This window comes from Helianthus annuus, chromosome 6, assembly GCF_002127325.2.
Source record: "Helianthus annuus cultivar XRQ/B chromosome 6, HanXRQr2.0-SUNRISE, whole genome shotgun sequence".
In the NCBI taxonomy this organism is placed as follows: domain Eukaryota; kingdom Viridiplantae; phylum Streptophyta; class Magnoliopsida; order Asterales; family Asteraceae; genus Helianthus; species Helianthus annuus.
The window spans coordinates 22,917,205-22,988,173 of NC_035438.2; the positions used below are offsets into that span (position 1 = coordinate 22,917,205).

The following is a 70,969-nucleotide window of genomic DNA, read 5'->3' on the forward strand; positions in this document are numbered from 1 at the left end:
CTGTTATGATTACCGACTGTTAGATTTCCTCTCAGTCCTCTAACGATTCTAAAAGTGCCCTAATATGACTATCTACCTCTCAGCGCGATAATCTAAGGCAGTTCTAGGTTCTGATTTGGCTTACTAGACACAAATGCAATTAGGGAAATAAGATCGACTTCTCTCAAAACCTATCTTAGATATATATTACACTGCGACCTAATAACTAACTCGAGCCTCTCAGCGACAAGCTAAGCAGAACACTTGATTTTATTAAATTACCAAATATTACTTCTAAGGTTACTTACGCGTTTTCACCCTAAAGGATTAATGATCTATAACGTGATATAGACACTCACCTAAATCAAGAACCCTAATATAACCCTATTACGTGATAAAGACCGTCACCAAGGATCATATGAAGTAACAAGCAGTTATAAAACAATTGTCAAGTATGCATAAGCACCAAATCAGAATATCTAGAACAATTTACTTTCAGAAATCAATCCATAGTCTAACAAATAAAAACCTTTAAAAGATCCAAACAATAATTAAACCATCATCTAGTCTAGGTAGTTACGAAGATCTAGCCAAGAAACATCATGTCTAACGAAAACAAATCAGTTTCAAAACAAGAATTCATGATTAAAGTAGCAAAACGCGAAAATAGTGAAAAACGGGAGGTAAGACCCGAGTTATCTTCTTTCCTACGCTCCGTGCTTCGATCCTATGATTCTTGCAAGCTCGAACGCCTCGAAAACCTTCAAAATCTGCTCTGGAATTCGCCCTAAGGGTTCTTGGTTCGTGTATATTTGTTTAATGATGATAAATAATCTTTTTATATGAAACCCTAATCGACCAGTAATTCAGGCTCATCAGTTACACCAGTCGCGTAGCGCGACTGGTAAGGCATATACGCTCGCGCTACGCGAGCCCTCCAAAGTCAACGAAAGATCAAGTATAGGCAGTGGTGTAGCGCTACTGATAAGGGGTTCATGCTCGCGCTACGCGAGTGGGACTTTTTCACAGAATGTTGCTTCCAAAAGCTGGTTCAACTCTCCAAAATCCTTGTAAATTATTCTAACACTTTGTGTATTGATTCCAGGACTTGACATTCGACATTTCAGCTCGGTTTTGCTCCAATTCCAGCATTTTTATGTATCAAGATCTGGAAAACACAATAACGATCAATAGCACGCAATTCTAACCTAAACTAAACAAAAATTAACGATGAAATATACAAACTATACACGATAGAAGTATGTATTTTGCAATACATCAAATATCCCCACACTTACTCTTTTTTCGTCCCCGAAAAAGAATTATGCAACGGAATCATAAACAAACAAACACTCGGGCTGAAAATCATAGATATACTTAATTAAAACCAAAACTTGCGTTAGCAGCGATTGCGGATATATTGATCCACTCTAAACCCGAATCTAATCCTAAACTCTTATCATGTAGATTTAGTTCAAGTGCGGTCAGTCTACCTAGGGTCTCACACTAGAATCAACAGTCCACCTACTCCCAACTCAAGCTTATAGGGCTAAAAGAACGATCATTTGACCAATTCCTAACCGTTTTATACCAAGATAAAGAGAGTTTAACATCAAATCTAATTTTTTTTCTTTTTCTCTCTTTTTTTTCAGCTTACTTTTTTTTTCTCAAGTTCATTTTCGTGAGACTAGACGATGCTTTCCCTAACCCAGCGGTATTCCGACTGTAGAGTCGCTATCCCCAATCACAGATTACATAGGTTTCGGTACTTTTATTCGGCAAGTCGATTTCACACATCCCAGAGGCATTCCGGCTGTAGAGTCGCTATCCCCAACCACAGATTACATAGGCCTGTGTTACTTTCATTTAGTTTCTAGCTCACTTTTATTTATTTTTTTTTTCAGCGAGATATGACAAAAAACTCTAACCATCTTAGCTTATAACGGCACCCCTTATACTATTTTTGCCGGTTTTAGTTTCCCATATTTCCCAGGCGAGAACCCACTAGCAGACCGACAATTAAGGTATATTAACTCAAAGGGACTTAGAACCAAACCCGGGCCTATCCACATATCCCAAACTAGACGCAAGCTTGATTTATTATCATCTCATATTATTACTATTCAAACCCGAGCAATCATTTGTTTTTTCTATCATTTTCCGCTTTATTTTGCAAACTTCTTTTTATTTCGAAAGACATTTTCTGATTTTTCGATTTTTTTTTGTATTTTTTCAATTTTTTAATTTTTTTGGATTTTATAATTAAGACTCGATTATTTACATGTATTCCCATCCCCACACTTAGAGATTGCATTGTCCCTAATGCAAGAACGAAAACACGACTCGACACTACCTAACAACTACTAAATAAAAACGAACTAACTAAATAAATAACGGAAGAATACAAGGGAAACGACTTAGCTGATTAATAACAACGCGTATGCTCCAAATCTCTCGTCCGATCCTGCTCGATCGTATAGCATTTCGGTCGCGATCGGCTTTTACTCTAACACTGGTACGCTTGATAAATGCCTTATATTCGAATAGCAGCTCCAAACTCACCCGGATGAAGATTGCGTACGGGTGGTACATATTCTAATCTGCATAACCAAAAACAAGCACAAACCAAAGCAATACCGACTCTAAAAAAAAACGACTCAAGAACCACTAATTGAGACTCATGGTACGAAAAAGACGCAAACGACGCTAAACCAACCTAACTAACGACACGACACAAAGTACGACTCAAAATACAAACTCTACAAATAATCACAACTGTTCACAAAATTACGGAGGATCATTTAAGTGGAGCTCACCTCCAAACCAACTCGTATGGGCCGTAGCACTACCATCTCCCATATCACCCGTATCTCTCCTAGATCTCTCAACTTCCTTCAACTCGTCACCAAACGGTGTGAATCTAAACATATCATCTCTATACCTATCCCCACACTGAGCCTTGCTCAGTTTCTCTATCTTAAATTCTAACGTACTCATTCTCTCTTCCAACTCTTCGATTCTCCTATCAGGTGGATCCCCACACTTGGGTTTTAACACCTTTTCTAAGCTCGGCTCACTTACCACCTTATTCTCACCTCTCTCCTGCTTCTCACTCTCCTCTACCGATGCTATCGCCTCAACTCTCTCACTCGACCCTCTCGTAGTATTCACGTCAAAGACTACCGACTCCTCACCCGCTCTAAGTGTAATTGTGCCTAAGAAGACATCTATCAATGCTTTAGCCGTGTTCAAGAATGGGCGCCCTAAAATGATGGGAACCTTTTCGTCGGCTTCCATATCAAGAACGACAAAGTCTACGGGGAAGACAAATTTATCCACTTTGACTAGAAGGTTCTCAATAATGCCTCGTGGATACTTAACGGACCTATCGGCTAGCGACAAAGACATGCGTGTAGGTGACAACTCTCCTAGACCTAACCTCTCATACAAAGAATATGGCATTAGGTTTATACTCGCTCCTAGGTCGGCTAGGGCCCTACACTCGGTATCACTCCCAAACAAGCACGGGATGGTAAAAAGGCCCGGATCCGTCAATTTTTCCGGAACCTTGTTCAACACTACGGCGGAACATCCTCCACTAAGGGGGATGTTAGAAACCTCTCCTAACCTATCCTTGCGTTTTAGAAGGTCCTTTAGGAATTTTGCATATTTGGGCATTGATTGAAGAGCTTCTATAAAAGGAAGGTTGATCCTAAGCTGCTTAAAGATCTCTAAAAATTTCCCGTACTCTTTGGAATAAGTTTGATTTTTAAGGCGGGAAGGAAACGGAGCACGGGAAATATTAACAGTGGGTGATGGAACGACTTGAACGGGTTTCTTTCCTACACTCTTCTCACTCGAGAGCGCTCCGGTGTGTGCGGTACTTGCTGGGATTAACCTAGGTTGCACTTTACCGGGCGCCTCCATCTCAATCTCTTCATCTACGGGGTCCTCATCTTCTTCCTCGACACTCTCGGGTCTCACTACCTCTCCTAGAGTCCTACCACTACGGGTCGAAATTGCCTTCACACTACCAGATGGGTTTGGCTTTGTGTTGCCCGAAAATTGGCCAGGAGGTCGTTCTTGCAACTGGCGTGCAATATCCCCAACTTGCCTTTGAAGGTCTAAGAAATTCGAATGATTATTCTTTAAGAGCGTAGCATGGTCCTCTAAGGTACGTTGGGTAGCCTGATCTCTAACCAACAATTGGGAAAGAAGGTCCTCTATCCTAGACAAACTACCATTTGACCCCTCATTCCTAGGTTGAACCTCTTGGTTTGACCCCTCACCTCTAAACTGCCCCCCTGAACCTGAACTAGCAAATTGACCTGTTTGTCCCGACCCCCCACTAGAATAAAAACCTGGCCCCCTACTTTGGTATTGACCTGACGGAAAACCAGGGGGGTTACCTGAGGAGCGATAATTATTAGCACGCCAGTTAGAGTTACTATTGTTGAACGGGTTAGTTGGACCCCTATTTTGACCTGCTAAATACTCGACCTGCTCTAGTGTGATGGTTGGGCAATCTATGGTGTCATGTCCCCCTCTACAAACCTCGCATCTATCTACCTTCTTCTTAATCTCTAGCAACTCTTTGGTGATATAGTCAAGCTGAGATATTACCTTTGAGTCTGAAACGACTTGATTCACTCCTCGAGAGGATGAGGAGGTAACCACAGGATTGGAATTCCTGCCGGTAGCACTATGATCTATATCAGCATGAGCGAAGCTCTCAAAGAGGTCGTTGCAGTCAGCCACAGTTTTCTTTCCCATTAGGTGGCCTCCTGCGGATGTGTCGAATCGGGCCTTGCACTCAGGGGTAAGACCATTATAAAATTTTTCTACTAAGGCCCAATCCGACAGTCCATGTTGGGAACAACGCGAGAGCAATATTTGAAACCTCTCCCATGCTAAGTGATAAGGTTCGTCAGGCTCCATTCTGAAGGAATGGATCTGATCTCGAAGGCGGGATGCCTTCGCAGGTGGAAAATACTTAGCAAGGAAGGCATCTCTAAGTCCAGCCCAAGTGGTGTAAGTACCTGCCGGCTGCGAATCAAGCCAGGTGGCTGCGCGGCCAGCAAGCGAAAAGGGGAAGACTTGGAGATAACGGGCATCAAGATTCACACCTTCGATACCGAAGGTGCTACACAGACGGGTGAGACGGTTGATATGTGCTGGCGCGTCTTCATCATCACGACCGTGAAACTGACAAGAGTTGTTAATGGCAGTCATGATGTATGAAGGAATTTGCCAAGACTTATCATTGGTGATTTCAGGGAGGGTGATGGGTGAGTTTGCGGTAAAACCCGCGGTGGAACGCTGGTGGACAGTTTGGTTTTCAGCCATTTGGTGAACTGGTGGTGGACTAGGATGACGGGAGGGTGGTGGGGAATTGTGGGGTGATGACTTAGGGGTAAAGTCGAAGTTCGGTGGTTTAGATGGAAGTGTAGAGTCAGAAAGGGCTGAAGATGAAGTTGGGGGTTTTCGAACCTGAGGGATTGGTGTGGAGACGGAAGACTTGTCAATTGGTGGCTTCACTGGTCCCTGCGAACGCGTGTGGGGCATGAACTGCAAAACCAAGAACAAACAAGTAAAACGACTCCAATAAAAGACTCAAAGAAATACGAAACAGATACTAAAAATACTTGGACTCCTACGACTCACAAACACACAAAAAGCACGTAACGATATCAGTTGAAATCCAAACAAAGCAGTTAACGCAATTGCCAAGAGTCCCCGGCAACGGCGCCAAAAACTTGATGTGGAAAAAGTAGTTCAACTAATTAAACTAAAATTACCTTAAATTAAGACTCAAGTAATAAAATTCTAGACTCCTAAACCTGACTAAACTACTCACCGGCAAGTGTACCGGTCGACTCTAGCACAGAAAAGTAAGTCCGGATGTCGAACCCACAAGGACTCTACGAATTACGTTAACGACTCAAATTTGACTCAAAACTGACACGACTAACAAATATTGTGTTTGGGGGGGGGGGTTTTGCTAAAATCCTAAAATTTCTATTAAATTAAAATTAACTAAAGCACGCACGAATAACTAAGGTTTTGACTCAGATGAGATTAAAGACTACCTAGACATGAATCCGGTTTGACAATGAATGGACTTTTAACGGGTTTATTGTTGTATGGAGCCGGGATCGTTAAATACTAAACCTTAAGGTATTTCAATGCTAAGACTTCCCGACCCTTCTCAGGAAGAAACCTAGGAAACCCTACAAGGCTGTTATGATTACCGACTGTTAGATTTCCTCTCAGTCCTCTAACGATTCTAAAAGTGCCCTAATATGACTATCTACCTCTCAGCGCGATAATCTAAGGCAGTTCTAGGTTCTGATTTGGCTTACTAGACACAAATGCAATTAGGGAAATAAGATCGACTTCTCTCAAAACCTATCTTAGATATATATTACACTGCGACCTAATAACTAACTCGAGCCTCTCAGCGACAAGCTAAGCAGAACACTTGATTTTATTAAATTACCAAATATTACTTCTAAGGTTACTTACGCGTTTTCACCCTAAAGGATTAATGATCTATAACGTGATATAGACACTCACCTAAATCAAGAACCCTAATATAACCCTATTACGTGATAAAGACCGTCACCAAGGATCATATGAAGTAACAAGCAGTTATAAAACAATTGTCAAGTATGCATAAGCACCAAATCAGAATATCTAGAACAATTTACTTTCAGAAATCAATCCATAGTCTAACAAATAAAAACCTTTAAAAGATCCAAACGATAATTAAACCATCATCTAGTCTAGGTAGTTACGAAGATCTAGCCAAGAAACATCATGTCTAACGAAAACAAATCAGTTTCAAAACAAGAATTCATGATTAAAGTAGCAAAACGCGAAAATAGTGAAAAACGGGAGGTAAGACCCGAGTTATCTTCTTTCCTACGCTCCGTGCTTCGATCCTATGATTCTTGCAAGCTCGAACGCCTCGAAAACCTTCAAAATCTGCTCTGGAATTCGCCCTAAGGGTTCTTGGTTCGTGTATATTTGTTTAATGATGATAAATAATCTTTTTATATGAAACCCTAATCGACCAGTAATTCAGGCTCATCAGTTACACCAGTCGCGTAGCGCGACTGGTAAGGCATATACGCTCGCGCTACGCGAGCCCTCCAAAGTCAACGAAAGATCAAGTATAGGCAGTGGTGTAGCGCTACTGATAAGGGGTTCATGCTCGCGCTACGCGAGTGGGACTTTTTCACAGAATGTTGCTTCCAAAAGCTGGTTCAACTCTCCAAAATCCTTGTAAATTATTCTAACACTTTGTGTATTGATTCCAGGACTTGACATTCGACATTTCAGCTCGGTTTTGCTCCAATTCCAGCATTTTTATGTATCAAGATCTGGAAAACACAATAACGATCAATAGCACGCAATTCTAACCTAAACTAAACAAAAATTAACGATGAAATATACAAACTATACACGATAGAAGTATGTATTTTGCAATACATCACTATCGTTATAGGAGAACTCGACCAATGGTAGGTGCTTATCCCAGCTACCTCCTAAATCAATCACACATGCACGAAGCATGTCTTCCAGAGTTTGAATTGTACGCTCACTCTGCCCATCCGTCTGAGGATGGTAAGCCGTACTGAAATTTAAATGCGTGCCTAAAGACTGTTGGAAACTTTTCCAAAAGTGTGACGTATATCTGGTATCTCGGTCAGAGATAATAGCCACTGGTACTCCATGTAAAGACACAATCTTATCAACGTACAACTGGGCCAATATGTCAGAACTGAAAGTTTCCTTAATGGGTAGGAAATGTGCTGACTTAGTCAGTCTATCTACTATCACCCAAATAGTATCATTTCCTTTCTTAGTCTTTGGCAACTTAGTGATGAAATCCATTGTCACCATTTCCCATTTCCAAGTGGGAATTTCAGGCTGTTGTAGCAAACCTGACGGCTTTTGATGTTCAGCTTTAACTTGAGCGCATGTCAAGCATTTAGCCACATAGGCAGCTATAGACTTCTTCAAGCCTATCCACCAATAATTCGCCTTTAAATCCTGGTAGATCTTATCAGCTCCAGGATGAACGGAATATTTGGAACTGTGGGCTTCCTGGAGGATAACATCCCGAAGTCCTCCATAAATTGGAACCCATATTCGTCCATTCAACCTTAGGATTCCATCCTTGCCGTAGGATAACTGCTCCTCAGTTACTCCTAGCTCCTCATCAGGATAGTTAGCTTCCAGCACTGCTTCCTTCTGTGCTGCTAACAATCTTTCATTCAAATTATTCTTTATCTCAATGCTCTTGGCATTGATTATTATAGGCCTTATCCTTTCCTTTCGACTTAAGGCATCAGCAACCACATTTGCCTTGCCTGGATGGTATCTTATTTCACAATCATAGTCATTTAAAGTTTCCATCCAACGTCGCTACCTCATATTTAAGTCCTTCTGATTAAACAAATGTTGAAGGCTCTTGTGATCAGAGTAGATTACACACTTCGTTCCATACAGGTAATGCCTCCAAAGCTTTAGTGCAAATACAACGGCACCCAGATCCAAGTCATGGGTGGTGTAATTCCTTTCGTGCACCTTTAACTGACGTGAAGCATAGGCAATGACCTTGCCTTTCTGCATAAGCACACACCCCATCCCGGTGTGTGATGCATCACAATATACTACAAACTCATCAATTCCATCAGGCAACGTCAAAACAGGAGCGTTGCTCAACTTTTGCTTCAAAACATCGAAGGATTCTTGCTGCTTAGGCCCCCAATTAAACTTACTATTCTTGCGAGTCAGCAAAGTCAGGGGTGCTGCAATTCTTGAGAAGTTCTCGATAAATCGTCTGTAGTACCCGGCCAATCCTAAGAAACTGCGAATCTCCGTGGGCGTCTTTGGCTCTTGCCAGTTCATGACAGCTTCAACTTTAGCGGGATCTACTTGGATACCACGCTCACTCACAACATGTCCAAGGAATTGGACTTCGCGAAGCCAAAATTCACATTTTGAAAATTTGGCATAGAGCTTTTCCCGTTGAAGCAGTTTCAAAATACAACGGAGATGCTTCTCGTGGTCAGCTTGACTCTTTGAGTAGATGAGGATGTCATCGATGAAAACAATGACAAATTTGTCTAAATAAGGCTTGCATACACGATTCATGAGATCCATGAATGCGGCTGGTGCATTAGTGAGCCCAAAAGGCATCACTAAGAACTCATAATGACCGTAGCGAGTCCTAAACGCAGTCTTGTGTACGTCTTCATCCTTAACCTTCAATTGATGGTAGCCTGACCTCAAATCAATCTTGGAGAAGTAGCTTGCCCCTTGAAGCTGATCGAATAGATCATCGATCCTGGACAAAGGGTACCTATTCTTGATAGTAACCTTATTAAGCTCACGGTAATCAATGCATAGACGCATTGATCCATCCTTCTTCTTGACGAATAAAATTGGCGCTCCCTATGGAGACGAACTAGGTCTTATAAAACCCTTGGCTAGCAAATCATCTAGCTGCGTCCTTAATTCTTTCATCTCTGTTGGTGCCAACCTATAAGGTGCTCTCGCAACAGGTGCTGCTCCGGGGATGATATCAATTTTGAATTCCACTTGCCTATCCGGTGGCAAGCCAGGTAGTTCCTCAGGGAAAACTTCAGGGTATTCAGAAATGACTGGAATATCTCCAATCTTGGGCTTTTGCTCGTCGACCGTTACTTGTGCCATATAAATGACACAACCCTTCTTCATGCACCTAGATGCCTTGAGCATAGACACTTGCTCCGGCAATCCGTGTTGGGTATCTCCTTAAATGGTAAGTGACTCACCAGACAGAGTTTTAATCACCACTTGCTTCTTGTTGCAGATGATCTGGGCTTGGTTATGCGATAACCAGTCCATGCCCAATACTATATCAAATCCGGCTAACTTCAAAGGAAGCAAGGACAAAGGAAAATAGTGGTTCCTAAAAGACATAACGCATCCATCTAATATGGTTGAGGCGGTTTCTAAGGTTCCATCGGCTAACTCCACCTCATATTTCACACTTAAGGTTTTAACAGGTATATTTAGCAACTTACAAAACTTGTTATCTATGAACGACTTATCAGCGCCAGAATCAAACAGTACTCTAGCATATACATCATTTACGAGGAAAGTACCTGTGATCACATTGTCGTCCTGAATGGCCTCCTGCAAATTCATTTGGAAGACCCTAGCATTGGTCTTCTTAGCTTCCTCAGGCTTCTTGGCGTATTTAGGGCAGTTAGTCTTAATGTGCCCTTTCTCGTTACAGCCGTAGCAGGTAGCATCTTTGATCCTTTTGCAATCAATAGTCTTATGCTCCTTAGACATGCATAACCCACATGCAGGTGATCCTGATTGAGACTTGGTCTCAAGCCTGCATTTTCCAAAGTGGCGTTTTTGGCAAGTTGAGCACTTTGGCTTTTCCTCTGCTCGCTGACTACCTTTTCCAGACCCAAACTTCTTGGACTCAGGGTTTCCCTTGTGCTTCTTCTCCGACCCTCGTGAGCTATCCTCCTCACGCTTCCTCTTACTCTCTTCAGAGTTCTTGAGCGATCTTAACCTGACCGCATCCAAGGTGAGGGATAGAGATAGATCAGCAACTGATCTAAAAGTAGCAGGTCTCGAAGCCTTAACACTGGCTTTGATTTCTGGGGCTAATCCCCCAATGAAGCGAGCAATCCTCTTGGGTTCTGGTGTCACAAGGTAAGGGACCAATCTGGACATGGTGTTGAAGCTGGTGAGGTAAGCTTGACAATCTAAATTCTGCATCACCAATGATAAGAAATCCGATTCAATCCTTTCCACCTCATGCTGTGGACAATAGCTCTCCTTAATGAGAACAACAAACTTCTCCCATGACATATTATATAGTGGGATCTTCCCAGCAGCTTGAATGAGAGACTTCCACCATGCCAGTGCCTCTCCTTTGAACGATTGGGATACATACTTCACTATGTCCCTTTCAGCACAACCGCTGATATCAACAACAGTGTCCATTTCATTTAACCAGGTCATACAATCAATTGCTCCTTTCTCCCCAGTGAAATCCCGGGGTTTGCAGGAAACAAAGTACTTATAAGTACAAGACTTGGTACGTGGCTCATCATCGAACACTATTCTCTTGGATGGAACACTATGTTGGTTTGAGGAATGTTCGACATTCTCTTTCTTAGGTCCATCCTTCTTCGAGGGTGGCTTGCTATGAGCTTCTGAACGAGTCTTAGGAACAGACATAGAGTGGGGTACTGAAGAAGTCCTAATATACGTCTCACTAACCTCCTTGAATTGCTCCTTTACAGCTTTAGATACAGATGTATCAATCAGTGTACGAAGCTCTCCTTTGGTTATATTAACCCTATCATCATCGTTTTCCAGGGAATGACTGTTCACTTCCTCCGACCTTGCCATGTAGCTTTAATGCTACATAAAACCAATAAGGACGAGGTTTATACGGAAGCTTATACAGTCCTATCGTTTTAAACGATTTATTAACTATGGTTTTTAATACACATTTTAGTTAATTATTCAGGATAACCCTAAATCATATATAATAGCACAAAAGCCTAGTCACGAAGACAGATTTAATTAATAAACCAGGATTTTACAGAATCGAGGTATTAAGGTTTGAATCAAAGTTCATTATCTTTCCTTGACAGGGAGTTACAGGCTACCACTGTCTTTAGTCCCAGAGGACGTTAATTATAGCCCGTGGGCACTTCATCCTTAAAGGATGATTATAAAATAAGGGAATTTAGAATAACCTTTTTCAGTAATGACTTAGGTGATTTTATCGGATCACACTTTGTCAAGCATATAACATATCAAATGTTAATAAGGGTTGAATCTTTCGAATAGGTTTTACCATTTTGGCCATGTCTGCAATGACAATTATGCTAGGTTTTACCTTTAAGATTCTTTTAATATTTAATCGCAGAGCAATCCTAATTTGAGATGTTAACAAGGATCTGAATCTAATTGAGGAACTACCATTTTGGCCCTGCCTTAAGGTGACATATGGCTAGGTCTTGTCCTTTTAGATTTTGCCATTTTATCATAATGGTAGATCTTATAAAAGAAAGATATTATAATAGTAATGGTTGCCCTAAATGGGACTTCTAACTGAAATGACTTGCCCATGCAAGGACTAATCAGAAAAATAAGAAAGGAAACAAATAAGGAGAAATAAAACGAATTAGGATTAATCCTATGTTCTTTGTCTAGACTCAAGAATGTGCAATTGTGTAACTGAGAATAAACACAAAAGGCTAGTGTTTAATTCACTCAGTGTTGGCTCTGATACCAACCTGTCACACCCCTAATTTTCCACGTGTCACCGGTGGGCCCGGTGGGGAGTATCGTGACGTCATTGATATCATCATAGTCAAACAACACAACATATAAAATGCACAGCGGAAGCAAAAGATATAGATTTATTTCAACTGAACAAAATGTAATGTTTAAGTATTACAACACAGTCGAAACAGATCCACAGGCGGATCAAATAAAAAGGAAAACTGTTCAACAGACTTTGACATCTAAAGCTTGCGAGACTTGAGTAATGATGCCTGGAGTAGCCAGCCTATTTCGTCTAGCACCTGCACTTAGCCTTTTTGGAAAATACGTCAGTTTGCACTGGTAAATACAACTTAACTGACTCATTTTGAAAAGAGTTTGAAAATTTATTTAAATGCACTTCGGCAAAAATATTTTATAACTTGGGACAATTATTCAAAATAATCTTGTATACAGTTTTACTCATTTGTCGTCCATTAGGGCCGGTTTGTAGGGCCGGACTTAAGTTAACTGACACGCCACAAGTATAATGCCCACAAGGTCGATTCCTTATAGTGGGATACCAGTTTTTTTACATAATGCAACTGTCAGGTGTACGCCTACACCCCGTGCTTAGGTCGTGGCCATTTCATGAATGATGCCAAGGATATCCGGGACATGGTCATTTAACCCCCAAGGGCCATACACCAAATAATACATATCAAACAGGTTATGTAAATACATCAATCACAATACGATTTAAATGACTACATACACCCGACCAAGCGGTACTTTTATAGTACCGTATCCCAAGCCCGTATAGGGAAAATAAGTTAAGGGTATTTACCTGAGCAATGTATAAATCAAATACAGCAAGTGCACGTATCTTTTACTGGGCTCCTAATCTGGAACGAAGGTTTTTAATAACCTATTAGAATCCTAACAGGTCTTTAATTAAGCTTAGACTTAGACCAGTTAGTTTTCAAAAGGAAGACACGGTTCAAACGCATGATAGAGCGAAGACCGGTTTAGAATGTGGTTTTGACCCGACAAGCTTGCATACTTGTTTAATATGGGTAACTTAAACACATTCTGGATTTTGAGATGAAAACGATATGGTTTAACCCGTTTCGGCTAATATATGCAAACTAGTCACATAAGCCGATCCGAACGCGAAAAGTGCGTAACGAGTAACCATAAGAGTCATATACAAGTTTCATAAGTTAACATGCCTTAAATATGTTGTGACATTAGTAAGATATCTTCTATTATGCCCATAACGAATTTAAAACCAATTTATGCCCCGCAAGGGTATTTTGGTCATTTAAAAGGTTATAAAAGGGTTTAAATATGTTTCTGAGTTTCGGGTCTGATGTAATCAGTAAAAATACTCATTTTACTAAGTTATATCAGTAAGGTATAACTTATGTGTGAAATCTATCCTTTATAACCAAACTATGCATCTTAAGGGCATCTTGGTAATTTCACATAAGCCTAAAAGGTCAAAATCGGAAATCTGAGCTTAAGACCTTTGCTTACTGTTACAATGTAAATATTTACTAAAAATATCAGTAAGCATCAAACCTTATATTTATAAAATGGTTTTAATACATACTACGCGTTAAAAACGCTTAAAAAGACGATTTGGAGCCATTTCCGGGTTTTCAAAGGAAGGCCGATAATTTTATTATTCCAGAAGGCTCAAAATACTTTATTTATCATATTAGATTAGTAGAAAAAGGTTTGGGGTCAAAAGGATTTGTAAAACTCATTTTATAGCCTAAAAGGGCAAAACCGGCAACTCCCGAACCAAGCTTAGAACTCTAAGTTATGCTCAGCCTAAAAATAAATAAAAATCCTTAAAAATCCCAAAATATTATATTACATCAGTGGGTAATAAGTTTGGTATTAAAAATTGGGTTTAGATAGGCTATATGCTAATTATGCGGTTTATATACTTAAAAGCTTCTTAATTACGCTAATGAGCATAACTCTTAATCTAGACCTCAAACTGATGTCAAATTCTAGGGACAAGTTTTTAAATCAGTAATGAAGGTTTCTATTCTTTCACTTTATCAAAAAATCATGTTTTAAGGTCAAAAGGGCATAATAGTCAACATTTAAGCATTTAACGGAATCATGTATATGAATTGGATAACTAATGAACCAAGTTGTATAATCACAGAGGGTTATACTTATAGGTAACTTGGTCCTAATAAGGCTCTAAGGCATTCCTAAATCATGCTCAAACGGGTCAGAACTGAAAGTCAAAGCATAAGTCAAACTATTCGACTTTCGGTCCCGAACCGAGCCTAAACTGAAAATTGTCGAGTTGAACATGTTTAGACATGTTCTTACATTGATTATCAAGTTATATTAATGTCAAAACAGGTTGCATAGCTTCTACATTGCTAATTATGCATTTATTTGAAAATTAGCTTTCTGTTGACTTTTTATAATCAAGTTTGACTCGACAATTGACCTAATTAGAGTGGGAATCAGAGGGTGACCTTTTAAAGGTTTAATGCCCACATAATTACCAACTCATAGGTACTTTCAAATTGAATTTTGACTGGAGCAATTAAGATTAATGACGAAGTCAAATCTTAATTACGACGGTTTGACCAAACGCTAATAAACTAAGCAAAACTGGATTAAAGGAGGATAAGCATACTTACAATAGTCCTAAGCACGACTAATGAACACTAAGGATGAGCCTTGAGCTCCAGGAACCTCCAAGCAAAGAGTTGTGAAGTTCCAAATGAATGAGCAATCAAGAACCCAAGATCATGGCCCTTATATAGGCTTCTTTGATCCTCAAGATCATGCCAAACAAGGTCTATGGATGATATGGGATCATTACAAGTGTCCCTAGGCCTTAATATACCAGCAAACAAGCCCATAGAATCAAAAACAACCATTTTAAGTCGGCTACAAAGCTTTAACAGCCAGCTGTCCTGATTTTCTGCATCTGGTAGTCCCAGGCGGCCCGCTTCAGGATTCATAAGGATCTTACGCGGGCCGCGTGGCCCCTCTGATCCGGTTACAAAGTTTCAATAATTGCAGTTTTGGTCCCTGGTCCTTCCAAACTTGATTTTAAGGTGGGTTCTTGCACTATAAATCCCCAAACTTGACTTTTAAGGACCCCAAGTCATAAACCAACTTTGTTTAGTCCCCGGTTATTCATACGTTCACCGAAAAGTCCTAAATTTCGATATTGATGCTTTTAATCCCTCGTATACGAATATTGTCATAACTTTCTCATACTTAATCGAAACCTTGTGAAATTTTTATCACACATTCTTGTGAGTATAATTTATCATTACAAAGCTTCGGGTCTGCTAAAAGATCACTCAGAGGTATACTTTAAACATGTTGACACATTTAGCCCCTGTAGTTTGTAATTCCTCACTTTCTTTCACAATTAGCTTCGTATGATCCATGATTTATTCGTTTAAGGATATAAACATCATATAGGGTTATTGAAAGATATATTTATCCGTTGTTGACATTTTGAACCCTTATATTCACATACTTTCCTTGTTTGTCAACTTTAGTCCTTCATACGTAATCTTTCACACGTTCAAAGCTTATGACACGTGTCAATACATTATTGGACATGAATTTTCGAGGTGTTACAATATCTTGGCATGGTTTATTTGAGATATTACACCTTTGCTATCACAATTATACTTCGTAGTGGCATCGTTGCTCTTGTTATATCAATCCATCAGGGGTAGAGCGGACAATATCTTGGCATGGTTCATCTGGGATATTATAGCTTTGCTAGCACAACTATACTTCATAGTGGCAATGTTGCTCTTGTTATATCAATTCAACACACTTAGCTTCACGTATTGGTCACCTTGCATCATAGAGCACCGATTTACCCTTGACAATATCTTGGCACCGTTTATTTAAGATATTACACCTTTGCTATCACAATTATACTTCATAGTGGCATCGTTACTATTGTTATATCAATTCAAAACACTTAGCTTCATGATTTATTTGGGATGTTACACCTTTGCTATCACAACTATACTTCATAGTGGCATCGTTGCTCTTGTTATATCAATTGAACACACTTAGCTTCACGTATTGGTCACCTTGCATCATAGAGGACCGATTTACCCTTACAGTTTGAAATCAAACCAAAATTAACTATTACTACAGTTTGGTTTAGGTTTCTATTACTACAGTTTGGTTTAGGTTTGTCATCATGATTTGGACCTACTGTGACATTAAAACACGTACTTATTGGCACATATTAAGTTGACCCGAATCGTCTAGGTAATATTGTAACATATTGGTGGATGGATCACGTACATGACATATTTTACATATGAAGTATACATGTAGGCCTGTAAACGAACCGAACGAACACGAACATGCATTTAACTTTAACCGGACACGAACATATAGGTAAAAATTTGTAAGTTTTTTTAAAAAATTGATTTTTACCATTTAAACCGCCATGTCCAACGACTATGGCTAACAGTCAAAATTGAACATCCAATCCTAGCTAGCCAGCTCCCCCCCCCCCCGGTCCCACGCCGGGCTTCAAAGCGACGCTGGCACGGAGTAGGTTAGCCAGCGTTGCCTGGCTTCCTCCGCCCAACCAACACCCCCACACCTCTCAGTCTTATATACTACGATCAAGTGAAAGGTTCGGTCTCATATGTTACAAGATGATTTTACAATCAATCGCAAACAAAATCATCTGGTTTTGTTTGACGAAAAAACCAACTATTTGAAAAACATAAAAACAAGAGTAAATTGCCATTTTAGTCCCTGAGCTTTGTCCAAATTTGCCATTTTAGTCCAAATAGTTTTTTTTTGCCTCTAGGTCCCTGACTTTTCCCTTTTGTTGCCATTTTGATCACATACACTAACTCCATCCAAAAACTCCATCTTTAACCAGGGGTATTTTAGGGATTTTCATTTTAAATGTTTTCAATTGCCATTTTGATCCAATTCCAAAAAATCAAAAAAATTTCAAAGAATTCTAAAAAATCATAAAAATTCTAAAAAATTCTAAAAAATCCAAAAAATCCGTTTCGGCGCGAACCGTTTCGAACCTGAACCGTTTCGAGCTGAACCGTTTCGACGCGAACCGTTTCGACCCGAACCGTGCCTCGAAACGGTACGGGTCGAAACGGTTCAGCTCGAAACGGTTCGGTTCAAAACGGTACGGGTCGAAACGGTTCGCGTCGAAACGGTTCAGCTCGAAACGGTTCGGTTCGAAATGGTTCAGCTAGAAACGGTTCGGTTCGAAACGGTTCAGCTCGAAACGGTTCGGTTCGAAACGACGGTTCAGCTCGAAACGGTTCGCGTCGAAACGGTACGGGTCGAAACGGCTCGGCTCGAAACGGTTCGGGTCGAAACGGTTCGGGTCGAAACGGTTCGCGTCGAAACGGTTCAGCTTGAAACGGTTCGGGTTCGAAACGGTTCGCGCCGAAACGGATTTTTTTGTATTTTATTAGGATTTTTTAGAATTTTTATGATTTTTTAGAATTTTTTGGAATTTTTTTGATTTTTTTGGAATTTTTTGATTTTTTGGAATTGGATCAAAATGGCAATTGAAAACATTTAAAATGAAAATCCCCAAAATACCCCTGGTTAAAGATGGAGTTTTTGGATGGAGTTAGTGTATGTGATCAAAATGGCAACAAAAGGGAAAAGTCAGGGACCCAGAGGCAAAAAAAACTATTTGGACTAAAATGACAAATTTAGACAAAAGTCAGGGACTAAAATGACAATTTACTCTAAAAACAAAAACCGTCCTAAAACTTGCCGTGTTCACCGTTTGAATTAGAATCTAACTAGACCCATATGGAATCATCAATCATCTCACAAACGTTACAATACGAAATGATTATAATAATTGTGGTGACAATGTCTTTGTGAGTACTTCAACCCCTAAAATGTTATTATTGACACTTGTACTTAATTAGCTTTATAAAATGTCAGTTTTATCCACCTCAAGATAACGTGCTTATTTTTAAGTATACGGGTTAAATGTAATATTTTTCGTACTTATTTTTATATAGGTTTAGTTGGTCTATGTTTTGACATATATTTTGTTCATAAACAAGCCGTGTCGTATACAATACGTTTGCACTTGGCGGTATAAATTTGAGTTATTTTACGCTTAGACGCCGCTATATGCGATACCATTATTTAACTTAAAAAACATGATTTTTTACGTGCTTATTTTTATGTATGTGTCGATATAAATTAAAGTTGATTTATTTTTTCACCTTATACTTTAGTTTAATTTTTGTTTCCACCCCGTAGTTAGTTGATTTTTTTTACTTTTTTTAACCGATTTACTCCACAATCCTAGACTTAAATAAAATTATCATTTTGAGTTTTTAACGAATTTTCTACTACGTGAATCTTTTATCGATTTTGTTTTCTTTATCAACGTTCAATGCGAGTTAATTTTACTTACGTTTCAATGTGAATTTTCGTCACGTTGTTTTTAAACTAATCGTTTGTTTTAAACATTTTTTATACCGTTTGGATTTTTAAACTCCATTTCTAAAGACACCATTCCGTCGTGTTTATCCTTATATACATTTTGGTGTAAATTTTGTTCGAATAACTTGGCTTTCGTATACGACGACGTGACGAACCTGTTGCGGAGCACGAGTAAAAAATAAAACTAATCCATCAAAGAACGACTTTTTTTGTTGATTTGTTTTTCTTTTTCTTTTTTTTTTTCTGTTTATTAATGATGCTTATTGGACACAAGTTGTAAAAGCGAAGACCCATAATTGATGGTAGAATAACACCAACACCTTGTAAAAGCAAAGACCCATAATTGATAGTAGAATAACACCACACCTACCATAAGGAGACGACTTGTAGAAGGATCCATGTATCATAATGTTATTAGATAGTAGAGTTTTTAGATTTGTATGAGCCACGGGCCCATTAGGTTGTTAGAACATCAATTCTAACACCTTTTATCATTTTGGTTTCTGAATTGTTAGTGAATGTTGGAGTCGACCGGATAACCTTCTTAACCGTGTAATCACTTTCTAACGTACAGGGCGGAACCAGAGGAGGGTCAGGAGGGTCCGTTGACCCTCCGGTCACGGGAACTTTGTAGATTTTTATTTATAAATTTTGAGTTTTTGAAGAAGAAACTTAGAGATGGACCCCCTACTTTGAACCAGTATAGAATATAAGCTTACGATGACCCCCTAACTAAATCGTTCTGGTTCCGTCACTGCTAACGTACGATATTGAAAAGTAAAGTCATGGTCAATATATAAAGCAAGGTCTCCACACCACATAATCCGGTATAAGTGTTTGTATCTTGGAACGTGTCATCTATTTAAACCAACCAAATAAGACTTATTATTGTTGTAGTACGTACGTTGAGAATTGAATAACAAAAATACAAACTTGAAGTTGGTGTGAACAAAAATGTAAGACTCACTAATAAGTCTTGTTATTTTCCCTTGCAAGCCACTGGCCTAGTATTGTAACTCCCATGTACCTTCATAAATTTAAAACCAAATTATCATCATTTACTAGTTGGCTAATCATCTTCATAAATTTATTAACATAAATGCTAATAAGTAATTAGTAAGTACCTTCCAAGCATCAAAACACTAGCTTGAGGATTAGTTCCTGGAGTGTTAAGTATCGTTGATCCATCGATTACTCTAAGCGCGTCCACTCCAAGAACCTTGTATTCGGGATCAACTACTTGTCCAATATGACAACCACCATGATAGTGCCACATAGACCTTACGGTGTCCTTGCAATATTGTTCTAATGACCAACTTGTTTTACCATGTACGCGTAGATTCATTGGTAATCTCAAGTTTAGATCAAGAATATCTTTGCTGGTCATATTGGCATACTTGTAGTTTGAGAATGCTTTCGATTCTATTGCTTTTAGAACGGTTCGAATCCCCTTGACACATTTTTGCAAATCTGCTGGTTCCTTGAAGTAGTTGAATGTTACCGACGGGTTGTCAGCTGGATTAAGGTTTTTAATCCTTAGTTCACCTTTTGATAGTGGACCGCTAATTTTCTCAATCATAAACCCGCCCATCTGCAAACAACAAACGTCAATCATCAAATTTACTATTTCGTTTCGTCACTTATTATTAAAAGGCCTTGTCTTGGAGTTCACAAGATATCAGACCAGGAAAGGCATTTTGTCTTCTAGCTATCTGAAATAGCAACTTCAATAAAGACAAAAACGAACAGTATATTGACAACTCCAAGACATAAAACTACTCATCTTAATATTTTTTTCCCACATAAGCTAATATTTTTTTTACCTGAGGGGAAAATCCCTGATAAGCTGATGGGTCCGCGAAGATAAAATTATTTCCACCAGCATCCTCGATGTAGCTACCAAACCGAGTAATACCAACAAGTTGGACTATGGTTGGCTCGACTGCAACAGGAGAAGGAATGAAGATTGTGTTCATTGGGTTATCCGCCATGTCTTTACCAACAAAAGGTTGCTCGAGCACGATTTTAATCTTATGGGCATCAAGTTGTTCTTTTGGACCTATGCCACTCAACATCAAAAGTTGTGGGCTTCCTAGAGCACCAGCAGATAATATGACTTCATTCTTTTTTCCACCTTTTAGATAAGCCTTGTGCTTATTCCCGAATGAATCTTTAAACGCGACGCCATAAGCCAACGGCCTTGATTTCCCTGTAAAGAATCACACAAGTAAGACATTGAACAATAGATACATACAATGTTGCCATGTTGGCATAACAATAAATATATACCAACCTTTGGTCTTAAATAAGATTTTTTCAACAGTTGCATGTAGAAGAACAGACAACCCTTTAGGATTTGCATATTGCAACAAATCAGCAGCGGTATGTCGCGTCCCATGTTCATCAAAAATCGAACCAGCCAGTTTAGTCCCAACGATATGATCATAACTAAACCCATTGTCGGGTTTGACTCCAGCCTCCACTAGTGCAGCTCGAAACGCGGACTGCCACTTCTTCGGTTCAGGCTTAGAAACCATTACCTTTTCTGCCCATTCGTAAGACTCGCGAATCAATCTTTTGTCCATTAATCTAGCTTCCTTATTAAACTTTGATTCGCCACGCGAATAAAAACCAGCATTAATAGCAGTACCACCACCCAAGACTCGCGGACGCGCGTTTATAACTCCTTCTGAAATAAACCGCTGAGAGGGAGAATTTGGAGATGTATCCAAGAAATAGGATCCAAAATTCATTACTTGGGTAATGTTGGGATTTCCGTAAGGTGAGCCACCGCGTTCGAGAAGTAAAACCGAGTAGTTTGCAGATAACGTGGTGGCTAACGGGATTCCAGCCGTGCCTCCCCCGATGACAATGTAGTCATAGAATGAAACTTTGGGAGCTTTTGTTGCTTCTTTCATAAAAGCATACTTTGTAGCTGTGGTTGAACAAGTAACAACAATATTAGTTTTATTGACATAGAATTAAAATATAAATATAACACGTTACAATAGTTGTTGAGGCAGAAAGAGTACATACACGTTTCAACAAGGCATAAATCGTGAACGAAAAGAATTGTTACGAGAACACATAGGAGCGGTCTCGGAAACATGTAAGCCATCCTAAGAGTATCTCAGTTTCAGTGTATCTAGCTATCAAGATGTGTGGATTTTAGGTGTTGAAATGTGAAGTTAAATACTAAGGGTGCAGCATGAAGACATGAAAAAATCTTTGGTATTTGGTCATATTTGGCGGGCCCAAAAACATGTGTTTCATAATAATAATAATACATATGCAAGTATCCAACAGATGCTGTTTTGGTTCATTCGACTCCAAAAGCATAGATCTGGAAGACTCAAACGTTGACAATTCATTGACCTTGTAATACAGTACAGAAGTTAGGTAGCAACTTTGATTACATAACGTGACATTTGCTTTTGGTTTTTCCGGTGAGCAGTGGTGAAGCTTGAGATTTCCGACCGGGGGGTCGAAAACAAATATACCCAAAAATTCTATAAAACCGGGGGGTCGAAAATGTATATACCCAAAAATTTCTATATGAAATAATGAAAACTATATACTCTCCACTACTGAGCGAAAAGTTCGGAGGGTCAGCCGCCCCCTCCCGCCCCCACTATGATGTGCCCTTGCCGGTGAGAATCTCCGCGAAAAAAAACCACGCGTGTCCAACTCATGATCTCTTCACAATGTGGCCGGCTTTGTGTTTCACGAGTGAAGGTTATGCCTATGTGTTGAAACAATGGTTAACACAAAAGGATAACCAAGAGGGTCGTTTCGCTTATGGGGTTCAACCTCTTCTCTTGCTCGTATCAAAGGCCCGAGATCTGCAAAACAGTAAACACCGTTAGTCTCGTTAAGAGGGAGAAAGGGGGTTTTCCCTCTTAACCAGGCTCCGGCGTGAGAATAAGTACTGCTCTGAGATGAATAAAACAGTGTGTGTATAGAGTGAGTAAAGAGAGCCAAGATCCTTAACCTGAATGATGAAGGGTTCTATTTATAGCCGGAGGGTGAAGAAGGAGGAAGCAGCTGTGCCAGCTGTGGGTGCGCGCCAGCTGTCCGACCAAGGGGAATATCCTCTTGGTCTGCTCTGTCAGGGACGGCATAGTGGTACACGTGGCGCCCCTGCATTCGACGGTGCTGGGTACCTCGTACTGGTCATGTCAGCCCTGCTCCCTGGATTGTCGCAGGCCCATGTGGCTTCCTGTGTATGGTGCCACGTATTGTCCTTGATGTTGGGCGAGGCATCTTTGATGCCAGCCGGGCCTTATCCGGGTGTCTTCTGGAAGCTTCTAGAAGATCCGGATGATGTGGATGCCTTGTGTGTATGGAGGTGGTGTGGTCCCTGCCATGTAGGCAGGGAATTGGGACCATACCTCTTCAAGTCCCCCCAGTCCAGTGTGCCTTCTAGCTGAGTTTATCGTCTAGGAGGGATTCTGGACTTATGAGAGTTGCTTTTCTATGCGTTTCGTTAAAAGGGGGTCGAATGGACGTATGCCGCATGGGTTTTGGCCCTTTGAAAAAGGTGAGCCAAATGGACGCATGCCGCATGGGTTTTGACCCTTTGGAGAAGTTGAAGCAAAAGGCCGCATGCCGCATGGGTTTTGGCTCTTTGAAAAGTTGAGCCAAATGGACGCATGCCGCATGGGTTTTGGCTCTTTGAAAAGTTGAGCCAAATGGACGCATGCCGCATGGGTTTTGGCTCTTTGGAAAGTTGAGCCAAATGGACGCATGCCGCATGGGTTTTGGCTCTTTGAAAAGTTGAGCCAAATGGACGCATGCCGCATGGGTTTTGGCTCTTTGAAAAGTTGAGCCAAATGGACGCATGCCGCATGGGTTTTGTCTCTTTGAAAAGTTGAGCCAAATGGACGCATGTCGCATGGGTTTTGGCTCTTTGGAAAGTTGAGCCAAATGGACGCATGCCGCATGGGTTTTGGCTCTTTCGGTACAATATCCCGTCCGCCATTTGATAATGTTCTGATTTGTACTGGATTTTCCGCGCCTCGGCTTTATTTTCTGGGAGTATGCCGGACTGTAAGTACATGATGATGGGTGTCATCCAGGACGTGGCTCCTGTTTGGATTACGCTGACTTCTCGGAGTGGAACAGACGCGCTTGATGAGCCTCTTCCGCAAGAGCCGTCTTCTCACCGGACAGCCGCACAATAGCATCACGCTGCGACTGCATCTCCGCGTTCGTACGAGCACATGCCGACTCCCAATCCTTTTGTTTTTGCTCGTTTAACTGTTTCTGCTCTTCAAGCTTCCGCTCAGCATCAGCAACCCGCCATTGCAAACCTTTTTGCTCTGCGTTAAATTTCTCTCTCTCCTCAGAAAACGCCTTCTTAGCCTCTTCAAACTCGAGAGTTTCTTCTCCCATAGATCGCCATTCGCGAAGAATCTCCTGAGAAGTGGCAAAAAAGTTAACCCCAGCCCTAACATGATCGTCTAAAAGAGCAAAGCGGCTGCGGTTTTTCTGAAACATTCTCTCTGCAGGCGGAAGAGACAAAGAGAAAAACTCATGACAGTTCTGCAAGTCAGTCATCCGAGAGCCCTGAGTAAGGCCCTAACGGGGGACGTGCGGCATATCATCACAAGCTGGGTTACCCCAGGAATCATCAGGATTTTGTTCAAAGTGCGGACTTCGCACAAAGCCAGAAGTGGCTCCACCTTCAACGGGAGGGCGTTTTGTGTAAATGGTTTGTTGCGGAGTAGTCTCACTAGACTCCACCTCCACTTCAACACCTTTACCCTTATCAACTCCACCAGCATCACCACCAACATCACCACCAGCAGCGTCACCTCCCTCAAATATACCTTCAAACCCTTCCCCGCCCTTCACAGTTACATCAACATCATCTCGAGGAGGGGTCAAGCCAACAGTCCTCGAAGGAGGAGAGGTAGGTGGAGTAATCTGAGAAATATCCACTGGCCGCGGCTTCTTGCTAGTCTTAGATTCTGCCATAAAACTACAATTAGCAAAAAAGACCAAAGGAAAGATGACAGAAACATACACGGAAACTAAGTTACCAGGGCGGGAAGCAGAGGCCTCAAATATCTTCTCCAACAAATTCCCTCGACCCCCACTAAATACACCCAAATCAACCTCAGATTCAGAAGGGGCTGGGGGGCATCCTTTTGAAGCTTGGCCCTCTTGGCCGCAAGAAGGGCAGCAGCTTGTTCATCAAGATGACGCTTATGATCATCAAGAGCCTTCTTCTTCATATGCTCAGTTAAAGTGGCTTTATCATCAGGATCTGACCCTTGACGCACCTCCCCAGGGCCTAAGCCAGACAACGTATCAGACACTACTACATAATCTAGATAAGAAAGAATGGAGGGTCGCTTACGAGAAGATCCGGCAGCTCCACCCTCAACTCCCTCTCCTTTCCTTCCAGACCTATCAATCCGAGCTTTCTTCCTCGTCTCCAACTGAGCAGACGGATCAATAGACGCTTCCACATCATCATCATTATCTCCAACAACCTCGTGTACAGGTTCAGCATTGCCACCAGGCACGGTACCTGCACGCGCGGAACGAGACGTTAGATCCCCACCACTCCGACCAGAACTCCCACTGGAAACAACGATGACATCCTCTTGATCAGAGTTAACAAAGTCACCCAAAACATCCTCACCAAGAACCTCAGCAGCATATCGGTTCAAACTTTGCTCGGTAGGGTGCAAGAAGCGATCTTGTATTTGATCCAGCCACGTCGGGTTACCATCAGCCTGGATGGCTTCAACCATGGCACCAGCAGCCTTGGGGTCCAAAGCATTCAACAAGCTATAACCAACTGCAGAAAAACAACAAAGATCAAAACACAAAACAAGCCTAAAGGGAAGTAAACAACCGACAAAATAAGAAGGAATCATACATTTGCCCTTATGGCTGTATACAGGCTGACCCAAAGGATGCTTAGGCACCCATAACATGCTCATCCCAGCACCGACCAAGGCCATTTCATCCAGTTGAGAAATAGCAGTTGCCTTGGCCGTTATCCTCCCATACCATTCTTGGGCAGCAAAATTCTCCAACGGTTCCACCCTTGGAATCCCTTGATCGACCTGCCTGTACGTCATCTCCGACGGAATCACTCCACGACGAATGCAGAAAAACTTCTGTTTCCAGTCATGAATACCCTTTATTGGGGCAGAACACACTGGGACAACCCCCGTCCTGGCTTGAAAAGAATAAAAACCACTAGAATATGTCACACTATAAAAAGTGTTGAACATCTGAAACGTTGGTTCAACCCGATAAGACCGGCAAACAAACTCGAAGTGAGTAATCCGGGGAAGCCCAATGGCATTTATCTGAGAGATATGAAGACCATAACCCCTCAAAACGCCGGCAACAAACTTAGTAATGGGCAACCTAAAATTGCCCTCTCGGAAAAAAGCAGCATATAAAGTGATAAAACCGGGGGGCATCCAGTGCAGTAGATCCAGACGGAGGATATCGAGCCCCCCACTCAGGTCGAAAGTTATGCCCTCTAACGAGGTTATGAAATTCCTCCTCTTTCCAGTTAATGACGGCCTGATCCGGGCCAGGAGGACCCCTACTCCGTTGTTTCCTTTTCTTCTGAGAAGGATTTTTCTCCGCCATTAAGAAAAATCAGGAGTAAGATACTTCGGATTTGAAAAATATGAAGGACAAGAAGAACAAAGGAGAAAGGAAGGGAGAGAATCACTTAGAAATTTCGAAGATAGGGGAGAAGTGAATAACCGCTCTACTATTTATACTCATCGCATTAAATGCGAGAGATAGTGGAACGTCAGGAAGCAGGAAAAGTAACCAATAGATGGCCGACACGTCAGAGGAAAGAGAAGACGTCGGCTCGTTTTTCGGGAAACATGGGCGGCAGCGACTGCTGATGTGACAGAAAGCAACTGCAAAAGCAACTGTTCACCTCCGACAGGACAGAGACGTCAGAAGGTCACACCAAACACGCCCCCATAACCACCAAACTTCCAACAGAAGAAACCTCCAAAGAGCCAAAACCCATGCGGCATGCGGCCTTTTGGCTCAACTTTTCAAAGAGCCAACACCCATGCGGCATGCGTCCATTTGGCTCAACTTTTCAAAGAGCCAAAACCCATGCGGCATGCGTCCATTTGGCTCAACTTTTCAAAGAGCCAAAACCCATGCGGCATGCGTCCATTTGGCTCAACTTTCCAAAGAGCCAAAACCCATGCGGCATGCGTCCATTTGGCTCAACTTTTCAAAGAGACAAAACCCATGCGGCATGCGTCCATTTGGCTCAACTTTTCAAAGAGCCAAAACCCATGCGGCATGCGTCCATTTGGCTCAACTTTTCAAAGAGCCAAAACCCATGCGGCATGCGTCCATTTGGCTCAACTTTCCAAAGAGCCAAAACCCATGCGGCATGCGTCCATTTGGCTCAACTTTTCAAAGAGCCAAAACCCATGCGGCATGCGTCCATTTGGCTCAACTTTTCAAAGAGCCAAAACCCATGCGGCATGCGGCCTTTTGCTTCAACTTCTCCAAAGGGTCAAAACCCATGCGGCATGCGTCCATTTGGCTCACCTTTTTCAAAGGGCCAAAACCCATGCGGCATACGTCCATTCGACCCCCTTTTAACGAAACGCATAGAAAAGCAACTCTCATAAGTCCAGAATCCCTCCTAGACGATAAACTCAGCTAGAAGGCACACTGGACTGGGGGACTTGAAGAGGTATGGTCCCAATTCCCTGCCTACATGGCAGGGACCACACCACCTCCATACACACAAGGCATCCACATCATCCGGATCTTCTAGAAGCTTCCAGAAGACACCCGGATAAGGCCCGGCTGGCATCAAAGATGCCTCGCCCAACATCAAGGACAATACGTGGCACCATACACAGGAAGCCACATGGGCCTGCGACAATCCAGGGAGCAGGGCTGACATGACCAGTACGAGGTACCCAGCACCGTCGAATGCAGGGGCGCCACGTGTACCACTATGCCGTCCCTGACAGAGCAGACAAAGAGGATATTCCCCTTGGTCGGACAGCTGGCGCGCACCCACAGCTGGCACAGCTGCTTCCTCCTTCTTCACCCTCCGGCTATAAATAGAACCCTTCATCATTCAGGTTAAGGATCTTGGCTCTCTTTACTCACTCTATACACACACTGTTTTATTCATCTCAGAGCAGTACTTATTCTCACGCCGGAGCCTGGTTAAGAGGGAAAACCCCCTTTCTCCCTCTTAACGAGACTAACGGTGTTTACTGTTTTGCAGATCTCGGGCCTTTGATACGAGCAAGAGAAGAGGTTGAACCCCATAAGCGAAACGACCCTCTTGGTTATCCTTTTGTGTTAACCATTGTTTCAACACTATGGTTACCGAAGTTGTTAGACGCTCCCAGGTCGATCGACTAGGGTGTTGCGAGCTCGTCCTAGGCGGAGAGTACTCGGGAAGTAGTTGAATACTCCAACATGATAAATGATAAAGAAATTAAATTTCAGAAAGTTTTAAGTATGTCAAATATCTTAATTCTACTAATATTAACAAAATACGTAACCTTCTGGGGTAGCCCAGTTGGCCAGCCTCACCCAGCCTCTTCTTGAGGTCACCGGTTCGATTCCTGGCAATGCCCTAATGAGGTGTTGGGGCTCTTCACCGTGGGTAATCACCGCCAGGCAGCTATGGGGCTAAGCTAGCTTGCGGAGTTGCAATACTCCGGCGGATGGGAGGTCCGTGCAACTACCCCCCCCCCCCCCCACCCCCCCCCACCCCAAAACAAAATACGTGAATATCAATATAGATAAAAAAAACATATTCAAATACTAAAGTATTCCAAAGACTGATATTCATTCATTAATATTATAGACATAGATATAATGTTTTATATTTTTTAATTCAAACTTGCCCTGAGTTGACCGACTAAATCCGATTCTAACCAAGTCTGGTCGTCTTTGATCGATTCCGGGTAATTAGGCGGAGTTGAAAAAAATCTTCTCCGCACCGTACATTGTAGCTATTACCCGACCTTCTATCGGCTTCCGCGAATGTTAATGAAAAAGACACATTTTAATTTTGTTTATTATTATTATTTTTTTTAAGGAAACAGATAGTATTATTATTTTGCAAAATTTAACGTAAAAATGTTTTAGTGACCAAATATGTTTAAACTCATATTACTTTTGTAGAGATAAATACCATACCATTAAACCAGTAACTTATAATTGTAGGGTAAAGTTCTTGTACAAATAATCTTAACATACTAAACATACAAATTGAAGGAAAACTCAAAAAGACAAGGTGGCATTTTTGTAATTATCAATAACTATCAAAGTTACTCTACAAATATACCTAAAAAAAACCTAACCACTCCCCCCACCCCCAAAAAAAACCTAAACCCCCTACCCCCCAAAAACCTAACCCCTCCCCCCACCCCCAAAAACCTAAAAAAAACCTAACCCCCCCCCCCCCCCCCACCCAAGCTAAAATGCTAAAAACTAAACCCCCCAAAAACCTAAAAAATAAAAAAAAAAAAACACACAAATTATTTTATTTTATTTTTTTAACATTTTTTTATTAAAAAATCGCTACTTTTAGTAGCAGCCAAAAAAAAAATTTTTTTTTTTTTTTGCTAACGAAATGTAGCGATTTTTTAATAAAAAATGTTAAAAAAATTGTGTTTTTTTGGGTATTTTTGGTTGTAACTTTGATAGTTGGTGGTAATTACAAAAATGTCACCTTGTCTTTTTGGGTTTTCCTTCAATTTGTATGTTTAGTATGTTAAGATTATTTGTATTTGATATTTTGCCTATAATTGTAACTTAGCTAATGTTAAATTTATGATACTTATATATTAGCTGATTTAATTAAAAGTAATTTAGAAAAAAAAGCCAGTTATTTCCGGTTTGTACAACTTTAATCCATCTCCATTTCTTATTTTGTGGCACTTATATTATCATTTTCACTTCTTGTTGCAAAATAAATAAAACCTTCAATACAAAATCCTTGAGCATCAACACCAAGTGATGCCACAACAATCGAGCCGCCATCGCTTATCTTTCAACTACTAGCCTGAGTTGGACCGCTAGCTAACATCGCTTATCTGAAAGGTTCGATAGGTTCTGTTTCCTTTAGTACACCTGCAGCCTCAAAGCAATCAGCAGCTTCTCTTAGGCCCATTGGGCCCTTATCTCTAAGAAGCAGGCCTAGATTATACCAAGCTGAAGAGTGCATCCTATCAACCCGTAACGCCTCGTTCAAGAAGCTTCGGGCCACCGGCCCAGACTGCCCACCCAGCTTCCTGAACACACCAGCTATGGAAACAAGACTCTGCACATGGGCCGGATCCACGTCTAAAGCATGTTTATAAAGCTTTAGAGCTTGCTTGTGGAGACCTTTTGCTTCATAGAGAAAACCTGCAACAGTATTGAATAAGCAGAATGGGCTTCAATCTTTTTTGGACAAAATTGTCCCTAAAAGTGGTCTAAACAAGTATAGTGCGAAAGGGTAAATTTGTAACTAGATAAGCACGCGGAGTTAATGAGACACCCTTGGTATTGTTTGGGCTGACACGGACCATTTATTAATTAGGTAAACCCAAATATGACCTGTTTAATAGATGAATTACCCGAACACGGCCCGTTTAATAAGTGGGTTAATCTGTCAACCCGTTTAAGGGTTGTTAAAAAGTTTATATATAGAATTTAGAGATGCAAAATGTCAAAGTTTGAAGTTATATATTTTGATTGAAGTTAACTTTGCCTTTTGGTATTCGCTACACCATCAAAATGCGGGATCAACTTCGAAAAGTTTGTTACGACAAAATCATATACTAATTATAATGTAAACCGAAGCGTCACCACACAATTAGTGGTGACCTTTCAAGTTTATTATAAAACGGAAGAAAAAGTTACTTGATAGAGAAAAACACGCCAAATGGCCTTAGAAACAGGATTAGCAAAAGCGTACCAACAGTGTGTCGTGTAGAAGCTGAGTAGTTACTAATAGCCTTCGACTTCACTAGACATGCCTCGGCATCAGGCCACTGAGATAAGCTTATATAGACTTTAGCAAGATCATTCCATATCTCTAACTCCAATGTTCTATCACCATCCTAGCAGTAAGTAAAGATAACTCCTTATTCAAAAATATGTTAAATATCAAATGTTGCAATTTTCATTTAAAGTAACAATGTAATCATTAAAAGTACCTCAATATGAGTTTTTGGCAATCCAAAACCTTTACCCTTGACTTGAAGAACCGCTAGAACTCGAGTGTATGTCTGAATGGCGCGTTTTACCTCCCCCTGTGCAAGTTGGAGCTTAGCCTTAGTTCTTAGCAGTTCACCGTGATCCCAATTTTCGGTCTGATCTAAAGCCGCATCGATAATACTTTCACCATCTCCAAACCGCTTTTGTGCCGACAGTATTCTAGCCAATAGCATCCACCCTTTAACGTGAGACCCACCTTCCAAATAAAGCAAACGCTTCGCATAACCAAAAGCAGCATCCAGCTTCCTTTGCTCGGCGTTTTCTAAACTAAGATCATAAAGAACTCTCGAGTCAACCATTCGAGTCAACCTCCCTGCTGTTTCTAAACACTCTAGTGCTTCATGTTGTCTATCAACTCTATTACACTCCGTCACTTCCGATCTCGACCATGCTGAAAGTGAGACACCCAAATAATAATAACCAACGCCAACACGGTCATCGCTTTTATCTTTTAAAACCTGAATAGCTCTCTTTGCGGTCATTACACCTTCCGACGAGTTGGGATTTTCCACATGAATTTTTGAAGCCAGTAATAAAGGCAACCCGCAATTCGGATTCTGATCGTCTTTGTATATAATTTTCAGCAAATTTAAAGCAGCCGAAGCGTCACCCGTTCCATAACAACATAGAGCTAAAAGTAAGTACTTTTCATTATCGTCAATGATCCCCGGAAGCAATTCTTCCAGTTGTTTACCCAAAGGCCCGAGTCCACCAGCAATGGATAACGCGTAAGAAAGATGATCTAAAATAGATGGATCGCGCTCGATTTTCTTTAAGGAAACATCCCTTAGCAGAATCATTAAAAGTAGAATAGCTTCTTCTATGTTATTTTTTGGTACGAATGAAGCGTCGGTTTTGAGCACTAAGTTAGGTGGATAAGCTTCTTCTCCTCCACAGTAGAGCAGATAAAGAACAAACTCCTTTTGAATTTTTGCTATTGTTTGATTGTTGAGGTACTTTGAGTGACGAAGTAAGGCCCGCCGGTATGACAAGATTGTTTCGTGGTGCGAGTTAGCAAGTTGGTATAGATACGGAAGTAATTCGAGTGTGTTGGTTAGAGTATCTTGCAATTTATTGTCGGTATCAAGGTTTTCTGGCAAACCATCTGGTAACGATGATTCGATAATGTCCAGAGTAACTTTGCATGATTCAGCAGCTTCTGCAATTAATAAATAAAAAAAAAAAGACTTTAGTGTTTGCATGTTTGAATGATTAGATAACTAAAATCTGTACCCAAATGCGACTAGAAAGCGGAATAATCAGATAATCACTCTCAAAACGCGGCGTCAAACACTCCATATATGTAATAAGAATACCTTTATACCTTCCAAAATTCTGCAAAGATTTTGACTTCAAATAAGCTGCTTCAAGGAGTAAACCAACAGTGTTTATAGAGAATGGTGGAGCACCGTAGTTATTCGAGGGTGTATGATCAGGTTTTCCTAAATCACTAAGACTAATTTTGATCTTTGGGGTAACTGCGGCTATATCTATCCCATTAAATACATGAAGAGCCGCTTCTATGTTCCCCGTTTGATATTCATATCTTCCTAACACTGCTCTTGCTTCCTGTATAACCATAATATCAGTTATTAAAGTTGAAAATCATAGAACACACAAATATGTTTTTTTAACCAAATAAAAGGTTTAAGTTGTGTTTTTGTTAACATTTGATCATCGGTATTTATTTTACGCGTCTCAGTGTATTTAACATGTTACAATCAGTTTAAATTGGTACAAAAAAGTTAGACGATTCACCTCGCAATTCAAAGAATTACTTCCTTGAAGTGACGACTCCGCTTCTTCAATGGTACACTCATCCGGCTTCTTGATATTCTCACTGATGGGCTGAGATTGATTAGTTGCTGAAAAAAATACTGTTTCTTGAGAATGCAAGTTCATCGGGTTCGTATTTTCTTCATCTAAGCGTAGAGGCTGCATCACTTTTCACACGAACACGAATGTATGAGCAAGTTAAACTCATAGTATGATGATCATGGAACCATTCAGATAACAGATATTACGATGATCATGGAGATAAATTCAAGAATCAAGATAACACGAATATTTGAGCGAGTTAAACTCAAAGTCTGTGTTTGCAGTGAAATTCTTCAGAAATATTGTGTTAAACAAATACATAGATCAACACACAATTCATTTGAGTTTATAATTCATGCATTTTGTGACACCGTACGCAAATCCTACATCATTTTATTTTTCCTGTCCATGTGAGAGAGATATTACGTCATAAAAAAATGTACTGCCTCAAATATGACCAACGCATTTTTGACACGATGAGAGGAATAAATACTATACATTTAAGCGCGCAATATTGGTGGTAGGAGACGGATGTGACGCATTTTGTATGATTCCTAACAAGTTCATATATAAATGTTTTCAACCTAAAAATTAAAAAACCCTAATTAAGGAGTAGGATACCTAAACAAACAACAAAAGTAACGACTGAAAACAATATTAAATTACCTTTCTTAGTTACAGAGGAAAAATAACACGTCGTAATCAAATGAAAACGGCACTCAAATGCCTTTGATCAACTCCTAATAAGGAATGCACTTTCATGTTTGGAAAGTTTATGAATTATATATTTCTGTTACAAGATTTGGATGCTAAAATTATGTGGTCGTTAAAGCTAAAAATATGGGATCCAGCTCGGTAAATCTTGAAGCAGTTTTTCTTAACGAAACTGTCTTGAAATAAATACGGTTGATGTTTTCAAAGAATTTAATTTTCTTTTTAACAAATATAATAATCGCACAGAAGGGTCAGGTCTCTTTTGAAATATATTTCACTTTTGTAACGTTTGGAGTATTATTCAATATTGGCATCCTATATTTTTATTATACCGTCTCCGGAGGTATTTTGACCCTTTTGACCCGTTACTTTTTAATGGTACTATAGAAGAGCATTGGATCAAACTGGACATTATGTAATCAAAATTCAAGAGTTGCCAGAATAAACTATGTATTCCATCTACTTTAAATAAACAAAGTACAAACAGTTTGTGTGTTTCCTTATTGCATGTTGGCGCTAAACAGCTACGATCATAGCCTGGTAGCATTACAGTAAAACAAATCCTATAACTTCCTTAATGAGATAAATAATTAGAAGAAAATATAGATCTTGAACCCATGTATGATGTATAAGCAATTCGTTTAGGCCATGTAATAAATAATGTGCCTGATCCCACCCAAAAGCCGATCTGGCGTTTCAGACCTCTCAGCAAGTTGTTGGCCCGGTGATAACAATCTTGACTTGTCAAGAACCGGTTTTGATCTCCTGAATACATCGTTTCTTACTTGATAATTGACCTAAAAGACAGACGGGAATAGATGCAGATACATACATAGCAATTGTTGTAAGTTGTAACATTGTGTTATTCTGCCCTTTTTAGTAGGAGAAAGCGTTTGAAGTTGTAACAAGAAGTATGGAGGTCCAGACGGTATTAGGATGCTATAAGGGTGCAGAAAGATCTTTCTCTAATTCATTATCTTTGCATCGCTTGAGAATGTAGAGCTGACTACGCAAGTGCATAACCTGCAATTGATAAGGATTACAAGTTTACAACATTAACAAATAGTCAAATAGACATCTGGTGACTAGGGCTGCAACGTGTTCGTGTGTTGAGGAAATTATGCGTTCACGAACTGTTTATGAACACTTACCGAACGGGATTTTCTGTTCGTGTTTGCGCGTTAGGTAATGAATGCAAACGAACATTCATGAACATAAATGAGCACAAACGAACGTTCATAAATACAAACGAACACAACACAAAGGAACATGTATTAAAGTTTGAGAGGGTGTTTGGGGTTGAGTTTTGAAAATATATTATGCGTTTTGAATAATCAGAATTAGATAATTAACTGTAACAAAACGTGATGTTGAAAGATAGTGTTTGGATTTGATTGTGTTGCTTGATATCACAATAATCAGATAATCAACTATTTGAGTGTTTGGCAAATATATATTTAAAAAAATAAACAAGTGAAAATCCTTTTCTAAACGCAAATAATCAATTTTTGGAAAACTTTGTTTTGTTGCAGTAGGGGGGGAGCTGCTTTTGGAAAACTGCGTTTTGTAACTTTCTAAACGCAAATAATCATTTTTTTTAAATTTTTTTACCCAAACACTCAAAACTGATTATTTACGATTTCAAAACTCAATAATCTAAAAATCTCCTTCAAAACTCAACCCCAAACACCCTCTGAATAAAATTGGTATCTTTCATCACAAATAACTTAAACAAAATACAATACACTAATATTTATTGAATATTCTATCAGTGGGATTTTTGAAGTATTTAAATTCAGATTATATATAATTAAAACCCCAATGAACTATCAAACCAAAACAAACATAAACGAACACATTACCGAACGTTCACGAACATAAACGAACGAACGCGATCTCTATTCATGTTCGTTCATTTAACTAAACGAACGGAATTTCTTGTTCGTGTTCATGTTCGTTCATTTATTAAACGAACAAACACAAACGAACTTCCCACCGAACAGTTCATGAACTGTTCGCTGAACGTTCAGTTCATTAGCTCAACACGTTCGACACATTACCCATTTAAGCCAAATCTATAAAATTTACCATTTTCACCTGCTTACCCAAATAAAAAAAATGACACAAGAAATAAAAGTTTTAGTGTCGTTTGTACCTCTTCTTGAAGCAAAGTAGGAAGGTTATCCATAGAAACAAGGGTATCAATTTCCCGCAACAGGGTATCATCTTTGATACCGGACCAAATTTGCGGTGGTAACGCCAGTAAAAGTGCTATGAGAACATCACTGCTAGCTGGGTGCAACCCAATGCGATTAGTTAACGAAGGGACCAACATATCCACATGTTGTTCACCGATGCCATTGGTCACAGTCCCCGAGACTATCGTAACATGTGGCATGGCTCCATTGTTTTTTATGCAATGTACTTGTGTTTCCCCGCAGCAAAATCCGTCAGACGATTCACTGTTTCCTTTTAAAAATCCTGCTCCCTGACAACACACACTTGCTGCAATCTCGGTCAAACTGGCTTCTTGACCCGAACATGGAGAGTCGAGAAAATCTGCGACGTACTTGTATAGTTCAGTCTCCTGAACCTGTTTCAGTATCTCCCCCTGCATGGGGACTAAATGCGTTACAAAGTGCCAACCACAGGGACCATGTGTGTACTTTTGGAAAGCTATGGACCAAATCCAATAAACCACGGGGACCATCCGTGTACTTTACTCTAATTTATGGTTCATATTAATAAGATACCTTGATGGAAAGCCTTTCTTGCTCTTCTGGAGTTAAACTTTGATCACCCTCTTCTGTTCTTCGAACTTCCGGAACCCACGTAATAAATTCAAGAAACTTGGATGGCAAAGAACTAAAAACAATGGAGAGAACATCTTTCACGTCCTTCACATTCTTAGAACTCAATAACTCCGGAACATCCTCAGTCAAGTACTTTGCGATATTAACCCAACTCTCATGCTTACAACTCTGCAACAATTGGCGGCATACAACATCAAAATGTGTTCAAGGTTGTAACAACTCTGCAACAATTGGCAGCATACAACAGCAAGTGTACATGCAAGCAATGATGCTGAAATTGAGAAGGTACTAAGCAGGCCATAGTAAACACATATAGGGCTGCAAACGAACCGAACGTTCAGCGAACAGCTCGTGAACCATTCGGCGGGAAGTTCGTTTGTGATCGTTTGTTTAATAAATGAACGAACAGGAACAAGAAATTTTGTTCGTTTAGTTAAATGAATGAACATGGACAGAGGACGCATTCGTTCATGTATGTTCGTGAACGGTTTTGTTTATGTTCGTTTGTGTTCGGTAGTTCATTACCGTTTTCAAATTTTATATTTTATTTAAATATTTTATAAATCTGACAAATAAGGTATTTAACAAGTATCAGTGTATTATATATTCTGTTCATGAACGCTTGTTTGTGTTCATTTGTTTCCATTTGTGTTCATGAACATTAGTTTGTATTCATTTGTGTTCATGAACTTTCGTTTACATTCGTTACCTAAAATTAACAAACGAACACAGACACGAACATGTTCATTTCCTTAATGGACAAAGGCGAACAAAAGATCTCATTCGGTAAGTCATAAGTGTTCATGAACAGTTCGTGAACACATATATTTCCCTAACATTCGGTTGATTTTCAGCCGTAAACACATACGAGCAATGCTTGAACATGAGCATACCAGGGTATATAGTAATGCTGGTGGTCGTTGAAGCCTGGATACCAGCATAAAACTGAAAGAAAAAAATAATTGATAATTCAAGTAATCTACTTAAATAAATCTACTAACCACCCATCTCTATGAGGTAGTACACAATTTGTGTGTGTGTGCGTGCGCACGCATGTGTGAATATGTGAGTGTGTGTGTGTGTGCATCCGAGATAAACCGCACAAAATTTACCCTCTGTGATATCCACTAGCTTGATCCACAGTATCCATGGCTTCCCAAAGTAATTTAAGTGGCACCCAGTGAGGAGGATATTTAAAACGCGCAACATCTAATATTAATACCATATCTCTTCCCGCATGATAACCACCGATAGGCGAAAAGTGGCCAGCACCCGTCTGCATATAGAACAAAAAGAATAAAGCACTCCATCAGCCAGCGACAAACAACATTACTCACGAAAAATGTAGTTTGATAAATTTGTAATTTCCAAAAACATCCAATAATCACAACCTGTTTGAAAGTGGCTCTGTTATACGAAGCAATGACATGACAGTCATCAGAACTAGAGCAGGCTACAACATGCTTGCGAAATTCATCGATGCTAGTTTGATTTGTGCGAAAAGCCTCAACTTTTGCTCCAGCACAATGAGCCAAACAAACAACTTTCCCAAAAGAAATGCCTTTGGCTTTAACCGTTTCCAAAGGCTCACAACAATCCAGCATAGATTCATCAAACCACCTCCAGGGACCTACATACATGTAACGAGATTTATGTCATCATAACAGTAAAATCTCATTATATAAGACAAAGACAATCAAAAGTACCTTTCCATTTTCTACCAGGATCAATAGAAAGAGCATTCAAGACCATTGCAAGGGTAGCCAATCCACAATAAGCGGGTTCTGATTGTGTCTGAAAGTAAGAGATTAACTTAAAGAAGCCTTCCATTGTTCCACCTTGAGTGGCTTCCATGAACAATTGCTGCAAAATCCGGATACGTATATAGATGAGTTGCAAAAGGCAGAAGTTTTTAAAAGTGGATGTTTTTGAAGAATGTTTTGTATATAATATATATGGTGGGTTTTAGGTTTCAATGTAAGCCAGAAAACAGGGTACCTAACCCCGACACCAACTTGAAATCGTTGTTAAACCACTCTGCGATGAGTGCGGTCTCTCTGATTTGGCAATTAAAGAGTGAAAGAAGCTAAAGTTGGGTCAGGAACTCAGGATTCTAGTACAAACACAATGAGAAACAATAAAGCTACCATTTTTACAAACAGTCTTCCCCAAAAACATCCACTTTGTCAAAAATATAGTAAAAGCATGGTCTTGGCCAAACAAAGCATAAATCTGTTTTAGTAGTTCATGGTTATTTTTAAAGGGAAATTGGCCTGTAATAATCCCTAGTAGACGTCATTGCCCATTGGCAGTCCCAGTTTTGAATATTCCCCCTGCCAGTCCAACCTTTCACCTATTTTTCCTCCATTGGTCCCCTGTTGAAAAAACTTAACGGAGTTAAGTTTTTTTTCCGAATTACAAACAGATGTTTTAGGGCTTTTGATCAGAACTGACGATAGAGTCGATTGATGTAAAACTTACCTCGAAACAGTGCGCCAACGACGAAAACATTGTGCTTCAATTCGGGTATTTAAACTTCCAATTAACAAAAATTATCTGTTTGTAATTCGAAAAAAATTAACGGACCAGTGGAGGAAAAATAGGTGAAAGGTTGGGGAATATTCAAAAGTGGGACTGCCAATGGCCATTAACGTCCACTAAGGATTATTACAGGCCAATTTCTCTTTTTTAAATTAGTCATCTTAATGTCAAAATTAATATGGTTGTTGAGGGTGAGGTTCCTGTAAAAAGAACCCTTTTCGTGAGAAGTGTGAGAAGGCATAGAAATTAACATGTAGGCATCATGTTTTGGACTTAGGCATGATGTTTTGGCTTGTTTTGTCAAGAAAAACACCAAACATAAGGCTACGCGGTATGGGCTCCGTCCCCATACCGTCGAGCTCCGGCGCCGGGTGGAACACCATGCCGCCCCCCCCCCCCCACGTCCCCGTCCTCACCGGCAATATACCGACGATGGCGACGATCCAGTATGGTGGGCCCCTTTTTGTTTGTGTGTATGTTTGATTTGTACATTATGCTTTAATACTTGTACATATTTTTGTGGGGTAGGCTCATCTAGGACCATCCTCCCATCCCCTTTAGTTTTGGAGGATGAACCATCCTTGGGAGGACTATGACGTGGCGCCTACGTGGCGGATCATCCTCCAAGGATGGACCATCACCATACCCACTAGCCTAACAATTTAAAGCACAATGCAACATATTATGGGAGTGAAATTTAAAACACAACTAAAACACACTGCTTAACACTTAAAACACACTACTTAATGTTCTTGGCATAGTGTTTTATGTTTTAAGCATAGAATTCATTGCGTTGTGTCTTAAATTGTTATGTTTGGTGTTTTTCTTGCCAAAACAACCCAAAACATCATGCCTAAGTCCAAAACATGATGTCTACATGTCAATTCTTATGCCTTCTCACACTTCTCACGAAAAATGTCCTTTTTACAGGATCCTAAGACCATATACACTGGTTGTTGACATGACATCATCAATATCCCTATTTGTATTATTACAATAAACTTAAGTCGAATCAGAATACACTGACACCTGAAGATCAAAGTATTGCTCCAGTAATCAATCACACTCATTAATCCAGCTCTAAAATCATAGTCTTATCACTTAAATAAAGTAGAAACCCTAATTAAGAAAAGAAAATTGAAGGAAAAGCAGTACTAACCTTTCCTTGAGAAGAAACGAAATCAATAGCAGGAGGGGATGGAAGAACTCTTCTGTATATAGTCGCCATAGTCGTCGTCATTACTGAACTGATCTAAGATATCAACTGACTTGTTTCTTATTGGGCTCGTTGGATCAGGAGAACCCGCGGAAGTAAACGGTTTCAAAAAAGAGTAGTGAATGGTGAGAGTTTGTTATTGGTGGGGACGAATCAATAAATTCCACAGGATTGGGTGCCCAATAACACCAATTAATATTCCTTTTTTTTTTTTTCTTGAGCGGCAAATTTGTGTCATCAGCGAAACCACCCAATCATATTCATATCTCCACTAGGTTATACACTAATTCAATTCAGAAGAAAACCCAATAAATATAGAAAGAACCCGTTGTGGGAATCAAACCCAGGACCTACTAGTCCTAAAGCCTTATCTCACCCCCCAAGATACCACTAGACTATAAAGCCATAGGCATTAATATTCCTTTCTTACTTTTTAAAATTGATTCAAAGTGATTTACATAATAGTGCCGAATCCGTCTACTTTTTGAAAAGCTACCAACCAAATTTACTCAACCATTAGACTACCCGGATTTATCCTCTAATATTGCGACATATGGCGTTGACTAGACGTCTACTCATCACGTTGCCCACCCGCGCCTCCTCTCACTTGAGCCTGTTATGGTTAACCTCCGTTCGCCCAAACTACCACGCTCACATGACCCCTCACGCGTGACGCTCGCGAGCCACCTGGCCGCCGACGTGGCTCACCCAACGCTAATGGGTGCCACAACGCACAGTCTTAATGTTTTGTCTTCTCCTTTATCGGTTGGTTTTGAAGACTAGACCAAACACCTAAACCATCATAACTCTTTGTTTAAATGTTCCACGGGTTTTCAAAACGCGTATTAGATTTTAAAGGAGCAAAGACAGTTGTATCACTTTTAATGCAGAAAACACTAATAAAGCATAGAATACAACACCCACTTGCATAGAAGTGTTACAAATCTTCCTTAACTAATAAATGAAAATCTTTCTCTACACGTGTCATTCTCTGGTGCCTCCTCACTTTTAATAATAATATAATGAGTAAATTACTTTTTGAGTCCCCGTGTTTTAGTGGTTTTAACTAGTTGAGTCCAAAATCAAAAAGTTTAACGCCCTGAGTCCCTAGTCATTTATTTTATAATGTTTTGAGTCCAAATTTGTTTATTTTATAACGATTTGAGTCCAAAAAATTGGACTCAAAAGGTTAAAATTTGGACTCAAAAGGACTCAAATGGTTAATGAAAATGCTTATAGGGACTCAGGTCGTTAAACTTTTTGCTTTTGGACTCAACTAGTTAAAACCATTAAAACACAGGGACTCAAAAAGTAATTTACCCTAATATAATATTAATTAATATAGTTAGAAATAAACGTATAAATTCAAATTTAATTAATAATTATCTATAACTAACATAAATGTATCAAATATAATATAATGTAGTAAAATATCTAACTATTAATAAAAGATTTCAAATAAATATATATTATATATTATGATATTATATAAATTAATGAGTTTAAATGAATGAGAGGAAATCAAGATAATGCACGTAAGTAAATTCAGAATAGGAAATTTATTTGTATGATTTATTATTATTATTACTAATTTATATGTTTTTAATTTTTTTTATATTTAAAAGTTCCAATATCACATTAATTTATTTATTTTTCCTTTTTAGAACAACTTTTACAAATTTATGAGTACAATGTTGCAACGTATTTATTTTAATCTATGTTTGATATAAGTTTTATTAAAAATTTTACTGTTAATTACATGGGTTATAAACTTGTGTATTACACGGGTTTAAGGATTAAAATTATATAATTTAATAATGTATGCACAAATTTACATAACTAAATTATTTTCAACCATGCAACTTGAGGGGCAATAGAGGTAGCAAATCATGGAACTTTATTTTTGGTCTGACTTCATCTAAATCTTAATAAATGGTCAATGCAATTTCATAATTAACCACTTTGATGTTATGGTTTTTATATCTGAGAAAAAATAAAATATACTTATAAAAGGTTACAATAATATGTAAAAGTTATATATAATGAAAATATAACCATAATCAAATCAAGTCATAACAAAGGCAAGCTATGTAACAAAAAAGAGTAGTAGTAGAATAAAGCAAACGTGTATCTACATTGGCTTAACAACTCTATAATATATTGGAGAGTAAGATGAGGACACAATTGTTATATCATGGACGACTTATTAAAAATGATTAGATATATTTATAAGAATGTTTCGTGAGCTAAAAAAATTAGAAACGTGCAAAATAGTTTAGAAATACCAATAAAATCACATAATTAAGGAAATGAAATGGTTACCATAGTAAATATGGTATGGTTATCATATATTTGCAATGTTTGATTAAAAAAAATAAATATGACACATATCTCAGTCGTGTATTATTAAGTTATATAATTTTTGTCCTCAAACCCGTGTAATACACGGGGTTCTAACCTAGTTTATAGTATATAATAACATTAAACACATTTTAATATGATATTTTTATTTTTTTTTATTTGGTATTACACAAAACCTATACGAATTTTCAAAATACAATCTAGCAAATCCCAGCTTTACCCAAATCAACAATAATTATTCCATATTACACTAACAGGTTTCTTTATAAATCAATACTAGGTTATAACCCGGGAATACTCCCGGGTTGTTAATCTATGTTTCTAAAAAATATATACATATATATGAATAAACGAAAATTTCATGATAAATAGGGTAGATTAATCAATGATACTAACGTCTGTAGAAGTAAACATTTATAAAATGTAATACTGAGAAAAACATTTATAAACCCTAATACTAAACACTTTAGGCAGCAACTTCTTCATTAACTTCTTCTTTAACTTCTACTTTAACACGTGCAAGACGTCATTCAGGAATACGGACCAAATCTTCTGTGCCTCTAAAAACCATCATATCAAATTTTGACTCCGAAATCATGTCGAAGATAATAAAGTGTTCATCCTCAATTTTCATGTCTTCTTTAATTTGATTCCATCCAGTAGTCATATAAAAATTTTGACCATGTTTTTCCATAACAACCAACCATGTACGGTTAGGAAAAGCGGTTATAGCAACATGTTTCGTAGGTAGTATGTTCTTCAACTTATGATGAACAAAAAAATCTATCAATAAGCTGCAAGTACAAAAAAAATATTTTAGATTAAAGAAAGTTTTATAAAATTTGTCAAATACTACTATAGAAGGAACTTAAAAATAACAAATAAAATAATTACCAAATGATCTCTATGTTCAGAGAACCGAGAGGTTTGGCAGTATAAGAAATCACCTTGAGCAAGTGACAAATTTTGATAAAAGTATATCAATCTAAGAGTTCGACTACCTTCATATTGAAACAAAAGCAATGAATTCTTTGGTAATAATAGTGAGTCAATCATATTGGACCATCCGTCGTGGAAAAAGTACGAAGAACCTACTTTCCTAATTTTGACAGTAAAAGTTCTTCCATCCATCGTAATGATTCGAAACATACAATCAAGAGCTAACTTGAAATCAGCTACCCAATTGTGGTAACTCATCGGTAAAATCTGTATGCAAAGTAAGAATTAATACAAACATATAATAAAGAAACAAAAATGATTATAACATCAACATACCCAAGAATTCATCTTGTTGTTTGATATCAAACGTAAAAAACAGTTAAGCATCTTGACTGATAATCAAAGTTTGAATCGGATGAAGATTGTTTAGGTATTATCTATATTTATAAGACAAAGTTATTTAAAGACAGATACCGCATGGTATGATTTTTTACACTACTCATTCATAAACAGTAATAGTATAACAATCATAAGGCTGATTTAGTTGTTAATTGTGGTATACATGCAGAAAATGCCTGCTGATGTTGTAAGAATTGTCGGATTCAAAAATAAAGTGCATGAGTTGAAAGTGAAGAACATGAATGGAAAAACCATCAATATGAATCTTAGGCGGCAGAAGAATGGAGATGTTGTAAGGTATGCAATCGAAGGTTGGCCGATGTTCATGAAGGATAATGGCCTTCGTTCGGGCGACACAATGCATTTCACATTTGTAAGTTCAGGAAATCTCCTGATCTTATCACATGTGGATGTAGTTAATGTAGGTTAACATGTAATCTTATAAGATAATGTAGAAGGTGTTTGTCAAGACGAAATCATGACTCTTTTGTGCTACTGCTTTTATGTATCTTTTTTTTGGACATGCAAGTTCTCTTCTTATCATGTTTTATTTTGGTCGTTGGTAGTTTAAGCTTAAAGACAATTAGTGGTATATCATCATGACAGATACCATATTTTTGAATATATCTAACAGTGGTATCGAATCTAAATGCTTGTTGATTATCGATGTTCAAATATATATATATTTAGAAATTAAGATGTTGTTGTTTATATGTGTTTTGCATTATTTTATAAGTTCTAACTCAATTCCAAAAAAAATAAAGAGGTAAAGTAAGGAGTAACAAAAAATTAATTATCAATATGGATTCAGTTTTAAAACGTAAGAATACATGTAAAATTGAGAACAATATTGAATTACCTTTCATAACGTAAGAGAACCAACATCTGAAATCTGAAAGATTTTGGGAAAAAAGAATTTCATTAGCCTCTTCAGTGTTTTAGAAAATAATATATGATAAAACCAAATAAGAAGCAAAGGAACAATCATTAGCGACGACATTCATTGAAAGTTCAGAAGAAGATGAATATAGTTGTTTGAACGCATTATGCATTTTCTAAACACCAGCAGAAAGCTAAAATAAAACATGATAACACACGGTTATAATTATAGAATCAAAACTTTTATCTTCTAAAAAAATAATTAAAACTAACATAGGTTTATCATCAATGGAAAACATGAAAATACGTAGAAATGATAGTACAATACATGAAAAGTTACTGGAAATTTAAACAGTGATGGAAAAATATGACAACGTAGAAGAAGTCAGAATCAAGATTCAAAGAAACTTGAAGATGAAATGAAGAAGTATGTAATTTTTTTCTATTTATAGATATAACCTATTTAAGGAATAAATAATGACATCATTACAAATCAATTACAATCAAATTAATGAGCTTAATTATAGAAATGATGTTAAATTTAGAAAGATTGCGAAATTTTATAAATTAGTCAATACTACAATCTAATTTATATAATCATGATATTTTATAAACTAAATATAAAATTGTAACTTATTTGTACAAAGAATTTAAAATAAATAATTAGTGTTACTTTCATGAAAAGTAACTAAGGATAAGAGTAATATGAAATTTGTACTTTTTGTTTTTTTATTGTATGATTAGATTAGTAAATAAAAAATGTAATCTCATAAAATAAGAAACATAAGTAAACATCATTTCGAACCAAACGCCAAAATAGATAACTCAAAATGTCATATTAAATAGGGAAACCATATAAATGTTTTAAAGACAAAATAAAAAACTCAAAGCAAACACTCCAATAACAAACCAAATGTTTTTTTATTGTAACAATCACTTCAATCGTTTATCAATTATTGGCATCATCTTCATCAAGACAAATGCTATCAACACTTATGCGAGGTTTACTTGCTGACGACCCCAGTCCCTATTCAATCGCATACAAATCACTAAGGTTACGCTTCAGATCGGATGATGATTGCTTCAAGTCAGCCACATAATCCTTTGAAACAGGTGTAGAGTTATCACCGATGTAAGAAACACCATCCTTTAAAAAGAACAAAAAATGAAAACCAAAGAATTTTTAAGTCTATATCTTTATAGTTTTTAAAGGTCAAACCTTTGCACTTTCACCACCAGCAGATTGGAAATCAGACTGACTCATAGCAAATGAATCAGAGACATCAAGTTGTAAAAAATTCAAAATCATAAGACACTTTGTATAAGCCTCATTTAAAGGAATAAATAAGTGAAAATATTTTAATCTAACAATCCCTTACTTGATCAAATTTCCATTTTTTGTTTAGCTCATCCAATATGTCAATATCATTGGTAACAATTGATATTCCAAAATTCTCAACAACATTGACAATATTAAAGTCTGTTACTCTAATCACGAAAGCACACTTGAGGTTAACCAACGTCTCAAATTCAACAGGATATTCGGATATTCTCTGGGAACCTCATTTGTCTTGAGTATATATATTGACAATATCTCATGTGTGGTCAGAATCTATATATAAAAATCTAATTTAATTAACTATAACATACTATTATATTTACCTCGTCCTGAATTTATAAAAGTTCCTTTGCAGTTTTCCCAACAAACTTCAACGCCTCATGACCAAACAATATAAGTGTCACCGTACCGGTTGAATCTTGAACCCGAATTGGTATTTTAAACCTTAAAAGCGTATTTACATAGTTAAGAAACATAGACAAATAGATAACAAACAACGTTACTTGTTGAATCAACAATAATAGAATTATGAATAACAGATGCTTTACCTGGACAACGGGAAAACATCTTTTCCTTGACAATCCTTGTTCGAACATTGATACACCTTCTCATCTCTAACATCACTTGTTCCATCTTTCTTATCATAAGTTTCAAACTTTTGCTCAACTTTGGACTTGCAATGGTTACACACATCATAATACCACATCTTATCAGAAACGATTGCTACAATAGTTCCAACAATAACAACTTTTTTTGGTTGTTTAAATAATTAAAGAAATGAAAGCTTATTAAAATTTTGTTAGTAGTTAAAATATAAAATATAAAATGTTTTAAAGAACCTGTATGATTGAGCCAAGATAAGCAATTGGTGAAAAAACGTCATTGTTCAAAAATTCATCTACAACAGAACATATCACATATGACCCAACATGGCTACTTAACTCGGTTGAATCAGCAAGTTTTGCAAGAAACGTACAAAAATTTATTTAAGGAAACCATAATGTGAAATGAACAAAAATTTACAAAGAAAAAATATAGTTGATACAATTACAAAAATAAAAATAAATAATTTTTCTCACTTTTTCTTGAACGTTAGCATCTGATCAAAATTGTCGTTAATGAAAAGCCGTGAACCATCAAAATTATTAGAAATCCCCCATTTACCTATTTTTAGGTAACATAAATAAACAACAAATCATATATCAAAAACAAAAAAATTCTTGTATAAAAAATAACACATATATATATATATATGTATTGTATAAAGTAAATCGTAGAATTAATAAGATACCTTTGTAGGTCTTAACACCACCAAAATGGACAACAATGACAACATGCGCTTCACGATCTTTACTAATCATGTAAGAACACATGTCCTTAGCATAATCATCCCAAAGAGTTAAATCAACCTGAACATCTCTACAATAGCATATAAGAAAATAATTTAAGATTAACAACATTACGTAAAACATCATACTTCTGCATTTCTCCATGCTCCATGCTCCATGCTGAGGCCCGAGACGTTGCTTCTTTTCAACTATCCACCAGACTGATCTTGCGAAACTGCACTCGACCAAAATTTCTGCAACAAAGAAGTAGTTATATGAAAGATGGGATAAAACTTGAAGAAAGTGCCATTAACAAAATACAATTAACGAAATGCTAATAGAAAAAATAAACGATGTATATTATGTAAAAAAACAACTTGTAAACTGGTTTGTGAAAATGAAGTAATGTAGGTTACTGAAAAAGAAACATCTAATATACATTAAAATGGAGGGAAATTTATTTTAAGAATATATAGCTATTTCTCCAGATATGAATAAGTATTATGTCAACAATAAAAAGCGAAAATAAAGAATGAGATACAAATAAATTAATATGAAGGTTGACTAAATGTTTTTTTAAAACATCATACTTGCTAAAATATATTACGTATTTTTTATTTTTAATGAAGTAATAAAGGAAAGTATACAAAATGTTGATTTAAGAAAAGGAAATTAAAAAAAAAATATAATACACGGTATATTATGTATTACGATTGTCAAAAGTTTCCTAATTAAATATTTTGAATTTAATCACCTTAAAGTTCACATTAATTCTATTAACGATTAATTAGGAAGTTTTGAAAAAATTGTCAATACAATATAAGTACTAAATATATAGAAGTTAATTTTAGAAGTTCATAACTGACGATAAAGTATGACATTATTATTCATATTGATCGTGCATTAATTTTAAATATATGATTATAGGTTATCACCCGTGAATATTCACGGGTAGGATATTTAAATTTTATTATATAAATGTATATATATTTTACCAAAATATATTCACGGAGAGTTGTTACAATAAAGAAGTAGCTAATACCCTTTAAGATAACAAAAAGGGCCTGTAATTAATAGAAAACCATATATGATCGGATTTGTAGGGCTGGTCATCTATAGATGCAAGATATTAAGTCACGGTCCTTGCATTCCGGCAGTAAAGTCATTTTACAGATTCAAATTTAGGATAACATAAGACTATTGTGTATAGTGTTGTAGCATACCTGTGGACCTGGAAAGTTGTCTTTTCTGGCCTGAGGAATGGTCTAAGTTTGCGGAAGTTTGACAACCATTAAAACCATAAAGAATTGCATCTTTTGACAGCAAGAAAATGCACCAGAAACTGCACTTTTTGACAGAAATGTTTTTGTAAGAGATAAGCTATTTGCATCAATAAAATGCATCATTTGAAAACAATAATAAAAGGTGGCCATTCTACACTCTTTTGACACCAGCAATTACAAACTAATATTCAAGATTTGAGCATATAAATCAAAGTCCTTCCCTTTTGGTAAAACAAATTGTGTAATCAGTCGGATATACCATACATGAGATAAGCAAAGGAACACAAATGTTACCAAAAGGAACTTAGTTTGAATATATACCATTTGTCTTTTCTCGAGACGATATCAGAAGTGTCCTAAAGCCAAGAGTGATACATATGACCAAGAATCAAACGGTGTTCATAAGCATACCTCTAAGAATGCTTCTCCATTCATTTCGTCTCTATGGAAAATTTATAAGCTTACCGAAACACTATTACTTTGCCTCTGGTCGTGTTCACTTGCAAAAAAGAATAAAAAAATAATAAACAAATAAAAAAATACCTGACTGAACAAAAAAAAAAAAACAAAAGTCCAGTTACAACATCCCATTTGCTTTCAAGAAAGATAAAAAAATAGATGAAAGATTTATATCCAAGTGATACTTCAACTGAATAATTTACTTTAAAGAAAGCAAAACATCTATTACAAAAAAAGGCAGAATCTTTTAATTAACGTAGATCTAAACTGAAAACCTAAACTTCAAACCTTTTTATTTCCAAACCCTTTTAATTCTAACCGAATTAAACATCTTGAACAACAAAAAAATGGAAGATTTACAATAATGTTTGACTTCAAAATTTAAATTTAAAATGATGACTGACTTCAAAGTTTAAAATTTAAATTCTGAAAATCAAATCACTAACATCCAATCCCGTAAATTAAGCAAATTTATTAGGAAAGTCTAACCTTGTCAAACAAAATTGCTACACCATTTATTTATGAAAGAGATACCTTAATTTAGGATAACCATATAATACTAAAATTTAAGGAAATAACGAAATCTTTGATGGATTGTAATTAATACATATTAAAACAGTACAAAATTTATTTGAAACAACCCAAATATTCAAATTTTAAAAAATATCATAGTTATACTCACCTCTTGCTCTTCGAGGAAGATTCAGACTCCTGCAGTTGAAAAAAAAATTAGGGTTTATCATTAAAAAACAAAAACCAAATAGTAGAAATCAGTATGAACATCACTTTTGAAGACATCAAAGAATAGATCCATTCATAAACATTATAATCGGACTAACTTAAATAATCATCAACAACAAAAAAAATACATATAAATGATCAAAAAATATTGCGATTTATAAGTAAGCAGGTATACATGAAATTTATTCTTCGGTATGAAAAATTTGTCCAGATCCATCTCAAACTTGCTTTTGACCTGAAAAAAGGTAAATATATAAATAAAAAAAATGTAAAGTATAATACTTAAATTCATAAAAGTATAATTAACTAACTGAACAAAAACCTTTAAAGTTTGATTTTCATCAACAACAACATTTGTTATCCCCTTCGGATCAACCTAAGAAACATAAAACATTAACCTTTGAAAATGAAAAAAAAGGTAAAGAAAACTTCAGTTAATTACAAACTCCTATAATTTAGTAAATGAACGCAAACCTTTGAACTTTGATTTTCATCACAAATAGCACTTGCTTTCCCTTTCGGTTCAGTTTTCTTAAACATCGAAAGAAAGAATGATGATGGTCCAAATGACTGAAACATAAGATAGTCATTTTTTGTTATACGACTGTCCCGAACAACTTTGGTGAAGCTATCACCAAGTACAGGGCCCAAATCAGTTTTTTTTTTCAGTTACAAACCATAACTTGTTGCCATCAACAATCTTAACAGATTCTTTGTAAGGTGGTTGCTCTCCCCACATCATTGAAGCAAAGTCATTAGGTATTTCCTATGAGTTTATTAAAAAATAAAACAAAAGATAAACATCAGTTAAATTAAAATATGAATAGTAATTAGAAAACCAATAAACATACCAAAAATAATGGGTCATCTTACTCAATCAGCTTTAAAATGAAGGACTGTTGTTACTCTGATCCATATCTGCAATTTAAATATGAACGCTTTTAAAAAATAAAACGGTAAACTATTTATAGAAACAAACTCATAATAATGGGAGAAACTTATAAATAAAAAAAAGAGTTAATTGCTCGGATGGTCCCTGTGGTTTCATGTTTTTTCATGTTTAGTCCCCACCTTTTGAAAATAGCATGTATGCTCCCTATGGTTTGTCATTTTGTTACTCGGATAGTCCCCCAACATTTACTCTGAGGACTATCCGAGTAACAAAATGACAAACCATAGGGAGCATACCTGCTATTTTCAAACTAACTGACATCTACTCAGGGACTATCCGAGTTACAAAATGACAAACCATAGGGAGCATACCTGTTATTTTCAAAAGGTGGGGACTAAACATGAAAAAACTTGAAACCACAGGGACCATCCGAGCAATTAACTCTAAAAAAAAAGGAACGATTTCAAAAAATTTTAAAAAATATTTATTTTTAGAAACACAATCAATATTTCGAAAAAAACATATCAGACACTAAAAATATACAAATTCTTTAATGGATTGATAATTAATACAATACAAAATTTATTACTAACAAAAAAGACAGTAAAAAAAACTGAGCATAAACGATGAAACCTAAAACTATAAGGGATCAAAAATTAGGAAAAAAAAAACTATCAAAAGAAAATTACCTGTAACATGTTCGACGAAGATTGATAGTCCGGCAGTGGCATAACATTTAGGGTTATTCATGAAAAAATCAAACCAAAACAAAAGAATCAGTAACAACATCACTCAATAAAGACATCAACAAAAAAAATAATCCCCTCATAACATTCAAATCGGATTTATGTAAATCATAAACAACAAAACAAAAAATACAGGAAAATTCTTTAAAATTGAGTTAAAATACTTAAAACACATAACAATCTAATATTGTTTACATACATTCTCTATATGTCTAATGATCTACAAAAAAGAAGAACAACAACAAACATTACCAACTGCCAAAACGGTTTTCAACATCAAAAACTTAACTTTTCTTGAATAAATTGAAGATCGAACAACATAAACAAACAGTATTTAACCATCATCATGTAGTTTTACCTTAGATGTTTTTAAAGATTCTTGATTGAATATGCAGATCCAAGTCAATAGGTAGAGAGATATGGAGGTCAGCCATAAATAAATAGAAGTTTCATACCTATTTCAATTAAAAAACATATCAGTAGCAGATGGAGGTCAAAAAAACAAAGAAACAACGATGGTGATTAAGTTTGAATATTAAACCACATATAATCAACAAAGAAATTAAAGGGAAACTATAATGCAAAGATACTATTTTTTTTTATTTCTAACCTGATGATAAATGTCGCACTCAGCAAGGTTTCGATTACTTTTCCCCAAAAAATTGGCATGACATATAAATCTAGCCACATAAGAGTGAAAGATATACAAAATTAACAATCGGAATCACAAATAATACTGAAATGATTTACTTATGGAATAAAAACCGGAAACAATCGCCGCTGATTACATGTGAAAAATTATATAAACATTCACGTTACAAATGGGAAAGAACGATCAAATATATAACAAAATAACAATTGGAATAACAAATAATACTAACCTGATTTACACTTGGAATCATAACAATAAAGGAATCGCCGATTATATGTGAAAAAAACATATAAACAACATTAATAATAATGACGGGATAAACCAACAAAGATGGATGAAATTAACAATCAAAATAACAGATATCAAAATGATTAATACATACCGATCGATTGTAGAGTTTGAATCGTAGAACAACAATGAAGAAGAAGGATGAACATTTTGAAATGAATCGTAAGGAAGAAGGAGGAGGAGGAACATGGTGGCTGATACCTAGGGTTTAGAGAAATGAGGTTATGAAACCTTATATAATATCCATATTGTTAATGGGTTATTATGTGAGACCAAAATGTCCGACCCAATATATGCCGGATCCCGTGTCCAACCATATATGTTGGTTTGTGTATTGTGAAATCTCCTTTGTTTAGAGTTAATTACACAAATTCCCTCCCAAAATCAAAGTCCATGGTTGCCACATCATCAAAATGGCTTCACCATTCAAAGACACATAGCCCACATCATCTCATTTATTAATATATATAGATATCTCGGTTTCAAAGAATTCAAGATGCATCATTTGTATCCATCTTAATCAAGAATAACTATATTGAATAATCCTAAGAGTCAAGAACAAGAAAGCTTGAGCAAACGATTAAAATAAAAGACGGATTTACGTAGTTATAACTTCACAAACATGTAATGAGGTGTGTAAATAATTTGTTTGTTATCTAATGGTTTACCTTTTTTAATTGTTTATTTATTTCTAAAAACTTATAATATTTTAGTGTTCATCAATAATAAGAACTATAATATAATTTTTAAGAAATGGTAGCAAAATTAACACAATACATCTAGTCAGTCTTTATTAAAGAGTACTTGAAGTAATTAAAAAAAAATCATCAGATTAAAGACACAAGAAGAAGATTTTTATTAAAACCGAATAAACCGGCATATTATTCATAGATTCATCTTACAATAATAAAATTGGAAGTGCATACTTAGATAGGAAAAGGGAGGATTGGAATGGTACATATATCCAACATTTTTGGTCATGTTTCATAAACCAGTGAAGATCCAAAGTGTCTTTACTTCCTCCCTATTTGCAATCTAAGTTGTTGAGTTTTGTTGTAGGATGATCTTAGTCGCGGTTTATAATACCCAACGGGGTTCATGGCTCGAAGATTCACTATCTTGACCCTTCATCGTCCTTAATTGGTCTCCTTCGTCTCGTCCTCTTGGGGATGTCTGGCAATTCCCCTTTCTCATGGGACCGTCGAATGATCCTGCGGTGTCTCCTGTGCTTCGGTTTGGCTGATGACTGGGAATCAGGATCCATAGAATTGTCCATCGAGCGATGATGACGGTGTCGAGTTGTTTTGGGCACATCTGAAAGGTCTCTTGTTAATTCTTCACTTCGAGTACTCCTATGGTTTTTGTTACCTACACGTCATGTTATGTTCATTCAGTTATAGAAACCATGGGGGCACATATGTTAAAAAATCTTATTTTGGGCTAATATAGTAAAATTGATATAACCAGAGGGGGCAAAAACGTAATTTACTCTAAAGAAAAGTAAATATATATGAATATCAAGAACCTCTTTTCATATCAGGGCCCTCCATTGATCCTGAGTGACTTTGTCCGCTATCATACCCCTTCATCTACATCCAATGGAAAAAAAAAGTTTACAAAATCAAACAAAGATATACGGGGCATGTTTATTTTAGAACCAATAATTTTAACTACTGCAAGAACTGCATAATGCACTTTGTTAGAGAGATGAAGAAGTATGTACCCAACTGGGAGATTCGGTGGCGGGTCCATCAGCACCAATATGAGCAATGTGCTTCACGTCCGTGGGCATACCGATCTGTATTTCTGGTTCTTCATCATCATCTTCAATTGCCAAAAAAGTTCACAAACATGTCAATATACACACACATACATAAAACATGGTCAAATGATCAAATACATAACAACTTACTAAGCTAAATATGTGTGAATATATATTTATTTAACCTTGTTGTTGGATTCTAAGCTTTTACAAATAGAATGGGAAGAGGGAAATAAAAATATTACCGAAAATATTTGAGATGTTTTTGAAGCCTTTGAAAAAGCCTTTCACCTTAGTACCCATATATCTTCGGTATGCGCGCTCCGGATATGAATGGGGTCAGGCGACCCCGTAATATGTAGGAACAATTCTTGAGAGAATCAAATGAACCAAAAGAAGACATGGGGTGGAAGAAGGGGGAGAAATAAATATAGGTATATAAAACAAGAATGAAGAAAGAAATGAGAGATCATAATGGGTGAGAAAGAGAGATAATAGGAGTAAAATGATGTACCACCTTTGATTTGGTTTTACCAATTCAGACTAATTAATTCCTAAGTTAATTTTTGTGGTGATGATATGGTAGTTAAAGTCGGTTAAAAGTACGAGGACTACTGTTGTAAAGTTGCATAGTACGTGGTCTAAAATGTAAATAGCAACTACCATAACCAAATGTTAGTTGAAATTGTACTTGAGCTAAATTGGACAAAATCCAACTACAAATAAGATTAGCAATTCCTCTCTCCTTAAATATCTTTTTAGTAATGTTTAATCCTTTTTCAACAGTGTGTTTTTTAGTTGTGGTTGATTTATGTTTAGATTTGTAATCGATGAAGGGGTTTAATACGAGGAAGGTAGTAATTGGCGTCCGTTTGTGGGATTCTTTTCCTTAACTCACTCTTTATAATCCTACTCCTAAATCTACATTTGTCCACCATGGGACTTGAACCTTCAACCTTACATAGAGGGACACATTTTCTTTCACACCTTTATACTGCTAGGCTAGTGGCTACAAGCCATTTGGTCCGTGTATTGGTTGTTGTAGCTATTTGGACGAGGGAAATGATTTTCAATTTGGTGTTCATGAGTGTGTTTTGTGTTGTTAAATTGTATAATTTTGGTATGTGAATGCAAGAATATAACAAATTGTAAAGAATACATGCATGGTCATGTAGATCTATTATGGTAAACCATTTGTTGTAATGGTAAATCATTTGTTGTAAACCAACAAAAAAACACTACATGTAACATGATATTCATGGTCTTCTTCGACCTGTTTTGATGAAATTATTCAATCAAACGGCATCTATAGTTTTATAATAAACCAACCAAGCTAGGTAGATTGGCATTTTGAGAAAAAAAAATTGGTTTCAAGATATTCAATAAAGAAAACCAAGCGTTTTATCTTTTTTAAGCACTAAAATGGTTTACGAAAAAAAAAGTAAAGGTTTGCTACCGAAACCTTTCTCCCAATGTATGTGAGGGTGACGAACTCACGTCAATGGTCATAGGTTGGTGTAAAGAACGAGAGTCTGCTTCCTTAAATGACTGGTTGCAGGTTCAAATCCTACTTGGGGAGAACTTTGAGTTTTGACCTACCGCTCCATGTCCTTCGTTTCCAAACTAGCAGAATCTCAAGACATCAAAAGTGGAAAGTTTCTTGTTGGATTTATTCCTCACTCTCGAATAGATGAACTTGAGGAGTTCAATTCTAAGGGAAAAGAAGAATGAGAACTCGAATAGATGAACTTGAGTTGTTCAATTCTTAGGCAAAAGAAGATTGAGAATAAATGGAAGACTAGAGTAGTCTCTTCATTAGCCGGAAAGAATTAGCCTCCACTAGTCATTCAAAAAACAAACAAAAGGCTTACCGTTTAGGTAAGATAGGTCAAAGCAATTTAGCCGAGTTTGGATAGTTAGATCGGTTTTCAACTGTTCTTAACATTTGTAACAGCCAAAATAGAGAAAGTTGGCAAAAGGTCAACTAGAACCAAAAAAAACATTTTCATAAAAATTGTAACCAAAACATAAGTTTAAAACTTGCCATCAGGTTTCCTTTGATACATTGAGAAAGAACAAAAACAGGTAAAACACAAACTTCTAAGCAGCCAATAATAGCTTCCTCAACAGTTGAGAAAAATCTTTTGTAACAAAAACAAAATGCCATTATTAGGCTGTGGTTTCCTTCTTAAGCTTTGCTAGCTCTTGCCTTACAACTCCAGCCTTCTGCAAGATCACAAATTGCAACACAGATAGTAAGTATAAAGTTATCTCAACTAAAGATAATAAATATAAACAAGTGCCAAACAACAGAGGCTGTAACATTCAAGCAATCAACATTTTAGTAGACATGTTATTTGTAAGTACAAAGTGAGGGCTTGGTTCAGTTACCTTAATCTTGGCCAACATGATCTTGAACCTATCAAAATCATTAAGTGACGCTCTCTTCTTCTGCACAATAAGCTTTCTTCCCCAAGAACTACTCTCCCACTTGTTCTTGACATCTGTGAACAATCAAAGTTTTCAGTTAATCTACCAAGCTATATATATATACACAATTAACAATACGTATAACAAACAATTTGACACCTACCAGCAGCCTCCAAAGCAGCAATTAGAGTTTTCTTATTTGGGACTCTTTTGATGTCAATCTTGATGTCTGTGAGTGTTAGCCTTTTGAAATTAATTTGGCCCCTCACCATGTCAGGTGCATCAACAAGAGCCTGCGAACAAACAAGGGTTTAAAGTTTAATAAAACAAAAACACCTATTCTATAATATTTACAATAAAAAGCACATAAACATGACTTCCAGTCTTCCACCATATAAGCAGCCCTAACTATTGTATATAGAGAACAAGACACCATCATACTTGATTTAAAAAATGTGCCTCAGGCACGCCTAGGCGCAAAGCGCACTTTGAGGCGAGACACCATCATTCTTTATTTAAAAAAGTCTGCGCTTTTTGCCACTCTTGGTTTTAAAATGCGTGTAGCGATCCGATGCGCTTTGATCCCAAAATCCGATGTGTGATGCGCAGTGCGTGAAGCGCACGCATCACATATCTGAGGTGTTCCTTATTCAAAAATGCTAAAAATATATATAGCTAAGATTTTAACTTGTGAAACTTTTAAACACTAAAATATAATATGTTTCCATCATCTATAGTCAGATTTGTTCAATTAAAGATCTAATTTGTTCAAATACCGGTCAAGTACATAAGGCGCCACATTAGACCACATCATGTGATGCGCGCATCATGGAACCGCAACACACGATGTGATCTCATCATTGCATCATGCGATGCGCGCATTATGCGCTCCTGAAGCGCGCATATAAAACCAAGTTGCCACATAAGGCGCAATTATTCACTAGTAAGCAGCTTGAGGAGTGCCCCTTGAGTACACGAGTTTTTTGTACATCAAAATGTTGTACATACAGCTTTTTAGGATATACATGTAAATAATCTATAAAAAACATATTTAAAGTATAAATATAGCTGACAATCAGGTAGAAGATGCTAAAAACCTATGTGGTATATAAAAAATATATATACAAAAAGTTGTGTGCTTTTGAGCATCACTTTGTGGCCTTGATGCTCCTCACTTTAACTAAAATCACCCAAAATCATGTTCATCACTATAAACTTAAAAACAAACACCATTTTGCAGCTCAATCAAGAACTAATCATATCTTAATTTAACTAAAATCCACTTTAAAACCATACTACAAATACAGCTACATCAACAAATAACAAGATATTTAAAACTGAATGTAGTGAATGAGCATTCAAATTAAACCCTAAAGCAATCAGGCATATGAACATAACACAATCAACTATCAAATCCAACTAAACAAAACAAGAAAAAGTGTGAGATACCCTGTTTTGATCAATGACGTCAACGATGACGACAAGCTTTCCATAATCCTTTCCATAGTTGACAAGAGCAATTCTTCCGATCTCAACGTACCTCTTGAACGGCTACAAAAATCAAAAGTATATACAGTTTGATGAGATACAGATAGGCAAAGAAATGGTCGAAATTAGGGCTTCGAGTTTACCATTTTCGGAGTCGTAAAAGTGCAGGCGCCGGAAGAAAGGTTGGAAAGGTTGGTGCGGTAGTGATGAAGGTAGTGAAAGTTAGGGTTTGCAATACGGGGATTTTTTGTAGTAGGCTCAGTTGGGCTTTTGCTTTGGACTTCAATATGGGCCTTAATGTTCTGTATCTAACATCCCGGTCCAATGAAAAGTTATTTTAACATAAAAATGTCCAAAAGCTATAAAGTTATAAAGTGCTTGCTTTATAAATTTAAAATAACAAAAAAAAAATGTAGATTATCTTTAATAACCTATCTCCAAAATAATAAGGGGTTGTTTGTTTACCTTTTAATGAGGCTCTTAATGGTTAAGACATCTTACTGGTTCAGCACTTAATGATTCAGGCTGTTTGTTTCGTGAGCAGATGTCTGAATGGTTCAGACATTGCCTCTGAATGATTAAGTATTATACAGAGTCTGAATGGTTAAGACCTCTAATCTGAATTGATCAGACATTTGCCTCTAAAGGGTTAAGCATTATACTGACTCTTAATGGTTCAGACCTCTTACTGGTTCAGCACTTAACCATTCAGAAGTTGTCAAACAGCCCCTAAAAAAGAATAAACCTGATTAGGGTCAATGCATTTTTCTATAAATCATTAAAGTGATTAATCAAGATAACCACAATGCTTATTCATAGCTACTCACACCTTTTAGTTGAAAATAATTGTGAAACTTGGTTCTAGATTGCAACATAAAACATGTTTGAAATCAGTGATAGAAACCCCCTCGGGTCAAAAAAACCGTTAAGTTGATAGAAATTAAGGCTCCGAAAAAAACAACCCAATAGGAAAAAAATTGTAGCTGTTAAGTCACCCCTTATGATACATAAATACAAAGGGTTATGTATTTCATGACTATGAAAATAAATTTATATACACATGATTTTTACGTATTTTGTGGTTGTAAAGATAAAGCTATAAATAAACTATATTTACACAGTAAAGATAGTATTACATAAATTATAAATAATTGTTCAATAACGATAAAACAAAATTAACTCGATATAAAGGTATAATCAATATGTATTTATATCATTTGTTTATGATACTTTTAATTTCTTGTGTTTTAGGCAATGGAGTTACCAAATCGAGCTTAGCAAGTTATGCAAAGTAAAGTTATGACCTATAGTTTTTAAATGACTTAATTTTGCTATTCAAAAAAAGGTTAGCGGCATAACTTGTTGCTCGTTTGGTTCTATTTCGATGCATTAACATGAAAAAAAAAAGATATCGTTAGTCACATTCTTAAATCAAAATCATATTTAATGAAAGCATAACCCTAAAACAAATCCTATATTTTATACAGAGAAAAATGCTCGGATAGTCCTTGTGGTTTCGCCTTTTTCACCTATAGTCCCCAACTTTCTAAAATTACCTGAATAGTCCCCAAGTTTTCAATTTTTGTTTCCGGATAGTCCCTGACACGGATGGAGGTTAGTTTTTGGTGTTAAATGAGTGTTAAATGACTAAAATGCCCTTATCATAAAACAAAATAAATTAAATAAGTATTAAATAAATATATCTTTGTAGGACCCACTTCTTATTAAAACATATATAATATATATATATGTATGTAAATATACATACACACAGATCATCCTTTTCTCTCTCCCTGCTCTTTCTCTCTGGTACCACCACCACCATCACCTCCAGTCTCCACCTCTATCGCCGCCATCACCACTGACCGCCACACCTCAATTCGTCCTCATTCTTATGTGCCGTCCTACACCCATGTTAGGCATTCAGCTGGTAATCCCCAAATTAGTGGTGAGAGAATGGTGGTAAATCTCCAGTTAGATGATTCTGTGCAAGAAACGAGCAAAGAAGTTCTCGTATCACTCCATTCGGCTCATGAAAAGGCAAGCTCCAATTTCGTAGCAGCTCTAAGGTCATGGTGCAAGCGAATTTCTGATGAAAACAAGGCCAGTGAGGGTTTGTTTGTTGCGACAGCAGGTAATGGGGTGTCCTTGGCCACATTAAATCACACAAAATAATAACCCTGATCTTTCCAACTATCCATAAACACTGCATCATATACACGTATCATTCAAAAAGTAAACATGAAATTAGAAAATTTATAATAAATATTTAAATACGAAATTGAGATCTTTTGAACAAAATTAAACGAAAATCGAAGATGGGTACCGTAAGTTTAGCGTTTGAAATTTGAAAAGAGGAATGTGGAGATACAGGTTGAGTTAGGTGTTTCGAGAATTTTGGGTTTTTTATGGTGGGAAGACGGTGGGTAATTGTCTTCCGGGTTTCATAATCGTCGGTCGGGTGGTAAAGGCAGTGGTGATGATGGCGGCACTGGTGGTAATGGCAGCGGTGATGATGGCGGCCCGGGTGGTAATGGTGAGGGGGTGATGACAGCAGCGGGGGTGGTGATGGTGGTGGTGGTGAGGATGGTGGCGGTGGTGGTTGTGGCGAAAGCGGTGGTTGTGCAGGGGTGGTTGTGACAATGGTGGTGGTGGTCAATGGTGATGGCGGCGGTGGAGGTATATGTAACACCCCGTGTTTTTGAATGTCAAAGTCAAAGTCCAAGTCAAGTTTGACTTCTTTGACTGTAAAAAGTCTATTTTATGTTTTGTATTATGTGGAATAAGTGTTGTCAATCCAAGGAATCGAAGTAACCGAATGTTTAATCGACGCGAAACGCTTTACGACTGTGAATAGTAGGAAGTAACAATGCGATAAAGTTAATCAATCAATAATCAAGCTAATCGAACCATCAATCAAACTCGAAACTCGAGTTATGCGAATTTGGTGTTATATTACGTGTGTGTGTGCCTTATGTGTTACCTGTGCATGTTTTCTTTATGCTATGTGTGGTGGTGATCAATCGAATCGAAACTCGAAACTCAATCGAACTCAATCGAAATCGAAATCGAATATGGAATGTAGATGCTTGTATGTAGATATAGTGGTTGGGATTAAAAGTAATTTGAATAGGAAACTCTATCGTATTCATATCGTCTTCAATCGAAATCGAAATATCAGAAATCGTCGCACCGAATGCTCAAAACAGGCGGTGGATCGATCAGGCTCCTAGCCGATCGAACAGCCCAGCCGATCGGACGGACTGTCCGATCGAGCAGGCTGTCCGATCGGGGTGCCTTGCCGATCGGCCAGCTCTTTCCCCCTTTTGGAAGCTTATAAATAGGCCTGTCATTATCATTCTTTCCACTTTTGGAAGCCCTCTGACCGACCAGCTCGTGTTCCCCTTATTTTCTCAGATTTCTCTCAATCCCGGTAAGATTTCATCCTAAATCTTGTACTTTCTTGATCAATACATGCTCCTACACCTTTCTATCTTTCAAATCTTGATTTCTAACCGTGAAATCATCAAGATCTAAGCATTCTAGGATGATGTCATCATGGTGTTCTTTAAGAACTTCATGTTTTGGCCTCAATCCACCAAGAATCACTTGGATGTAGCCGATTTCCACATAAACAAACTAAGATCTATCACAGATCTGAACATTTACATGGTGTGAAGGATTGAAAGAGGGATTTCCAACTTTCTTTCAACTCTTTACACTCAATGCCTTTAAACCGGTAGAAACGGAGCTTGAGCCAACTCACTAATCATTCTAATGGTTGTGTGGTTCAAGGTTCGGATTCTATCTACGAGATTCACCGATTTCGGGTTAAACTATAAACTCCGTTCCGAACCGTTCACCGGCCGGACTTGGGTGATTCCTGTCCGAGCAGGGGAAACAAGTAAGAACGAGGGTGCCATGGTTCAGCTCGTTGTCAAAATATCTCAATATAACGTCAAACAATCAGGACAGCCAAGTGTTAGACGAACAGGCCGACAGGTCAGAATGCTGACCGATCGAACAGGCTGTTCGAACGAACAGCCCAACCGATCGGACATGTCAGCCGATCGGCTAGTACATGGCCCCACACTTTGACAATTTCATGATGTATAGTATTGAACGAAGTGATGTTCGATCGAACGAGCTGTTCGATAACATTACTCATCGGATCATGAGATACTATGCTTCAACTCTTAATCGATTTTTCAACTCGCTCGACGTATTGGAGTGCCACCCGATCGAACATGCTGTTCGATCAGGTGACATCCAGCTGAGGACTTACTATCGAGGTGTCTAACCGATCGATTAAGCCGGCCGATCGAACGACCCATTCGATCGATTGACCTGAAAGGTAAGAACACTTCAATGTTCTTAAATACTACAACGAAAACTTCAAAATGACAAGCCATCATACACAAACACATCCTACTCAAAGGAAGAAACAATCCACTCGAACAGTCCAGCCGATCGAGCCTACCGGCCGATCGAACAGGCTGTCCGAACGGACTGTCTAACCGAACGAACAACCCGTTCGATCGAACCTACAGTTCGATCGACCAGGCTGTTCGACCCATCATCACTTGTTGCCATTTCACGCGTTACTCATCGTTATGCTATCGAACTATTCAGGCTAACCCTATTCCCAAGCGCTCCCTTCAATCCATCAATCAATCGCTGTGAGTATACTCGAACCCTTTTTGCTTTAGCACTTTTGGGTGTTGCATACGTTACTTATCTAAATCACAATCGAACACACTACTCAATTCTTTAAACGCTAACCGTTCTGCATGTATTACGTGACTAAATGAATGCTTGTTGTTATGTTTACACGTGGAATGCTGTCTATGCGTAAACTATTTCGAACTCTATATGCTATTATCAAACTTGTATGCTCACCTTTACATTTCATGTATTGACTTTATTTAACGTATGTGACAGTCAATTAGGATGCTTATCTGCTAGGAAGGCGAGCTAGGAATAAGCGTCTAGAGCATAGTGTCTGTAGATCTTGCAGATCGAGTCTCTAGAGGCAATCGAACAATACTTATATTTTTATTTAAATCTGAGTTGTCGGAACAGTATATTTGACTAGATGCTTATCTGTAATAACTTGTTTTATTATTTGGGATACGGTATGGGACGTATTATTTAAACTAAATAGTAATGATAGTTGTTGTGGAAACTTCTGGACAATTTGTTTCGCTCAGTGCCATGCCCCGATGATTCCGCCATCGGTTGGGGTGTGACAGTATAGGTGATGGTGGTGGTACCAGAGAGAAAGAGCAGGGAGAGAGAGGGGGGATAATCTGTGTGTATGTATATATTTATTTAATACTTATTTAATTTATTTTGTTTTATGATAAGGGCATTTTAGTCATTTAACACCAAAAACTAACCCCATCCGTGTCAGCAGGGGCGGACCCACATTGGTGCCACCGGGGTCCCCGGACCCCAATCTTTTTAAAAAAAAAATAGTAGATTCGGTATATTAAATTGTATATGGACCCCATAAATACAATTAGGTGGACACCATAGAAATAAAAAGAAAGCTGGTGTAGTGGTAAATCTCCCTCTTTTCCACCAAGAGGTCATGGGTTCAATCCTTGATAAGCCCATTTTTCTTATTTTTTTAAAAAATCTAGTTCAAACCTCACTTTAACTCGACCCGAACGGGGACCGACCCGAAAATGGACCCCATTAAAATAAAATCTTGGGTCCGTCACTGCGTGTCAGGGACTATCCGAGAACAAAAATTGAAAACTTGAGGATTATTCAGGTAATTTTAGAAAGTTGAGGACTATAGGTGAAAAAAGGTGAAACCAGAGGGACTAGCCGGACATTTTTCTCTTTTATACACGTTAAATGCACCCAAAATATAAAAGTATGGACGTCAACGAGACATCCATCCTGTGATTCTGAAGCAAAAGCAAATGATTTTCCAGGGGGTTTCCGTAAATTAAAACCTTACCATACATACATACAACAACAATACCCTTCAATTTCTTGTTTTTACTTCTCTGTTCATCTGATCATATCATCATCAAGATAGCTTTGCAATCAGATCACTGATCAATCAATCATGAACATCTTCAAGAAGAAACCCACCCCCAAAGGTAGCCCTAATTTCTTTCTTAATTAACTTTTTTTACATCATCAATTACTTCACCGATTCATGTTTAATTGCCAGAATTCATGTTTGTACACTTGTTAATTTCTATTTTTCTTTTATTGATCATCTTATTTTGTTTGAATCAGTTGGTAACATGTTATTATTCTTTGTTATTGTGATGCAGAAGCACTTAGAGAGAGTAAAAGAGAAATGTCCAATGCTACTAGAGGTCAGATCTATCATAAATCAATCAATGTATTGTAACATGGTATATGCTATAGTTTGATAATAATAATAATAGCCATAAATTTTCTGCATTGGTTTGACCTTGGGCCATAGTCAACCCTTATCTTGACTGCCAAAAGCTGTATACTTATTAGCATAACTGTCGAATACGCACTCAAGGTGCTTAAAAAGCGAGGGCTTTTTAGGCGAGGCTTGTAGTATAAAATGCAATTTTTAGGGGTTTAAAAATGTTTTAGGCTTCTTTAGGGCTAGTTTAGGTTGATTACAGGCTTGTTTAGGGTTGGTATAGTTGTTTCAGGCCTGTTCAAACCTGTTCTGACAATTTTTGGTCGGAATTTCGTCGGACCCTTGCCTGAAAAATGCGCCTGAGGGCAGTGGCGGATCTAGGATTCACGCCAAGCCGTAACGTTTTATAAATAAGCTGTAACGAAATCGAAAAAACATCAAATTTTTCCAAAATTTACACTAAAAACGTCAAATTTTTCCGAGCCAAGCCGTAGCGGAGGTTACCCCCCGGTAACCTCTAGGTCCGCCCCTGCCTGAGGGCCTGAAAGTGGGGCTTTTGAAGTAAGGCGATAAGGCTTTGCTGGGCCTGAAAAGTGGGCCTAGACACGGGCCTAGGTAAGCCTTGACAACAATTTCCAATTCCAATTGAAATGTTTAAATTCAAAATCCAATTCCTTCAAATTCTAATTCCTATACAAATTGCAATTCCAATTCCAATTCCAAAACATTCCGCGAACCAAACGCCCCCTAAGACCATGTGTAGTGGTTTAGCTCAATAATGCCCCCACCATGGGGCGTTTTGCGACACGTGGCAGTCCAGTCAGCATGAGGCATTATTGGGGGTTATTGCAAAAGTGGCGTAGTGGGAATAATGCCCAATAACGCCCCTTCCATTAATTACACAATATCTTTTTTTTTTTAAATTAAATAATGCAAAAGTTTCCACATTGGTCAGTCAACCCTTCCACAAGCCCTTTTAGGCGTTCTTTTAAACACGCCAATCCAATTTTTTTCAAAAAAAACGCTAAAAAACGCCCTATGTAGTAATGGGTTCCAGGGGTTTTTGGGCGTTATTTTTGAAATTTGAAAAAAAAACGCCCCACTACGGGGGGTCTAATAGCATGTCATCTGATTTGATGAAATTGTTAGAGTGTATAATGTATGCAAAGGCTTTGCAAACCACCAAGCATAAAGAATCATACAATCGAATATAGACAGAACACTAGCATAGTAGTATACTAGTATATTATCGTGGCAGATGAATAATTCTAAAAACCTTTAACCAAAAGGAGTTATCAGTGGCGATCTAGAAAATACTTATAGGAGTAACGTTTCAAAAAAAAGGGGGAAACGAAATCGAAAAAACGTCAAATTTTTCCAAAATTTACACTATCGCCGGAGCATCAAGGGGTAGCGGGGGCTACCCCTCTTATAAAGCTACATCTGCCCCTGGGAGTTATACTGTTGTACCTCAAGCCTACAGAATCATATCACCTTCATTATGTTTCACATTTGTTATTCGCCTGTTTCGTCATCAGACTAACGACCATTACCAACATGAACAACAAAAGTATCTTGCTTGATGGTGTGTTGATTCTTCTGTTCTTCACTTGAAAGTGTATATCTTTCCTCTTATATATATTTTTTAGAATATGGATATGTTGGTTTTGAACTATATGTATTGTGGTGTAGGTATAGAGAGGGAAATCGCTTCATTGCAGTTAGAGGTATGTTTAGAGCTTCATGACACTGGAGCAAAAATAATGGCAAAAATAAAATAACTAGCCCATTGGGTTTGATGCATAATCACATACGTACATACGTTTGTCATAAAGAATACTGGTGTCTTTTACTTATCAGGAAAAGAAGCTTGTTGCGGAGATAAAGAGAACCGCTAAAACAGGAAATGAGGTAAGTTGTTTACTTTACGTTCATGTGTCATATATTAAGAAAAATGAAGTTGGACTTTTTTGAGCACTAATGTTGGCTTGTATAGGCAGCTACAAAGATTTTAGCACGTCAATTGGTGAGGCTTAGACAACAAATAGCCAACCTACAAAGTAGTCGAGCTCAAATGAGAGGCATTGCGACCCATACACAGGTGTGTGTGTGTGTGTGTTTATATATATTGTCATATCATATGATGGTTCTTTTATGCTTTTAACTTCTCGCAGGCGTTAGCTGCACACTCTTCTGTGGCTGTTGGGATGAAAGGTGCTACTAAAGCAATGTCAGCAATGAATAAGGTAATAAGTACCCGACTACCCATACAGTAAAGTATCATTTTTTATGAGTGTCTTTATGATAATAAAGCCTTGGACTAAAGAGGGAGTTTTCAGTTATTCTTCTGTGTTTAATGAATGATGGCCACATATGATAAGATAAAGAAAAATCCTATTCAGTTTTGAATTTTTCGTCATTTATTGTTGAGTGGGATATTTCATCCCATCTATGAATTTGGGATTTAGTTTATTTATAATGCGTCAAAGTGTCAAACGGTAAAATTATAAAAACTTATCTGAAAAAGAAGCAGGTTAAACAGCTTAAAAGTTGCCTAAAGTATACTTGTAATTGGTAAATTGCCTTTTAAAAAGATTTTATAGTTAATAAAAGGGGTTAAAAAAGTATTCGCGGGTCAACCCAATCTTTTTCTCATCCACAGTTTTGACTTTTGACCCGTTAATATAACCAGCCTGACCCACTTATCTTTCCTCTTATAACTTCTTGCATTATTTTAATCGACTTTGTTATTTATAATCTAATTTCACCAATAACTAAGAATAAACACTCTTATATGTTGGCAACCAACTGTATTGTCATATTACTCATGTAAATGTGTTATCTGCAGGAAATGGCTCCTGCAAAGCAAATGAAAGTGATGCAAGAATTTCAGAAGCAATCTGCACAAATGGATATGACCGTAAGATACCGCACTCACTTCCAATATAAATTACAAAAAGATCTTTATTTTTTTGCATGCGTAGGGTTTATATATGACCGTAAGATACCGCACTCACTTCTTCCCTATCTTTCTGCAGACTGAGATGATGTCAGAGGCCATAGATGACGTTCTTGACGATGATGAAGCTGAAGATGAAACTGACGAGCTAACAAACCAGGTAATCTTTATAAAGCTGTTTTTTTAGCCTGAATGATTATGGGTGTTTTCGGATATTCATTTTGAAAGTGATCACGTGACATTGAATAATCAAAATCAGATAATTAGCTATAATAATTATGTATCTACCATGTTGTATGTTGCAGGTGCTAGATGAGATTGGTGTTGATGTGGCGTCACAGGTTTGTAGCTCTAACAACTTACTCCCTGATTTTAACCGCCTGTTGTTATGTTAGTTGACTGATATGATTAATATTTTACTTTTTACAGTTATCATCAGCCCCCAAAGGAAAAATTGCTGGGAAAAACACCGAGGACGCTGGCAGGTGAAATTCTTGCTAAAAAGCCTAAAAAACATACCGTCTTTTTGACATTTTCAAACGAATGGTTGTCGGTTTGCAACAAAAACAAATTGGACAAAATATATTCTGTCATTATATGTCAAAATTGATATCTTAAAACATGTTGGTGTTTATGATGTATGCAGTTCTGGCATAGATGAGCTAGAGAAGAGATTGGCAGCCCTAAGAGGTTAGAATCCCATGTGGTCAACTAGTCATGACTTTATCCACACAGTTCTGCACTTTTGTACATGTCTCAATCAATCATTTGATGTTATCACAAATCCATTATTGTAACTTCTAGATTTGGTTTTCTAAGTGTTGCCCAGATTGTTAAGTCGCGTCGTATATTTGTTGAGAGTTATATTGTGAACTGGTTTGAGACATCATGCATTGATTGTAACTTGTAAACCAGGGGGTGGTTCATGTGGGTTTAAACATAAATGATGACAGTTCACCAATGTAACACACTCTAATTTTTGTACTCAATGAACTCATTTATTACTTAAATTTTGTTAAAAATAGGTCCCAACTTTTCAATTTTGTAGTATCAACTTTTCAATTTTGTAGTATCCTTATGCTTAGAACTAACTTATATGTTTTGAAGCTAATCTCGAAACTATCTCTGGGTCACTTACACTTTATGACCTGTATGTTGGACTCTGTATGTCCAAGACACATATTAAATTGATGTGGCTAGTACGTTATGATCCAAGTCGGGTCATACCCAATAACAAGCTAGACAAATACTTATAATATTTATTTATGACATGATCAAACATATAGATATTAACACTTAGAATATTTAGAAATTGGTTTTCTAAATAATTGTACTTGAGAAACTAATAAATTATATGGATAATTTATTTTGAGAGAATATTTTATTATGTTATTTAGTGGGTTAAATAACATTTTAAAATGTTGCATAAGTCTTGTAAACATATGATGTTATAATTTATAAAAGTTATAAAATAAAACCAAGACTTAAATAAAAGAAAAATTTTGAGATTTTTTTTTCTAAAAAAACACAAGTAGCCCCCCCCCCCCCTCCCCCTGGTGTCTTCCCAAGACTTTTTTTGACCAATGAGATTACATGCAATTTTCATAATTAGATGACTCATGATTAGGTGATTTGGGTGGCAACATCTCTCACACTTTTAATAACATTTTGTAAGACAAAATCATAGTGGATGAGCTTGATAACTCCTCTCAAATTTTCGGCCAAGATAAGGTTTCCAAAAGGGGTTCAAGTTTGATTTTAAGTGTAGAAATCCTAGCAAAAATCAAAGTGTTTGTTGGAAGGCTTGGGGTATACAAGCTTGAGGTCTTCTCCTTTGAAGATTACCGTTCAAGAAGCATCATCCTTTTCACCTACTTGTTCTTCGAAAGGTAGTATTCTAAAACACCCTATGGTTGTGTTAGATAGCATGCATCTTCGTATATGGATCCGGGTTATTGGGTTTTACATATATAATGAGTTTTATATCTTGAAAATAACATGTTTTAAATAATTATTCCGCTACGTTTTTATTTTATATGGATAAAATTACTTTGATAACCATGTGAAAAACCCAACAATGGTATCAGAGCCAGGTTATATGAGTGCATGCTTCATAGAATTTAAAATTTTCGGTTTTCGGGTTTGGTTAAAACCCTATGGCCGAAATTTTAAACATGGTTATCCCTTTGTTTTTCAAGATTATTTTCTTACAATCTTGAAAAATTATATCATATGGATGATTTGTTTGTTTGGACAAAAACCCACTTTTTCGGTTTTTCATTCTTGGCCGAAAATGGGGTTTAAAAGGGAACCATTTTTTCTTGAATTTTATATATATATGGATGTATAATTTGGTGTTCATAACCTAGCCATGACCTTGTGTTTGAATATGTTAAATGATTGTGTTTGTGATTTATATTTAATTATTTTAATGGGTTGTAATAATTAATGTCTTTGTTCTTCCATTTGAAAAATATGTAATTTATTTATCTTCATTTGGTATGTAAAATAATAGGTTAGTTGCATTTTATTTTTACTAGAAAAATGTATTAGGATAATTTTATGTAAAAGAAGATGCACAAAATGGGTTTTGGTTTGGACCATAATATTCGGTCCAAAGGACTTCATGGTTCTAAACGGGATTTTAGCCCAATAACCAAAACACATATTGGAGGTCCAAAGGAGTTTGGGGCTGAAGTTGGAGTCCATTTGAAAGCCCAAAGAAAGTGGAGAAATCACAACACAAGAAGAAGACTTGGAGCATTTGGATGCGGGATCAAGTGGGAGTTCAACGACACATTACTTGTGTCAATATTCACCCCTTAGGAAGGACCTTTTGGCACACTTGTTTCGGCTAACAAGTGTTGTCAAAAAATATTTGGCTATGGTTATGCACCTATTGATATGTGTGTTGTGCTTGTGTGATTGCTTATTTATGTTGTTTGGATGATATGTCAATATGCATGCTTAACAAACTAATAATCAACAACAAGCTTAAAATTGGTTCTTAATAACATCATTAAAGTGGTTAATAAAAGGTTTTTATTAAAGGTTAATGATTTTTATAATAAAATGAGTTTTTACTAAAAAGAACCTTGAAAATTTGTTTTCACTAAAGTACCATTGATTTGAATGCATGCAAATGTATGGTACATAATATTTTCTAAACTAGAATTTTGAAATATTAAAAACCTCTTTATAAAACAAGTCAAACACCATCCTTTTATACAACACTCGAATCACTTGGTAACTTGTTTGTGGGATAAAGGTCACCTAACCACATTTGAGGGAACTTGTATATTTGAGGTGGGGTTACCATGGTTGTGGGATAAAGGTCACCTAACCACTTATATGTATAAACTCACATGTGTGTGTAAATTGGGCGACTTGATTTGGAGACCATGTGCTTAGGGTCACCGAAGCATCGCGTACAAAGGTGTTGATGGGATTAAACATGCCAACTAAACATAAAGATGTTTAACCGATCCCATATGGCTAGAAATTGCAAAGGGCTGCAATCGTCAAACATTGACTACCTTGT

At 37.2% G+C, this 70,969-nt stretch overlaps 6 protein-coding genes and 1 long non-coding RNA gene across 8 annotated transcripts; 1 reads left to right on the forward strand and 6 right to left on the reverse strand.

Moving 5' to 3' along the window:
* Window positions 1–19,599: 19,599 nt before the first annotated feature.
* On the reverse strand, window positions 19,600–22,001 carry LOC110864980 (protein HOTHEAD). Its single transcript, XM_022114151.2, has 5 exons — window positions 21,799–22,001; window positions 21,056–21,697; window positions 20,586–20,971; window positions 19,887–20,353; window positions 19,600–19,789 (listed from the first exon to the last, which is right to left on the reverse strand). Exons 1-5 carry the CDS (start codon window positions 21,878–21,880, stop codon window positions 19,729–19,731), a joined length of 1,638 nt encoding a protein of 545 aa, XP_021969843.1. The 5' UTR covers window positions 21,881–22,001; the 3' UTR covers window positions 19,600–19,728.
* Window positions 22,002–29,697: 7,696 nt separating this feature from the next.
* Window positions 29,698–32,219, reverse strand: LOC110944521 (protein NPGR2). The gene is made up of 3 exons (XM_022186181.2): window positions 30,957–32,219; window positions 30,716–30,860; window positions 29,698–30,162 (listed from the first exon to the last, which is right to left on the reverse strand). The coding sequence occupies exons 1-3, from the start codon at window positions 32,217–32,219 to the stop codon at window positions 29,846–29,848; spliced, it is 1,725 nt and encodes a 574-aa protein (XP_022041873.2). The 3' UTR covers window positions 29,698–29,845.
* A 1,763-nt stretch (window positions 32,220–33,982) lies between these two features.
* On the reverse strand, window positions 33,983–40,266 carry LOC110864979 (glutathione gamma-glutamylcysteinyltransferase 1). 2 transcript variants are annotated; one of them, XM_035974441.1, is made up of 9 exons: window positions 40,063–40,266; window positions 38,844–38,918; window positions 38,069–38,737; window positions 37,754–37,992; window positions 37,475–37,638; window positions 37,256–37,307; window positions 36,303–36,530; window positions 35,705–36,160; window positions 34,025–34,572 (listed from the first exon to the last, which is right to left on the reverse strand). In XM_035974441.1, the coding sequence occupies exons 3-9, from the start codon at window positions 38,214–38,216 to the stop codon at window positions 34,489–34,491; spliced, it is 1,371 nt and encodes a 456-aa protein (XP_035830334.1). In that variant the 5' UTR covers window positions 38,217–38,737; window positions 38,844–38,918; window positions 40,063–40,266; the 3' UTR covers window positions 34,025–34,488. The 2 variants fall into 2 exon arrangements, with proteins under 2 accessions (XP_021969842.1, XP_035830334.1); XM_022114150.2 differs by lacking the exon at window positions 38,844–38,918 and having other exon boundaries at window positions 33,983–34,572; window positions 38,069–38,225; window positions 40,063–40,265.
* Window positions 40,267–46,168: 5,902 nt separating this feature from the next.
* On the reverse strand, window positions 46,169–46,965 carry LOC118479724. The gene is made up of 3 exons (XR_004860298.1): window positions 46,585–46,965; window positions 46,360–46,480; window positions 46,169–46,267 (listed from the first exon to the last, which is right to left on the reverse strand). It is a non-coding gene; the product is annotated as an uncharacterized LOC118479724 (long non-coding RNA).
* Window positions 46,966–53,257: 6,292 nt separating this feature from the next.
* Window positions 53,258–54,588, reverse strand: LOC110864977 (CRIB domain-containing protein RIC1). Its single transcript, XM_022114147.2, has 4 exons — window positions 54,433–54,588; window positions 54,149–54,249; window positions 53,951–54,014; window positions 53,258–53,793 (listed from the first exon to the last, which is right to left on the reverse strand). Exons 1-4 carry the CDS (start codon window positions 54,488–54,490, stop codon window positions 53,540–53,542), a joined length of 477 nt encoding a protein of 158 aa, XP_021969839.1. The 5' UTR covers window positions 54,491–54,588; the 3' UTR covers window positions 53,258–53,539.
* A 1,584-nt stretch (window positions 54,589–56,172) lies between these two features.
* On the reverse strand, window positions 56,173–58,386 carry LOC110864975 (60S ribosomal protein L14-2). Its single transcript, XM_022114146.2, has 5 exons — window positions 58,249–58,386; window positions 58,067–58,168; window positions 56,781–56,910; window positions 56,579–56,691; window positions 56,173–56,413 (listed from the first exon to the last, which is right to left on the reverse strand). The coding sequence occupies exons 1-5, from the start codon at window positions 58,249–58,251 to the stop codon at window positions 56,357–56,359; spliced, it is 405 nt and encodes a 134-aa protein (XP_021969838.1). The 5' UTR covers window positions 58,252–58,386; the 3' UTR covers window positions 56,173–56,356.
* Window positions 58,387–63,991: 5,605 nt separating this feature from the next.
* LOC110864974 (vacuolar protein sorting-associated protein 2 homolog 3) lies at window positions 63,992–68,438 on the forward strand. The gene is made up of 11 exons (XM_022114145.2): window positions 63,992–64,221; window positions 64,402–64,446; window positions 66,162–66,196; window positions 66,330–66,380; window positions 66,466–66,570; window positions 66,644–66,715; window positions 67,318–67,389; window positions 67,508–67,588; window positions 67,734–67,769; window positions 67,858–67,913; window positions 68,075–68,438. The coding sequence occupies exons 1-11, from the start codon at window positions 64,188–64,190 to the stop codon at window positions 68,121–68,123; spliced, it is 636 nt and encodes a 211-aa protein (XP_021969837.1). The 5' UTR covers window positions 63,992–64,187; the 3' UTR covers window positions 68,124–68,438.
* The last annotated feature ends 2,531 nt before the right edge of the window (window positions 68,439–70,969 follow it).

What these genes read in the sequence shown, in the direction of transcription:
- LOC110864980 (XM_022114151.2), bottom strand. Translation starts at nt 21,880, where the DNA reads ATGGCTTACATGTTTCCGAGACCGCTCCTATGTGTTCTCGTAACAATT. An exon ending in ATCAGGGATTTTCCCCTCAG is followed by an intron (nt 20,354 to 20,585) that starts GTAAAAAAAATA and finishes TGTTGTTTGCAG; the next exon opens with ATGGGCGGGTTTATGATTGA. An exon ending in AGTGTTTTGATGCTTGGAAG is followed by an intron (nt 19,790 to 19,886) that starts GTACTTACTAAT and finishes AAATTTATGAAG; the next exon opens with GTACATGGGAGTTACAATAC.
- LOC110944521 (XM_022186181.2), bottom strand. Translation starts at nt 32,219, where the DNA reads ATGCAAACACTAAAGTCTTTTTTTTTTTATTTATTAATTGCAGAAGCT. An exon ending in TGCCAAAAACTCATATTGAG is followed by an intron (nt 30,861 to 30,956) that starts GTACTTTTAATG and finishes ACTTACTGCTAG; the next exon opens with GATGGTGATAGAACATTGGA. An exon ending in TTCTACACGACACACTGTTG is followed by an intron (nt 30,163 to 30,715) that starts GTACGCTTTTGC and finishes ATACTGTTGCAG; the next exon opens with GTTTTCTCTATGAAGCAAAA.
- LOC110864979 (XM_022114150.2), bottom strand. Translation starts at nt 40,143, where the DNA reads ATGACGACGACTATGGCGACTATATACAGAAGAGTTCTTCCATCCCCT. An exon ending in TCGTTTCTTCTCAAGGAAAG is followed by an intron (nt 38,226 to 40,062) that starts GTTAGTACTGCT and finishes CGGATTTTGCAG; the next exon opens with CAATTGTTCATGGAAGCCAC. An exon ending in TCCTGGTAGAAAATGGAAAG is followed by an intron (nt 37,993 to 38,068) that starts GTACTTTTGATT and finishes ACATGTATGTAG; the next exon opens with GTCCCTGGAGGTGGTTTGAT.
- LOC110864977 (XM_022114147.2), bottom strand. Translation starts at nt 54,490, where the DNA reads ATGGGTACTAAGGTGAAAGGCTTTTTCAAAGGCTTCAAAAACATCTCA. An exon ending in CCACCGAATCTCCCAGTTGG is followed by an intron (nt 54,015 to 54,148) that starts GTACATACTTCT and finishes CATTGGATGTAG; the next exon opens with ATGAAGGGGTATGATAGCGG. An exon ending in GGGCCCTGATATGAAAAGAG is followed by an intron (nt 53,794 to 53,950) that starts GTTCTTGATATT and finishes CATGACGTGTAG; the next exon opens with GTAACAAAAACCATAGGAGT.
- LOC110864975 (XM_022114146.2), bottom strand. An exon ending in ACGTCATTGATCAAAACAGG is followed by an intron (nt 56,911 to 58,066) that starts GTATCTCACACT and finishes GTTTGTTCGCAG; the next exon opens with GCTCTTGTTGATGCACCTGA. An exon ending in TCATGTTGGCCAAGATTAAG is followed by an intron (nt 56,414 to 56,578) that starts GTAACTGAACCA and finishes GTGATCTTGCAG; the next exon opens with AAGGCTGGAGTTGTAAGGCA.
- LOC110864974 (XM_022114145.2), top strand. Translation starts at nt 64,188, where the DNA reads ATGAACATCTTCAAGAAGAAACCCACCCCCAAAG. An exon ending in CCGCTAAAACAGGAAATGAG is followed by an intron (nt 66,381 to 66,465) that starts GTAAGTTGTTTA and finishes TGGCTTGTATAG; the next exon opens with GCAGCTACAAAGATTTTAGC. An exon ending in GTGTTGATGTGGCGTCACAG is followed by an intron (nt 67,770 to 67,857) that starts GTTTGTAGCTCT and finishes TACTTTTTACAG; the next exon opens with TTATCATCAGCCCCCAAAGG.